The 72,089-nt window shown below is 41.7% G+C and overlaps 3 protein-coding genes and 1 long non-coding RNA gene across 11 annotated transcripts; 3 read left to right on the plus strand and 1 right to left on the minus strand.

Moving 5' to 3' along the window:
• Positions 1 to 346: 346 nt before the first annotated feature.
• LOC110508862 (prostaglandin G/H synthase 2) lies at positions 347 to 7,007 on the minus strand. The gene is made up of 9 exons (XM_021589730.3): positions 6,766 to 7,007; positions 6,429 to 6,545; positions 6,164 to 6,307; positions 5,758 to 5,901; positions 5,322 to 5,503; positions 4,856 to 5,186; positions 4,251 to 4,537; positions 3,182 to 3,329; positions 347 to 2,317 (listed from the first exon to the last, which is right to left on the minus strand). The coding sequence occupies exons 1-9, from the start codon at positions 6,824 to 6,826 to the stop codon at positions 1,908 to 1,910; spliced, it is 1,824 nt and encodes a 607-aa protein (XP_021445405.1). The 5' UTR covers positions 6,827 to 7,007; the 3' UTR covers positions 347 to 1,907.
• Positions 7,008 to 16,562: 9,555 nt separating this feature from the next.
• Positions 16,563 to 21,072, plus strand: LOC110508864 (uncharacterized). 6 transcript variants are annotated; one of them, XR_016493040.1, is made up of 4 exons: positions 16,592 to 16,674; positions 16,775 to 16,889; positions 16,997 to 17,059; positions 19,070 to 19,340. It is a non-coding gene; the product is annotated as an uncharacterized LOC110508864 (long non-coding RNA). The 6 variants fall into 6 exon arrangements; XR_016493041.1 differs by having other exon boundaries at positions 16,992 to 17,059; positions 19,070 to 19,207; XR_016493043.1 differs by having other exon boundaries at positions 16,608 to 16,674; positions 16,805 to 16,889; positions 19,070 to 19,207.
• An 802-nt stretch (positions 21,073 to 21,874) lies between these two features.
• LOC110508865 (cytosolic phospholipase A2) lies at positions 21,875 to 52,980 on the plus strand. 3 transcript variants are annotated; one of them, XM_021589734.3, is made up of 18 exons: positions 21,875 to 22,426; positions 24,911 to 25,014; positions 25,344 to 25,428; positions 25,599 to 25,752; positions 25,969 to 26,082; positions 26,249 to 26,286; positions 26,418 to 26,562; positions 26,821 to 26,957; positions 27,170 to 27,395; positions 29,571 to 29,685; positions 31,982 to 32,119; positions 32,502 to 32,591; positions 36,465 to 36,530; positions 36,675 to 36,920; positions 37,201 to 37,385; positions 39,734 to 39,923; positions 47,458 to 47,615; positions 48,266 to 52,980. In XM_021589734.3, the coding sequence occupies exons 5-18, from the start codon at positions 25,978 to 25,980 to the stop codon at positions 48,404 to 48,406; spliced, it is 1,980 nt and encodes a 659-aa protein (XP_021445409.1). In that variant the 5' UTR covers positions 21,875 to 22,426; positions 24,911 to 25,014; positions 25,344 to 25,428; positions 25,599 to 25,752; positions 25,969 to 25,977; the 3' UTR covers positions 48,407 to 52,980. The 3 variants fall into 3 exon arrangements, with proteins under 3 accessions (XP_021445409.1, XP_021445408.3, XP_036822606.2); XM_021589733.3 differs by having other exon boundaries at positions 25,604 to 25,752; XM_036966711.2 differs by having other exon boundaries at positions 21,903 to 22,426; positions 24,914 to 25,014; positions 25,604 to 25,752.
• Positions 52,981 to 56,961: 3,981 nt separating this feature from the next.
• Positions 56,962 to 59,474, plus strand: LOC110508866 (actin-related protein 2/3 complex subunit 5). The gene is made up of 4 exons (XM_021589735.3): positions 56,962 to 57,236; positions 57,748 to 57,820; positions 57,961 to 58,137; positions 58,361 to 59,474. The coding sequence occupies exons 1-4, from the start codon at positions 57,097 to 57,099 to the stop codon at positions 58,421 to 58,423; spliced, it is 453 nt and encodes a 150-aa protein (XP_021445410.1). The 5' UTR covers positions 56,962 to 57,096; the 3' UTR covers positions 58,424 to 59,474.
• Positions 59,475 to 72,089: the final 12,615 nt, after the last annotated feature.

A 72,089-nucleotide genomic window follows, 5' to 3' on the forward strand; every position in this document is an offset into this window, starting at 1 on the left:
AAATACTCCTGACTTGTCAGATGGACAAACGCCTTTCAGACTTTAAAGTGAATCCCTGTATGAGTAAAGGAAAGTTTGAAATTAGTAAGAATGACAGACTACATTAAAGTGAAAGGGATGTTCTCTGTTCCCTTCTAAATCTATTAAGCAACAGCATCATTCTAGCTAGTTTCATTAGAGTGGTCTGGGTATGAGATGAGTGTATGTGTTACGTGGGGTAAGCCCACTCATTACAATGTTGATTTTTTTCTATTGTATTGTATAGTTTTGTGTCTACAATCCCAAGAATATTAGCCCAGAAGGACTAATGGTTCTTAATAAATAAAGCACTATAATAAATGCAATGTCAAATTTAACTTGTTTTATTCACAGGCAGAAGGGCAAATTATTTTTTATATGCAACCATGTTAAAGGGGAAATCTGTGATTCCTACGTCCATTCTTAAATGTTTTATTAATGATATGTACACATTGATTCTTGAAGAATATAACTTATTAATTCCTCATGAGCTTTGTTCAATTACCAAACCTCATCTGTAAGCATGTTTAATTTGTTGCATTGCTTGTTAACAATGTAATAACAGTATCTAGCCTCAAAACATGGTTAAAACTATCATTTTGATCTCATGGATGGTCAGTCCTTGCATCTATAGCTTTATCTATGAATTTAAAACTGGTTATACTTCTCCAGCCCCATCCCTCAGCTGTTTACCAAAAACTGGGGCAGGGTGTCCACTTTGTTGTTGTTTGAACTGCAGATTGCCCCTTTTATAACAGTAAAGTCACAATTTACATTCCAATTAAAATGGTATGGCACTTAAGAAAGCATTAAAAGACAATCAATTTACCAAGAATTGTATTAGTGTGATTAATTTGCATTCATTCATTTCACTCTGTAATAATACAGTCTCACAAATATTCACTTCCTCCATTTGCAATAACATTATATTTGACCCAAAAAAAGGACTGACAAATACACCCCAGCTGATTTTCCATGCGGTAGTACAAGTTCTAGACAGACAATAAACAACATAAAAGTATTTCGGATAGGTCTTTGCTTCAAGCAAGGAGATACCTAGACAGTTGCACAACTGAAAGCATTCAACTGAAATGTCTTCCGCATTTAACCACACCCCTTGGAATCAGAGAGTTGCCTAAATTGACTTCTATCATCGGCACCCGTGGAGTAGTTGTTGGGGGTTAACTGCCTTTCTCAAGGGCAGAAAAACGAATGATTTTCCACCTTGCCAGCTCGGGGACTTGAACCAGCGACCTTTCAGTTATTGGCCCAATGCTCTTAACAGCCCCATGTAACTCCTTCAAGTTTCACAGTGTATACAGAGAAAACTAACTTACTTTTGTTCATGTTAAGCATTACAAATGAGTAAACGGTTTTCATATTTAAAAACATAATCATAACTAAATAATCAACAATACACTAATAAATATTAAATACATAAATTAATAAACAATAAATAACTAAATAAGTCCCTCAAGGATTCCGCAATCCCAAATTATAATATTTATACATTTGTCCCATCACTGCACTATTTCCTCATAAAACAGTTAAATCATCTAAATATTATTGCATACAAATTATCCAACACTGCAGTACAAAAAGAGGCCTGGCAATTTCAGATAATCACACACATTTACAGCATGATATGGTTCAATTTAGCCAAATGTCAACAAATGTTCTCTCTCGTCAGTGCAGTTTTGCAACAAATTGGACAAAATAATTGCATATTGCCATGCTAAATGTCATAATTGCTGCAGCAAAATAAAGCCTTTTTGCTTGCAAATATCACAATAAAATCTTAAATACAGCAAAACGACCTAAAATGAGAGCAACTTTAGAACACTAGACACTGCTAAGTGTATTTGAATAAAACCTATTGCTTTAGTTCTTTAAAGCTCGGAAGTCCTTTCTTTCAGCAGAACACCTGGGTTCACATCACTCGGGTGTGTCTCACTTGCGTTGGCTGATGCCTGCTCAAACACTCTAAAAAAATCTGGCACTTGAAAAGACACCATAGGACAAGGACCTTTGACATTGCTGCACACCAGCCTCTCCAATGAAGCAGTGTTGACGATGTCAAAGCCCACAATCCCTCCGAACGTGCTGGGCATCCAGTATTCCGGCGAGCAAATGGGGTTTCCCAGGAGACCTTTCAGGGAATAAGGGGAGCCCATTTCAATCATAGTCTCCCCAAAGACAGAGTTAGGTCTGGGGCGCTCCACCAGAAGGCCTGGGTACAGCTCCACAGCATCCACTTCTCCATATAGACTCTCCAGCTCTGCAGCCAGCTCTTTCTCTCCTGCAACACCCACAGAACAACAAAGGGTTAATAAATCTAGCCTGCTAGTCACCAATGATGAAAATAAACCCTGGATTGCTGAAGCTATGTATTGGCCATTGTAAGGTTTTGAAGCCACCAGCCGGCCATATTGGCACTATCAGTCATCTAGTGTATATATAAGTCATTGCTAGTCACACACGTCTATTAAATCCTTCACTCACAAAATAAAAAGTAAACAAACAACCCACTGGGCACAGACGTCAATTCAACATTGGTTCAACGTAATTTCATTGAACTTACGTGAAAACAGCTTGGATTCAACCAGTGTGTGCCCAGTGGAAAGGTGCATGCTATGACAAGTCTGTGTTTTGGTCTTTATAGGAACTCAATGATGCAAGTATAGACACAGTACAGTTGAACCTTGTGTGAATCTCACGTGAGAGTGTAAATGTGTATGTGATTGTTCGTTGAAGATTACATGTGCAGACTTTAATAATACACCCGCAGGGTATAATAGGCGGCAGCCACTCCCTGCCCACCCTCTATATCAGCAGCTGCCATGTAGGTAGTAACCATGCCAATAACAAAACAACTGAACCAATCCTGTCGCTTTTTCCAGGCACTACTTAAGTTGCCATGCACCTGTGCTTATTAAATAAAACCTTTCACCTAGTTAGATTGAGGATAAATAAATAGCAATATTAAAGGGACACTTCAGGATTTTGGCAATTAAGACCTTTATGAGTCAGATGAACTCATGGGGATACCATTTTATGTCTCTGGAAAATGGTATCCACGGGTTCGTTCATCTGACTCTGGGAAAGTAGATGCAGGGCTTCATTGACAAAATCCCAAACTATCCCTTTAAGATGTGTGTCTCACCTGTGAGATCCTCGAAAGAGGAGTAGGCCCTCATGTTGAAGCGTTTCCTGTAGGCGTTGAGGGACTGGTAACGCATGTCTCTGCTGTGCTCCAGGGCCTTAGCTGCCACGCCCACTACTGAAGGAGGCAGGTTACGCCCACCAGCCACCTGGGAACCAATAGGAATCAAGATTCATTAGTGGAGCTGTATCAGGAGTTTGGGAATTGTTCATTTAGGAAGGACTACCACGTCTAACATTAGGAAGGACTACCATGTCTAACATTTGACATTGGATGTATACTGAGATTGAAAACACACCATTCCCCAACCAGCTCTGTTTATTTGTGACAAAACTGTTGTCACTTAGGCCTCAATGAAATACCATTGCTGTAAGGATGTTCCAGTGTCGAGTGCCGCCCCCCCCCCCCCCCCCCCCCATTCCCACTACTCCCCATCAGTGGTGTAAAGTACTTAAATAAAAATACTTTAAAGTCCTACTTAAGTCGTTTTTTGGGGTATCTGTACTTTACTATTTATATTTTTGACAATTTGTACTTCAATACATTCCTAAAGAAAAGTATGTACTTTTTACTCCATACATTTTCCCTAAACCCCAAATGTACTCTTCACATTTTGAATGCCCTGCAGGACAGGAAAATTGTCTAATTCACACACTTATCAAGAGCACATCCCTGGTCATCTCTACTGCCTCTGATCTGGTTGACTCACTAAACACATGCTTCATTTGTAAATGATGTCTGAGTGTTGGAGTGTGCCCCTGGCTGTCAGTGAATTAAAAAAAACAAGAAAATGGTGCTGTCTGGTTTGCTTAATATAATATAATTTGAAATTATTTTTTAGTTTTGATACTTAAGTATAATTTAGCAATTCCATTTACTTTTGATACTTAAGTATATTTAAAACCAAATACTTTTAGACTTTTACTCAAGTAGAATTTTACTGCGTTATTTTCACTTTTACTTGAGTCATTTTCTATTAAGGTATCTTTACTTTTACTCAAGTATGACAATTGGGTACTTTTTCCACCACTGCTTCCCATAGGACCCCAATGTACACTAGACAACTCACCCTTCCAGCGATCTGCTTGGTGAAGGACTCCACCAGGTTGTTGATGCCGTGCTCTGTAACCAGGGAGTTGTTGAAGACAAACTGGGGGTAGGTGTAGGCGCGGCCCTCGATGTTGAAGGTGTCAGGCATTAGTGGGTGCCAGTGGTACAGGGTATTGAACTCAGCTGCAATACGGTTCTGGTACTGGAAGCGCTGGTTGAACAGGAGCTCCGGGTCGAACTTGAGCTGGAAGTGGTAGCCACTCAGGTGCTGGACGTAGTCCTCGATCACGATCTTTATGGTCTCGCCTGCAAGGAAGGAAGGAAGGAAGGAAGGAAGGAAGGAAGGAAGGAAGGAAGGAAGGAAGGAAGGAAGGAAGGAAGGAAGGGAATGCATGAGATGAGGTTAGTGAGATATTGCTCAATAAATATCTGACACCCACTAAATATAGTGTTTTGATCTGTTTTTCACAGAGCTGTTTTAATCTGTATGCATTGTACGGTTTCTAAAACACTCAAACATTGCCTCACTTTGATCATATATAATTACCATTATAAGGACCTGAAGGATCTAAGACAGTACAGTAGGCACAGTAGGTGTGTCCAGTTTTAGTCCTGATAACTCACCAATTAGGATGAGGCGTGTGGTCTGGAAAATGCGTTCGTCGTCCCATTCGGGATGCTCCTGCATCATGACGTCACAGACGCGGTTGTGCTCTCTCAGCCAGATGGTGGCATACATCATGAGACCGGGGACCAGGCCGAAAAGCTCGTGGCCCACGGCGAAGCGGTGCTCCTCGATCACGTGGGGTGGATAGTGCATCTCGACCCCAACCTCCCTTACCAATGGGGGGTAGACCTCGCCATTCACAACCTGATACTTCAGTTTGCCATTCTTGAACTGCCTCAGCTTGTGCTGTCTCTCCAGAGTGTCTCCATAGACATGGTGTAAGTCCACCTGAAACACAGAGGTAAAGAGTGAGTCCAAACATACACTCCAAACCTAGAAGTTAAAGTCAACCATAAAACAAATTGGAAAACTATTTTCATATGACAGGCCCACTATTTGTTGTGTATTGTAAATTAGACTTACGCCATGGCCCAAGGCTTTGGTGAAAGCTGGTCCTTTTTTGAAGTCTGATTTGAAAAACTGGTGGGTGAAGTGCTGGGCGAAGAAGGCGAACATGAGATTGGAACCCTGAGGATCCGGAATGAACCGCTTCCTCAACATAACCTTCTCCACCACAAGCTTGGCCTCTGGAAGCACAGCTCTTCCTATAAGGAGAAGGAGCGATGTTAGCAAAATACTTGGGGTCCTACCTCAACAAAATATTTATTTGGTTACTAACGACAGTTATAATTATGTTAATTCGACTGCCATATCATTCAGAATCATTTTGGAAACTTCTGAGGGCTGTGACTTTCGACTGGTGTGAATTATTTAGAAACAGGTCTGAAGTTAATTTCTAAGGCTTCCATGGTCTTAGAAAAGGAATCCCAAAAGACTGGTTAGGAGGGAGCTCACTTACCTGCAGTTCCCATAGGTGTAGGACAGCCCTTTGGCAATGGGGGAAGGGTCCGTGTATAGTAAGACAGGTTGGAGTAAGCTTCCCAGCTCTTGTAGCCATAATCAGAATTGTAAGTCGGTGGGCTGTCCACCAAATGTGAGCGGGCTATGAAATAGAGAGGCAGAGAGCAACATTATTTAATTTGTTCAGAAACTGAGCTAATAATGTAATCTATTAAATTTAATGTAAGACTTCTGACTGAAAAATATTTATCATGTATTTTTTCACTCATATTTCGTTCGTGTTTCTTTCTTTTTCTCCACCCTTCCCATATCAGTAAATATCATACAGGTATATCCAAATAATACATTGACTCAACAGTCTTTCATTCATGATCTATCAAAAATGTGATATTATTTCAACTTACATGTCAAGACATAGCTCATGATAGCATTTCTCACAAAACTGATCTTGTTGATGACATTCCACACCCCTTTGTAGTGTGTAAGGAAGTAGTGCACAGTGTTCGGGGCTGGTTTCAATGATATCTTTATCCATGTTAGGAATTCAGCTGCAGAGTGGAGAGGGAATAGGAAATATTTATAATAACAATATCGAATACTCCTCGTGAATAATGATATACATAATATCGATGGAATTTGTATTAGACCTCCTAAAAATGTTTCACTTACGAGTTGTGCAGTTCTTTCCATAATATCCAGTTCTTGTGCATTCACACTCATAGTCGTCGAAGCCTTTTGAATTACATAAGCCCCTATTTTCACATGGTTGTGCACAGCAAGGGTCCACTGAAAATATATTGCAAAAGTTTAGAATGCTATACAAAGTTGTATTATTGTATCCATTCATCTCTTTTTTCCATTACAAACATTCTAATTTGTATTACAGCAATTCAGATAAATCGACACGTTTACGTAAAAGTATAATTCTAAACTATTATTAATAAGCCATATACAATATTTTCACAATATAATATATTTATAAGAGTCTCAAAATAAATATTCTCACCTCCTTCGCAGAAATAGATCCAGACGTTAGAGAGCAAAACAACGCAGATTACTTTATTCATTCCGAAAGATTCTATTGAATCGCAATCCGGTGTAAAATTCCAGCCGACTACAGCTCACACCTCGTAACAGTGATTCTGAAATTCTTGGATGCCTGCTCCATATTTATGTACGATGCTCATCCCAAACTCTTACGCAAACTATTACGCTAATAAAGTCAGGGAACCGGCCAGGACCAGAGGTGAGCGGAAAAATTGGACCAATCATCTTCCTCATGGAGGCATTTGGTCTATTCTGCATCCAGTTAACATTGACATCCACACAGTGTGGTCATTTAAAACAATACAATACACGTTTCTGTATTTACAGTGTATTCAATCACTGTAGCCAACATCAGGTTGTCTTCTTTTTTTTTATTATATTGTATAAAGATTGATAACAAAAGTAACACATTTTCTAAAGACTAATCCAAAATCGATTAGTGAAGACACAGGAAAACGTCTCCACACACTTCTTGTCAGATATTAATTTCTGACAAAAAGCTTTCGTTCAGTCGACCTTCATCAGAGCATATCTCCACAAGCAATAGGGACAGTCTTCCAAAGCAATTACCAGTAAATTAAGGCGATCATTGTTCATACAAACTATATATGGACGGCGGGAAGAATTTATTGTCATTTGGCGCCAACATGTGGCCAAATGTGTCATGGTGTTGTAATTACCGATGTCATTTGTCTTTTACGTCCTTAATTAATAGCTAACCTATTTTATGTTGTTATGTTATTCTTAGTTATTTGAATACTTACTTGCAAGAGTTAGTAATACCTGTTTATGAGTGAAATATTAACTAAACGCAACATGCAACAATTTCAAAGATTTTACTGAGTTACAGTGCATATAAGGAAATCAGTCAATTGAAATAAATAAATTAGACCCTAATCTATGGATTTCACATGACTGGGAATACAGATATGCATCTGATGGTAACAGATACCTTAAAAATGGAAAGTGGACATTCCTGCAGTCGTCAGCATGCAAATTGCACGCTCCCTCAAAACTTGAGACATCTGTAGCATTGTGTTGTGTGACAAAATTGTACATTTTAGAGTGGCCTTTTTAATTGTCCCCAGCACAAGGTGCACCTTTCTGTTTAATCAGATTCTTGATATGCCACACCTGTCAAGTGGATGGATTATCTTGGTAAATGATACATGCTCAATAACAGGGATGTAAACAAATTTGGGCACAGTATTTGAGAGATATAAGCTTTTTGTGAGTATGGAACATTTTTGGTAACTTTTATTTCAGCTCATGAAACATGGGACCAACACTTTTCATGTTGCGTTCATATTTTTGTTCAATATAGATCAGGGTTTCCCAAACTCGGTACTGGGGCCCCTCTTGGGTGCACGTTTTGGTTTTTGCCCAAGCAGTACACAACTGATTCAAATAACAAACTCATCCTCAATCTTTGATTAGTTGAATCCGCTGTGTAGGGGGGCAGGACCGAGTTTGGAAAACCCTGATCTATATTGAACAAAAATATGAATGCAACATGTAAAGTGTTGGTCCCATGTTTCATGAGCTGAAATAAAAGTTACCAAAAATGTTCCATACTCACAAAAAGCTTATATCTCTCAAATATATTGATTGTGCTTTTTTGTTTGTTTATTAGACCACACCATCTACCTATAGAGTTTTCATCTGTATTTTTCGTAGCTGTTTACATACCACCACAGACGGAGGCTGGCACTAAGACAGAATTGAATGAGCTGTATTACGCCATAAGCAAACAAGAAAATGCTCACCCAGAAGCGATGCTCCTAGAGGCCGGGACTTTAATGCAAGGAAACTTAAATCAGTTTTACCAAATTTTTACCAGCATGTCACATGTGCAACCAGAGGGAAAAAAACTCTAGACCACCTTTATTCCACACATAGAGATGCATACTGCCCTACCAAGTAAAAATGCAGTAACTGCTCATAGCGTGGAACTGCTTTTATTTACCATTACTTCACAGTAGCTTATTGCAGTTACTGCTAAGATGACCTCCATTTTTCCAAAACACAATACAATAGAGGCAGGATACTTGTCCACAAGATAAAGAATGTATTTAATGTAGCAAAAATGACGAACTAATTTTCAACCAAATGAGAAGTTACTGCCTTTTTGCTTGGTAGGGCAGCATACAAAGCTCTCCCCCTTCCTCCATTTAGCAAATCTGACCATATTTCTATCCTCCTGAAGTGGTTAGATGATGCGGATGCTACGCTACAGGACGGTTTTGCTAGCACAGACTGGAATATGTTCCGGGATTCATCCAATGGCATTGAGGAGTATACCACCTCCGTCATCGGCTATTTCAATAAGTGCATCGACGACGTCGTCCCCACAGTGACAGTACGTAATATCCCAACCAGAAGCCATGGATTACAGGCAACATCCACATCAGGCTAAAGGCTAGAGCTGCCACTTTCAAGGGGTGGGATACTAATCCGGACGCTTATAAGAAATCCCGCTATGCCAGACGAACCATCAAACAAGCAAAACGTAAAATACAGGATTAAGATTAAATCCTACTACACCGGCTCTGACCCTCATCGGATGTGGCAGGGCTTGAAAACTATTACGGACTACAAAGGGAAACCCAGACGCAAGCTGCCCAGTGACGCAAGCCTACCAGACGAGCTAAATGCTTTTTTACGCTCGCTTCGAGGCAAGCAACACTAAAGCATGCATGAGAGCACCAGCTGTTCTGGATGACTGTGTGATAACGCTCTCGGTAGCCAATGTGAGCAAGACCTTCAAACAGGTCAACATTCACAAAGCCGCGTGGCCAGATGTATTACCAGGACGTGTACTCAAAGCATGCGAGGACCAACTGGCAAGTGTCCTCACTGATATTTTCAACATCTCCCTGACTGAGTCTGTAATACCTACATGTTTCAAGCAGATCACCATAGTCCCTGTGCCCAAGGAAGCGAAGGTAACCTGTCTAAATGATTACCGCCCTGTAGCACTCACGTCTGTAGCCATGAAGTGCTTTGAAAGGCTGATCATGGCTCACATCAACAGCATCCTCCCGGATACACTAGACCCACTCCAATCGCATACTGCACCAACAGATCCACAGATGACGCAATATCAATCGCACTCCACACGGCACTTTCCCACCTGGACAAAAGGAACACCTATTTGAGAATGCTGTTCATTGACTACAGCTCAGCGTTCAACACCATAGTGCCCACAAAGCTCATCAAGTAAGGACCCTGGGACTAAATACCTCCCTCTGCAACTGGATCCTGGACTTCCTGACGGGCCACCCCCAAGTGGTAAGGGTAGGCAACAACGCGTCTGCCATGCTGATCCTCAACACGGGGGCCCCTCGGGTGTGTACTTAGTGTCTGTTCACCCATGACTGCGTGGCCAAACACAACTCCAACACCATCATTAAGTTTGCCGACGACACAACAGTGGTAGGCCTGGTCAACGGGCAACAATGAGACTGCCTATAGGGAGGAGGTCAGAGAACTGGCAGTGTGGTGCCAGGACAACAGCCTCTCCCTCAATGGGGCAAAACAAAGGAGCTGATCGTGGACTACAGGAAAAGGCTGGCCAAATAGTATCCCATTAACATCAACGGGGCTGTAGTGGAGCGGGTCGAGAGTTTCAAGTGCCTTGGTGTCCACATCACCAATGATCTATTTTGGCCCAAACACACCAAGACAGTCGTGAAGAGGGCACGACAAAACCTTTTCCCCCTCAGGAGACTGAAAATATTTGGCATGGGTCCCCAGATCCTCAAAAAGTTCTACAGCTGCACCAATTGAGAGCATCCTGACCGGTTGCATCACCGCCTGGTATGGCAACTGCTCGGCATCTGACCGTAAGGCGGTACAGAGGGTAGTGTGCACGGCCCAGTACATCACTGGGCCCAAGCATACTGCAATCCAGGACATATATAATAGGTGGTGTCAGAGGAAAGTCTATAAAATTGTCAGAGACTCCAGTCACCCAAGTCATAGATTGTTTTCTCTGCTACTGCACAGCAAGCGGTACCGGAGCGCCAAGTCTAGGACCAGAAGGCTCCTTAACAGCTCCTACACCCAAGCCATAAGACTGCTGAACAATTCATCAAATGGCCACCGGACAATTACATTGACCCTCCCCCATTTGTTCTGTAAACTGCTGTTACTCGCTGTTTATTATCTATGCATAGTCACTTCACCCTTACCTACATGTACAAATTACCTCTAACCTGTACCCCCGCACACTGACTGCGGTACCGGTACCCCAGGTATGTAGTCTCGTTATTGTTATGCTATTGTGTTATTTTTTTAAACTTGAGTTTATTTGGTAAATATTTTCTTAACTCTTCTTGACCTGCACTGTTGGTTAAGGGCTTGTAAGTAAGCATTTCACTGTAAGGTCTACACTTATATTTGGCGCATGTGAAATATAAAGTTTGATTTTTGATTTTTTTAAACAGTTTTGTTCCATGAGTGCATCTGTTGTACATGACTAATCAAATGACCTGTGAAGTCAGTTAGAAGTGTCAGCAGGGATGAAAATTAAGCTAGCCCGAGGCTAGTACTTTTCAGACTGGGCTAGTAGACAATGTGCCTGACACATTAGTGAAATTTTGCCTTTACAAACATCGCATGCCACAGATTTAAGACCTGAATGTAGAAATTGTGGTCTGCTAGCCAGTGCCAATAAATGCTTATATTACATCCTTGCATGTCATTCCCTTTCAGACGATCCCCCTGTCACTGTTGGGCCTCCTCAGTGACCTTACAGCTGAGGGTTTTAACTTTCCTCTTGAGAATTAGAATCAGAAGTATAGTCATATAGCTCATCGCAATACTATATCTCTTCGGGGCAAATGTTACCATAGACTGTCCTGATTATCTAGTTGAGCATTCCAGATAATTCCTCCATCCCAGCAGAAATGTCCCATCCACTTAGTAGGATTTTAGATGTGCAGATAGACCAAAGCCCAGTCTATTTTACCGTTAATATAGTCACGTCTGTGGGTTATGGCATTTTAATATAGATGTTACCATATTAGTAATCAACTTAGCTAGCTAGTAAAAGTATTAAAAAAGTGTCTTTCAGATGGGCAGACCAGAAACTAAGTGACAACACTATGGTCTGTAGCTGCCATTTTCTGGTGGGAAAGAGAAATGGCCCTGTATTTACCGGAAAAGGTAGCTCATCCACCATGACAGAAGAGGAAGATCCAGACTGTTGATTGGGAAACAATAACAAACAAGGAGGCATGAGGATTGGGTGTTGAGTATGATAAACAATGTGTTTTCTGTCCAGATATAGATGGTGATACAGCATTGAAAAAGACCTACCACTGACCAAATGTCTCTTTGTTTTTCAGTCCAACAGGAGTGCATCCCTCAGGCCATGCTGGGCATGGACATCCTGTGCCAGTGTGATACGGTTATGGAGACTACAGCAGATTGAGCCTTACAGACAGGTCAGTAACTCATCAAATATGATACAATATTGTGTAAAAAAATGAATTTGTAGATGCATCATCATTTTTACTTTATGTTCCCTTCTCCCCATTCTTTAGACATGTAACCTATTCTAGGAGCCTATTGTTTGTGTATGATCTTTATTAATTGTTCACTTGTTTTTCAACAAAATTAGGTACAGGCAGGGATGACGGGACTTCAGCAAGTAAGACATATTCTGAGAGCCTAGTGTGTGTGTAACATAACCTATTCTGAGAGCCTTGTCACGCTCAGTGGGCAGGGTTCAGACCCTGGGCCCGAGCTTAGTGATGAGCTTGGAGAGCACTATGGTGTTAAAGGCTGAGCTGAACAGTATTCTTACATAGGTATTCCTCTTGTCCAGATGGGATAGGGGAGTGTGCAGTGCGATGAAGTCATCTGAGTCTCATAAAAGGGTCTGAATACTTATGTAACTAAAGTATTTAAGTTTATTTTATTTTTTATAAATTAGCTAACATTTCTACAAACCTGTTTTTGCTTTGCTATTATGGGGTATTGTGTGTAGATCATAATTTGTATTTATTTAAATACTTTTCAGAATAAGGATGTAAAGTAACAAAATGTGAAAAATGTCAAGGGGTCTGAATACTTTCTGAATGCACTGTATCCCAGTCCGCTTAATCGAAACAGTCTTAAAGCATAGATTCAGATTGGTTAACCCAACGTTTAATGGTCCTTACCATTGGTACATTCTGTTTAAGCTTGTGCCTATAGGAGGTGAGGAGCAGAATGGAGGCGTGATCTGATTTGCCAAAGGGAGGGTGGGGGAGGGCCTTTTAGCCGAACCGAAAGGGGGAGTAGCAACGGTCAAGAGTTCTCGATGAGCGAGTGGCGCAGGAGATGTGTTGATAAAACTTTGGTAATGTTTTTCTCAGATTTGTTTTATTAAAGTCCCCAGCTACAATAAATGTGGCCTCAGGATATGCGGTTTACAGTTTGCACAAAATCCAGTGTAGTTCCTTGAGAGCCATTGCGATGTCGGCTTGAGGGGGATTATACACGGCCGTGACGATGACCGAAGAGAATTCTCTCGGGAGGTAATGTGGTCTGTATTTGATGGTGAGCTATTCCAGATCGGGAGAACAAAAGGACTTGAGTTCCTGTACGTTACCACAATCACACCACAAGTAGTTAATCATAAACCCTACACCTCCACCTTTCTTTTTCCTGGAGAGTTATTTTTATGTATGGAGAACCCCGCTGGCTGTATGGACAAGGATAGTATATCTGGAAAGAGCCATGATTCCGTGAAACAGAGTATGTTACAGTTCCTGATGTCTCACTGGAAGGAGATCCTCACCCTGAGCTTGTCTACGTAATTGTCCAGGCACTGAACATTAGCGAGTAATATACTCGGAAGTTGGACTAAAAGCCCACTTTGTATTCCTCTTCTCGATGGCATCTTGGAGCAGCCCCTAGGACGAGTGGAATTGCCTCGAGGACTACAAACAAAGGAACCAATTCACGAAAGTCTAATTTCTGGTCGAGTGACCACTGATAAAAGTTATTTTCGCCTGTAGGTAATAATGCAAAAATCTTTCTGAGCAAATAATAATAACACTACGCAAAACAAAATACTGCTAAGTTAGCTATGAACAGGGTGACCATATCTGTTGGGGCCATCTTGTTTCAACATTACGAAGAATGGCAACACTGCCATGTTGACCTGAGCCTTGCTGTTGGAAAACCACATTAATGTCCGACTTTCAGCTATCGCACATGCAGTCGGTTGCTTTCCCCTTACCACTCAAACGTGCCCAATGGGGACACACTCTTTTCACGCCATTTTGCCCGATGAGTAGTGCTATACGTCATGGTGAACGTGGGTTTCAATGTTCAAGGACCATAGAATTAGGAATTATAATAATTTAATAGGATCTCTATGGCACATTCAACCGAGAACCCTCCGCCTTGGACCTCATTCATAACTTTTTCAACGACATCGCTATGGTGGGTTTATACATTATAGTTTACAATTGCACTTTCATATTAGTACATAATTATGCTTTATTTGAACTAATGATTGGTATCTACCAAGTTACCAATTGGTATCTTCTAAGTGGCTGAACCAGTTTTCCCAAAAGTGAACGATGTGTAACGTCAAGTTTTGCTTGCTAGCCGACCTACAACATGATTGTCGCTATCAAGCCAATCTTGATGCTGGTCAGTCCATTTGCCTTCAAGTGTAAAGGTGGTGGGGAACATTGTCAAGCAGTGCACAAAGAAGAGCATGTCAGTAAACGAGTCCAATACCACACAAGCTGCTAGTGTGCAGGAAATCTAGCATCCTCGGTTGCCAAGAGCCAGGCAATTCGGGGGAAATCTGTAGGCTTACCCGACAGTTTTCTTGAGCACGCAGTGGGCAAATGTCCAGTTGTAGATCTCAAGATTTGGGTGGGGGGGTTGCCGTAAACTGTTTGCTGGATACCGGGAGCCAAGTCAGCACTATCCATGAGTCATTCTTCAGAGAACACTTATTAGGGGAAGAGGAAGACATGCTTTCTACAGCAGGATGGCTTAAGATAACAGCAGCTAACGGGTTGGACATTCCTTACCTAGGCTACCTTGGGTTAGACGTAGAGACCATGGGGATAACTTTACCCGGGTGTGGGTTCCTGGTAGTCAAAGATCCTCCGCAGTCACAGACTACAGTACCAGGTCTCCTTGGAATGAATATCATCAGTAGATGTAGACAACTAGTCCATGCGTTGGATTCTGATTAGAGAGAATCCTTTCAGCGAGTACTATCAAGACAATCTACTATGCTTACTTGAATGAAATATATGAAACTAATCAACAAGATTGCATTTCACCGCGATTGGTTAGTCAACATGCAATAATACCTTTATACTGTTAATCACTGAATTATTTGCGTTTAGATTAAGAAGATCCTATTAACTGAGTTTACCCTTTCCCCCCTCCCTATTCAGTGACGGTGATGTGAACTTTAAAAAAATGCAAACCAATACTTCAGTTTAGTAAGATCAATGATAAATGCAATGATAAATTGAGTTGTAGACCTACCTGTAGTAGGACTTGCTGCAAGCTGTACGTGTGTGAGCTTCTCTCCCTCTCTCTCTCCCCCCCAATGTGATGATTATTTTTTTTTAAACATTGTTTGGTATCGGCGTTGCTGGCTTCTTTAAAAACTGTTAATCTGATGGACTTTAGATGTCCTTGGTCTTATTTATTTGTTTCGGGACCTATAGAGGCATACTTACACAGCAACACTCAAAAAAATGCTGAGTTAAAAACAACACAATTTGGGTAAATATTGGACAAAACACGTTGGGTTATTTTGACCCAGCCAGTTGGGTCACTCAGTTGGGTTACTGATACTGGGTTATTGAGCTATGATCCAACGGGTCAGATCAGAATACTTGAGGCATTGTATAGTAGGGGCCTGGCCTTCAAATAGTTATTTTTGGCCATCCCTGAGAATAAATGTCATTCTGGTTCATTTGTTCTGTTGTATTGTTATCTGCATGGTGAGCACTGACACTTTTTTTTAGCTTTTGTGAGGAGACATGGCCTATTGGGGGCATGGCTTTCATATTGTTATTTTTGCCCACCCGTGAAGGTAAATGTCATTCCATGTTAAGTTTGTAGACAGCACATTTTCAATTTGACTTCAATATTTTTGCATGTTACATATTTTAATAATATAAATGTAATAACATGATTATTTAAATATTATAACAAAGTGGTAACTGTCCTAACATTGGGATATGCATAGGCACTTGAGGAACTTGCACTCTTGTTTAAGCCACATAAGTGTCTTTGCTCAACCTTAATATGTGATGACAATTACAACAGAACAGATGAACCGGAATGACATTTACTCTCACGGGTGGCTAAAAAGAACTGAAAGCCGCACCGCTACTAAGCAACACCTCAACCCAAAGACGTGACCCAACTGGCAGGGTCAAAATAACCCAAAGTGTGTTTTGTCCCCTATTTACCTAGCGCTGGATTGTTTATAACCCAGCATTTTTAGAGTGCAGTCTCATTACTTTGTGTGAATTATACTTTAATCAATGCAATATTCAAATAAAATATAATTTTTTTAGTTCCTTTCTATTATGTGGCTGCATGAAATTTCAAACAAAGTGAATTAAACAATGACATTTATTTACTTCGTCTTTGTGGCTCCCTGATAAAACAGTAACATCCATTACTGTAGTTAGGCTTTCCAATGTGTAGCTAGGTGTGTAAAAGCACATAGCTGTGTTCATTTATATCCGCTAGATATATCCGCTAGATGGCACTTTAAGAGATTCATAAATGAGGTGTGGAAGCGGTATTGGGATTGCGTATGTGCAGTGTGTGAGAGTGAGAGCAAGCAATTACACTGACTGGAGAGCTGTCGTTACTTTAGGTGGGTAAATAATGCTTTTTATCTTACTCTTGTACCGGAATATAATTTATTTAGCATAATCTGCAATGTATAAGAGTTTGTTTTGTAATATTTATGCCAGATGGACATGTTAGCATGTTGATACTCTCAGATTGACACGAGGATGTTAGCTTCTTGCCAGCTGAATACCAGTGCTCTCAGAACCATGTTGTGGAGTTGATAACATTATTTGAAGCGTGAGTAATTATCAGAATTACATTCTGTTTCCTGTAAAGCTTCAGTGTGTTGTATTTTGTTTTTGAATTGTAACTTATCTGTTGATATGACATTTCTCCCAGTGCAGTATGGGTCAGATGAGGATCTACTGTTCCATGTGGGGTTAGGGTATCATGTGGACAGTGTGTTTGTAAGTATTCCGATTGTTTTATGACAACATACATTTTTGTTTTTCATGCACAATGTCATTTTGTTTATGGACATCTTGTACCCAGAAATGTTAGAAAGTCCATTCTAACTGGGAACATTGTGGTCTCTGTATTTTCTTGTGTTTTTCTATAGAGAGCAGAGCCACTACCATTTATGTATTTCACTTTGTACTTATTGTACATAGATTGTTATTATGCACTTTACTAACATATTTATTTCACTTGATTGTGATTTAGACTTTACTTTATGGGGATTTCCCTTCTACATTATCCTATTTTAAATTTAAGCTTTGACAGAATAAAAAAAAACTAATTAGTTTGTGTCCTGTGCTGGGTTTACTTTCGCCAGGCTACATATGGCTTAGTGGTATGTTGAATAGATTCCACAATCCGGCCTTGAGCAAGTGCTCGGCTTGTTCTCGACATTGTGCCCCCGTTTGCACACTGAAATCTAAGCCCACGGTGAAGTATAGCACTGCCCACCAGGCGAAATTATGTGAAAAGAGTGTCATCTAATAATGACCTTAGATCAGTGAGTGAACTCCCTCAAACAAATGGTACGCTCAAGACAACTTGGAACAAGGAAATCTCTGACCTACGACTTCAGTGCGTTTAAGACAACTGGGAACTCTGAAACAAAGGAGCTCTGCTCAGACTGGGAAAAATTGTTTTGAACAGTCATCCAACTCGGAATTAGGCTAAAACTTGGGCAACATGCCGCATTCACATGCTAGTTGAAACAAGGAAACTGAAATGTTCCACTTGCTAACTGGTTATAGTTATACATGTGCCCAGTGGTGCAGTGGTGCCTGGACAAGTGGGTAGTTTTCCGACCCGGTGATACGTTGGGCAGACCGCACCACCCTCTGAAGAGCCCTGGGTTGCAGAGGGTGCGGTTGCCGTACCAGGCGGTGAGGTGATACAGCCAGACAGAATGCTCTCAATTGTGCATCTGTAAAAGTTGTAGGGTTTTAAGGGCCAAGCCAAATTTCTTCAGCCTCCTGAGGTTGAAGAGGCGCTCTTGCGCCTTCTTCACCACACTGTCTGTGTGGGTGGATCATTTCAGGTCGTCAATGATGATCTCTGTCTATGAAACCGCTTGCATGTGCGGTGCGCATTTTAGAATAGTGTTTTCCCGCTAATTGTATTTTGAAACATTCACGTGTAGGCCTACTACCGTGTACCTTGCTGTGCCTAAAATGTGAATAGTTTATCAAAATGTAAAGCTAAACATTCCGATCAGCCCTATTAATTGACATGGCTTATACCTCCACTACACTACTTTGATACCTATCAGTGGGGATTAAGAAGTGAGTATACGCAATGCCCACTGAAAAATAAGTGGGTATACGGAGTATACCATCCACTACACCATTGCATGTGCCCCATTCAACCAGTTAGCTAATCAGAAAATTCAGAGTTTCCTAGTTCCGAGTAGCACCTGAACGCTGAATCAGAGCTCTGACTTCTCCGACATCACAATTTTTCCCAGTCTGAGCTGTTCATAATACCTCAGTGGTCTGAGCTCGTTTTTTCAGAGAACACACTGTGCTAAAGCGAATTTATGCTTGATCCAAAAATGTTGTCGGAGGCTCTGTATGGAGGGTGTGACGCAATTTCTGAGCCTCTGGAGGCATGCAGAGGCCAAATTGAGCTCCTTACCGCATCGCCATGCACCTCACAAATGTTGTAACAATGTGGAGGACTCCATATAGCCCTGCATTGACATGATTGATTGATGGTAGGTGGGGGCAGGAGGTCCTGTATAAACACAAACTCACTTCCTTGACAACTTCCTTCACAACAGCTGTGCTGAACAGCTCTGCACTGCTCTACGAAGCGCAAGAAGTATACATATTTTATGTTTAGCTCACATTTAATGTAAAAGTATGCATTAAGGCGTCTGTAATATAATAAATGTGGCAAAAACTAATGTGGACATTAATATATGCATTTCTATAACTTTCTTCTTCTTTTTTTACAATGGTGAGGGAGTGCCAAGATGGAAGCTTCAACACAGCACCCCCTATGAATCATCTAGTGTAAGACCAAGGACCTAACCGTGGACTACAGGGTGGAGCAGGTCGAGAGTTCCTTTGTGTCCAAATCACTAAGAACTTAAAATGGTCCAGACACAAGACAGTGCCTCTTCCCCCTCAGGAGCCTAAATGTTTGGCATGGGCCCTAAAATCCTCAAAACATTATACAGTTGTACCATTGAGAGCATCTTGACTGGCTGCATCAATGCTTCGTATGGCAATAGCACCACCTTTGATCGCAGCCCAGTACATCAGTGGAGGCTGCTGAGGGGAGGACGGCTCATAATAATGGCTGGACTGGAGTCAATGGAATTGTATCAAACACATCAAAGACATGGTTCCCGTGCGGTTGATACCCTTCCAATGACTCAATTCCAGACATTATTTAGAGCCGTCCTCCCCTCAGCAGCCTCCACTGCAGTACATCACTTGGGCCGAGCTCCCTGCCATCCAGGACCTCTATATCAGGCGATGTGAAAGAAAGGCCTGAAAAATCGCTAAGGACTCAAGTATTTTATTCTTATTTTTGCACTGTTTCTATACACACTCACAGGACCCCACACACTACGCACACTAATACCCCAACACACAAACAAACACTCACTCCATCATTTGCTCACACACACATAATATGCACATACATTTATACTGACTCTACATACACCCACTCACATACAATCATCATATACGCTGCTACTATGTTTATCATATATCCGGATGCCTAGTCACTTTAGCCCTATACATATCTACCTCTATCGATCCAGTATCCCTGCACATTGTAAATATGGTACTGGAACTGACACTGTATATAGTGTGCTTACTTACTTTACTGTGTTCTTATCTTGTCTGTTCTTGTTCTACCTTATTTTTAGTATTACATTGTTATTGATTACTGTATTGTTGGGGTTAGAGCTTGCAAGAAAGGCATTTCACTGTACTTGTGAATGTGACATTAAAACATGGAAGTCAAAACTATACTGAACAAAAATATAAATACAACATGGCAACATGTACAGAGTTGGTCACATGTTTCATGAGCTGAAATACAAAAAGCCTAATTCTCTCAAATTTTGGGCACAATTTTTTTTACATCCCTGTTAGTGAGCATTTCTACTTAGCAAAGATAATCCATCCACCTGACCGTTGTAGCATATCCAGAAGCTATATAAATGGCATGATAATTACACAGGTGCACCTTGTGCTGGAGACAAAAGGCCACTCAAAAATGTGCAGTTTTGTCACACAACACAATGCCACAGATGTCTCAAGTTTTGAGGGAGAGTGCAATTGACATGCTGACAGCAAGAATGTCCACAAGAGCTGTTGCTAGATAATTGAATGATAATTCCTCTACCATAAGCCGCCTCCAACATTGTTTTAGAGAATATGGCAGTGCGTCCAACCGGTCTCACAACCGCAGACCACATGTAACCACGCCAGCCCAGGACCTCCACAACCGGCATCTTCACCTGCGGGATCGTCTGAGACCAACCACCCAGACAGCTGATGAAAATGAGGAGTATTTCTGTCTGTAACAAAGCCCTTTTGTGGGGAAAAACTTACTTGGGCCTGGCTCCCCAGTGGGTGGGCCTGGCGCCCAAGTTTATGCCCTCCCATGGCTGTGCCCCTGCCCAGTCGTGAAATCCATAGAGTAGGGCCTAATTTATTTATTTCAATTGACTGATTTCCTTAAATGTAACTCAGAAAAATCGTTGAAATTGCTGCGTTTATATTTTTGTTCAGTATATATAAATCATTGGTTGTGACTGACTGACTTGTATGGTACAGCTATAGACGATATTTACAGTTTAACTACCGCGAGAGTTGGACTAAAATATTTGAAGCTACATGATGAGTTTTGACTTGCATTTCACTGTTAGTTTAACACAAAATATGTACATTTTCAGTCAATTAAATCGACAGTTTTTTTTCGATTAAAGTACTGATGATGGGTGTACTGTTGTTTGTATGCGTGCAGCGTGTAGTTACTGTGATTGGAACCCTAAAATTGGCTACACTAGCCCAGCTACTTCCCACACCGTTGCGGGACCACAGTGCTTGACAAGTAGGAGCGAAGAAACTGTCCCTTGACCGGTGTTGCCGTTCATTCTTGTATCAAGGTGACATCTAGATGAGTTATTTTTTGTGTAGGCTACTACTATTCTTGAAATAAAACCATGGGAGAGAAAAAAAAATGGCCACATACCACCGGCGACACTGTGACTACAGCTGCCCAGAATGAAGCACTTTACATCAGCAAGCACCTCCATACAGCACCGGTGCATTAGTTATTCGTACCAATTTGCATTCTCATCGAAAAAAAATCATGGGAGGGGAAAAACTGTCAAAATAAAATAATTGGAGGGAAAACATTGGTCACCACCAGTGAACCCGTGAATTCAGCTGTCCAGAAGGAAGCGCTTCACAGAAGGAAGCACCTCTATACCACACTGGTGCGTGCATTAGTCATTCTCACCAATTTGGCTTCTCGTGCTCCCTGATAGCAGTGGCCTTAGCCAATTGACATGTCACTGTGACGTCCATATGATTAGGATATTAGCTAGCTGTCATCACAGATGAATGGGGAAACCCTAGATATATTAAATTACTAGAGGGGAGGGGGTGGGCTATGTTATAATCCTCTTCAAAATTCCAGAATGAGGCTAAATCGCAGCCATATTGGTCAGGGGGAAATCCAAAACCAGTCTACGGGTGAATTCATAATTGCCTACAGTGTGTCAGAGTGCAGATTCATGCATTCCAAAGCGAAACGCTTTCTGGGAGCAGCGTGTTCTGAACTTACAATGGCAGCCAAGCAACCAAGTTAAGACATGACTGAGAGAACACCTCACTCTGACCATTTTACTCGCCCTAGCAGAGTTCGTTAGGCTGTTTTCATGTTATCTAGAACGTTTCGTGACTGTCACTGTGCTGGGTGTTTTCATGTTATCTAGAACGTTTCGTGACTGTCACTGTGCTGCTGGCAACAATTTAATTATGCTTCTTTACTGATGTTTAATGACACCATTCATATTCAACGAGTGTTGCGCGTTGGTAAATTCATCCTTTATTCGGTGCTTTGGAACACCCTCTGACAAGAGTGTTCTGAAATCAGAGTAGAAAGCCAGAGTTAGTTTACGAACGTACCCGAAAACGTCCAAAATCTCGCGGTATTTCAATGGTAAAGCTCATCTGTAGCTTTCTACCATGTAGTCACAACATCCAAGCAGTGCTCGAGGGCAGTTTCACACTGGCAGTGCACTTGAAGGAATGCGGTAAACTTGTCTCATGACTTGACATTCGTTAAAGGTGAGCTTATATTTCGATTAAGAACTTTACTCAAGTAATGATGATTATGATAGCCTACATTTATAACACATTATGAAGTTCGTAACTTCTTCAATATTTACCTTTTAAAAGTGAGAGTAGTTGGTTGGCTACCTGTCCACATCAGTTCTGCCGGTGCGCTAGCCCTGTATATGCGCGGATGCACGGCGTCCTATATGGTGCTAGTGGTGCCCAAGTGTTGTTTATGGCAGTGTTTTAGTGTAAAATAGGCTTCTGCGAGTAGCCTAGTCGATAGAAAACTGAGAGTAATTTTAAAAGAGTTAAATCGACGTAGGCTATAGACCAAATGCTTTAAAACTCATCACTACACTTTTACAAATTGTCAATCAACTGCAGGCTATTGGGCATTTATTTTTATTTTTTACTACAGGCTAATATTCAGTAGTATGCCTTTTTTTGTTTAGACTAGATAATGTATACAATCATACAGTGGTGGAAAAAGTAGCTAATTGTCATACTTAAAGATACCTTAAAGTAAAAGTGAAAGTCACCCAGTAAAATTATACTTGAGTAAAAGTCTAAAAGTACTTGGTTTAAAATATACTTAAGTATCAAAAGGAAATGCATAAGTCGTTTCAAATTCCTTCAGCCGTCATTGTAAATAAGAATGTGTTCTTAATTAACTGACTTGCCTAGTTAAATAGGTTAAAATATTAAGCATACCAGAAGGCACACTTATCTGTTTTTTAAATTTACAAATAGCCAAGGGCACTCTCCAACATTTAGACATAATTTACAAACGAAGCATGTGTGGTTAATGATCCACCAGGTCAGAGGCAGTAGGGATGACCAGGGATGTTCTGTTGTTAAGTGTGGGAATTGGACCATTTCCCAGTTCTGCTAAGCATTCAAAATATAACGAATACTTTTTGGTGTCAAGGAAAATATATGGAGTAAAAAGTACAATATTTTCATTAGGACTATAGTGAAGTAAAAGTAGTCAAAAATATAAGTACTAAAGTACATTTACCCTAAAAAACTACTTAAGTAGTACTTTAAACAATTTTTACTTAAATACTTTTTACACCACTGAAATCATAGTAGTCAGCAGCACAAAAAAGGTGTGTGTTAATTACATGGTAGTGAGCTAGAATGGTAAGGTAGGCCAACTACCATCTAAATGTATGGTCTTAGTGCTTGCTGGGGTATGGATGGGGTCTAAAAAAGGACATTGAAATATTTCAAATTTCTGCTGAACACAGTGTTGCAATATCTCCAAATCTAACTGAGAATTGGGCAGGCTGTGATAATGGAGAGAACGTAGAAAATGTATCAGTCAGTTCAAATAAACTAATTGCATTGCTATAACCTATTTTTTTGTTGACCCAAATCAAATATGGATTCAACGTTTCTGTATCATGACAAGGACTTACATATTGTACAAAAGCACTCCTGTAATTTTATTTATTTATTTATTTTATTTAACCTTTATTTAACCAGGTAGGTTAGTTGAGAACAAGTTCTCATTTGCAACTGCGACCTGGCCAAGATAAAGCATAGCAGTGTGAACAGACAATAACACAGAGTTACACATGTAGTAAACAATAAACAAGTCAATAACATAGTAGGGGGAAAAAATTATCTATATACATTGTGTGCAAAAGGCATGAGAAGGTAGGCAATAAATAGGCCATAGGAAGTGAATAATTACAATTTAGCAGATTAACATTGGAGTGATAAATGATCAGATGAGTAGAGATACTGGAAGTAGAGATACTGGTGTGCAAAAGAGCAGAAAAGTAAATAAAATAAAAAACAATATGGGGATGAGGTAGGTAGATTGGGTGGGCTATATACCGATGGACTATGTACAGCTGCAGTGATCGGTTAGCTGCTCAGATAGCAGATGTTTAAAGTTAGTGACGGAGATAAAAGTCTCCAACTTCAGAGATTTTTGCAATTCGTTCCAGTCGCAGGCAGCAGAGAACTGGAAGGAAAGGCGGCCAAATGAGGTTTTGGCTTTAGGGATGATCAGTGAGATACACCTGCTGGAGCGTGTGCTACGGGTGGGTGTTGCCATTGTGACCAGTGAACTGAGATAAGGCGGAGCTTTATGATGTTTATGATGTAATGTTTGAAGGTGTAAACTGAAACATGTCCTGGAGGTCAATATAATTTCATGTTCAGGTAGCCTACCAGTTAGCGAGGCGACTCAGCAACTGGAGGGTTGCTAGTTCAAATCCCAGGTCAGATGGGAATAATCTAGCGGAAAGTGAGCTTGCAACCTTAGCGTTGCTGGTATCAAATCCATGATGCCATTGCCTGCTCTTCCCCCGCACCTCTCCAAAAATATGTATTGTGCCTTTCGGAGGGGTTGGGTTAAAAGTCAAATTTTGGTTGGACCTTGTGCAATTGACCAATAGTGATCTTAATTTCTTCTCCTGAACATTGATGTTGTCAGTGTCCTGTGTTAGTAAAATGTTTTTCCTATCCAATTTTATTCAGAAGGGTCTTCCAAATCTAGAGGTTGACTGGACACCTGATTCCCTCAAAGTACCGTGATTGGCTCCTGAAATATGTCTTCTATAGATCCATATCAGTACATTGTGGTAAGTAAACATCATCATGTTGTCATTGTCAGGACATTATAGACAGACAAATCATTTGACATTTTGTATGTCCTGTTATCAAATTGTTACTGTGCTAAGTGAGTCACACACAGCTAATCAAAGAGATAGATGAAGACATGTACACACATACGTCAGTGTTACTGACTGTATTAGTACTTCAGGCTGTTGTTTAAGCTGGTTAAATTCTATGAATGTTCTGCTTGAGCTATTGGATATATTTTGTCCAGTCATTTGCATCCAATCTGGATGCCTCCCATCTGGGAAACAGAATGACTTACTGGAAAGTCTCTGTTATATTGCTTCTGCAGGTGGAACACCAGTATTCCCATAAGTTCAAAGTGACTGTGGTACGAGCTGAGAAGGTGACCAAGGGTTCTACCCTGGGAGACTTTTGTGAGTTCCTCCATGTTCAAGATAACTCACTGTGTCCACATTACAGTGTTGTGGGTGTGTTTGAGAGATGAGGTGATGCACATAGAAGTGATGTTGTTTTTTCAGTGCCTATGGTTTTTCTCATGTTTAATCACACTGTCTGTGTGTGTGGTTGTGTGTGTATTTCTAAGAACAGTGGACACTCCAGACCCCTACGTGGAGTTGTTCATCCCAACCACTCCAGACTCAAGAAAACGGACGCGGCACATTGACAATGACATCAACCCCATATGGAACGAGACCTTTGAGTTCATACTGGACCCCAATCAGGAAAACACTCTAGAGGTTAACACATTGCACTACACTTTGAACTGAGCTACATTACACTACATAACCCAGCAAGCTATGGCTAGACACCTTCAAGCATGATGTATTCTTTCTTTGCAGTAAGATAGTAACTTCAGTTATACTTTTGCTTTCAAGAAACCCTATGTTGGGAATCATCTATCAAGATAAATGTTTTTTTTTTGTATTTCATTGTTTGTGAATTTGCGATTTCAGTTGACATTGATGGATGCTAACTATGTCCTGGATGAGACCCTGGGAACGGCCTCGTACTCCATTGCTAAACTCAAAGTGGGACAACCAGAAGTGGTTCCATTCCCCATTGGCAAGGTAGGTCAGTCTTATTCAATTTTACAGATTGCATAGAAAGCACAAGACAGTTGATGTTGTCCACATTGCATCCATCAAATACACACTGTGTCACAGCACTAAACCCTGTCTAAAAACCCGGTCCTTGTCAATCTCAACAAAAACTTCCTACATCTTGTTTCCCCAGTTAACCAAGGTGTACTTGGAGATGTCGTTAGAGGTGTGGTATGTATAACTGACAATGGGTGCTTCAATTAGTTTTTAATTTTTAGCCGGGAGCATTGACGTCATTCTCTTTGTGGAGATTTAATCTAAAGCTTACTGACATATCCGTTTGTCTCCCTCATCTCCTCCAGTTCATCCACAGACCTGCGGTTCAGCATGGCCCTGTGTGACCAGGAGAAGCTGTTCAGACAGACACGCAGAGACCGGGTGATGCTGGGCATCAAGAAACTACTCAACATGGAGAAAGGACAACACCTCCCCACCTCATTAAGAGAGGTACGACCATAAACATAGTAGAAACTGAGGCCGTCTATGCATTTTTCGGTGTATCTCAAGTGTCAAATAGAGAATGGAGTTTTATTGCTGATTCAAAAGGGAGATATACAGACAAAATCAGCTAAGATGATTCACAATGACAGTAGTGATCTCTGACACGTGCCTTGTCATTTTGTGTATGTTTGTGTGTATATTTGTACGCCCGCACATGTGTGTGTGCATGCATGTGTGCCTGTGTACGCGTGTGTGTCTATACAGGTCCCTACAATCGCCATCGTGGGGTCAGGGGGAGGGTTCAGAGCCATGGTGTGTTTCTCTGGAGTGATGAAGGCTCTGTATGAGTCTGGAGTTCTGGACTGCGCTACCTACGTGGCTGGACTTTCTGGATCTACCTGGTTAGTAGGAACACTGCTTTCATTCCACTGTACTTATAAGATCATTGGAAAGCAACATACTTCAACTGTTTATAACTACCATTCCTATGCTAGTACGAAAACTGACCAAGTAATGACGTTATTATACACAGAAAGTGATTGTGTCCCCCTTGTTTCTTTCTCTTGCTCTCTCTCTCTCTCTCTTCCCCTCCCCCCTCCCCTCCCCCCACCAGGTACATGTCTACGCTGTACTCCCACCCTGAATTCCCTAAGGGTAAGGGTCCTGGGGAGATCAACCAGGAGCTGATGAGGTGTGTGAGCAGTAACCCACTGAGGCTGCTGCTGCCCCAGAACATCAAGCGCTACATCAAGGCCCTGTGGAGAAAGAAGGCTGCCGGGCAGCCTGTCACCTTCACCGACATCTTCGGCATGCTCATCGGGGAGACGCTCATGCCCGGGGTGAGATATGGGTGCGATATCAGCAAATGTGATATCAACAAAGTAATGATATTAGTGTACCGTCTTCAATACCAGCTATTGTGTTCCTTTGACCGAGGTCCTAACCAGCCTTTATTATCAGTCAATTACATCTGTGTTTCTCCTTACTTCATTTGCACACACTGTATACAGATTTTTCTATTGTGTTACTGACTGTACGTTTGTTTATCCCATGTGTAACTCTGTGTTGTTGTTCTGCTTTGCTTTATCTTGGCCAAGTCGCAGTTGTAAATGAGAACTTGTTATTAACTGGCCTACCTGGTTAAATAAAGGTGAAAAAAAACGGTGACTTTGTCACAGAAGATGATCCAGCACCGCTGACAGACGGTTGCATTTAGGGATACCACTTTGCCATTGTCTGGCTCTTATTTGTTCTTTGTTCACGGTCTGTCCAGTGGCTTTACTACTGTATCTATGACGTGAAGGATTTTGTGCTCCCGAGTGGCGCAGTGGTCTAAGACACTGTATCTCAGTGCTAGAGGTGTCACTGCAGTACCTGGTCCAAATCCAGGCTGCATCACATCTGGCCGTGATTGGGAGTCGCATAGGGCGGCACACAATTGGCGCAGCGTTGTCTGGGTTTGGCCGGGGTAGGCCGTCATTGTAAATAAGAATTTGTTCTTGACTGACTTGCCTAGTTAAATAAAGGTTAAAATATATATTATATTTGATATAGATGCGAATGAAGAATAGTCCATCAGAAGGCAAACCCACAATGTTATGTATACAAACTTCGGCTGGGCGATATGGCCTAAAAATCATATCTAGATTTTTTCAAATTCGTGGGCGATTCAAAAAATATATATATATACACACAGTACCAGTAAAAAGTTTGGACACCTACTCATTCCACGTTTTTCTTTATTTTTACTATTTTCTACATTATAGAATAATAGTGAAGACATCAAAACTATGAAATGACACATATGGAATCATGTAGTAACCAAAAAAGTGTTAAACAAATAAAAATACATTTTAAATTTGAGGTTCTTCAAAGTAGCCACCCTTTGCCTTGATGACAGCTTTGCACCCTCTTGGCATATAACATATATTTAGATTTGTTTAACCCTTTTTTGGTTACTACATGGTTCCATATGTGTTATTTCATAGTTTTGACGTCTTCACTATTATTCTACAATGTAGAAAATATAAAAGAAAAGAAAAGAAATCCTTGAATGTGTAGGTGTGTCAACTTTTGACTGGTACTGTATATATTTTTTATTTGAAATGTTTTCTCTATATAAGCTTTGGAAATATGCCCTTTTTGTTACAATTTTACCCAGAACCATTCACAAATAATGACCAACCTCTTGTAACAGGCATTATAGAAAATGAACACAGGTCTCATAAATACTCTCTGAAGCATAAGTCCATGTGCTAGTGCGTAACCAGCTAATCTTTATATTTAAAGTCTAACCAACTTGGATCTATTTGGTGCTAACAAGGTAGAACAGTTCAACTGTTATGAACACACCCTCTTGTCCGTCTGTTCACTTTGTTTAGATGTTGAAGTCAAGTGGCCTACCTGGATAAGATTCTTATTTCTCAGAATGAGAACCAGTTGCCAATTTCTTATGTAACTGATTATTTTTATGCTCATTGCACATTTATAAAACAGAGACTAGACAACTAGGACATAACACTATGTGGCTGCGCTCGACAGAAACTGAGCAGTCATTTTCCATAATCATGTTAATTGATACTCCTGTTTTAATAGGGTCTGCTCCGTTCTAAATTTTGGGAGTTGAGACAAGGGTATCATTAGAAGGGGAATCGACAGATTCTGTTGAACTAAACTTCAAAAGCAAAGAGTGAGTTTGAAAGTGCTTGTTATCAGAGCAGAAGAAGTGATATTTTGTCTTTGTTGCTGTGAGTGACACGGAGAGGGGCTTGGAATTAATCATATAAATTCTATAGATCGTCCAGCCCTACTACAAACCTCTGTTATGACTCTATTAGGACAGGGAACTCATGGTGACAGAGTCAGTGAGGTGCTTACATTTGATATAGGAATGTAGGAATCCATACACAACTATATCCATACAGGCATACACAACTATATCCATACAGGCATACACAACTATATCCACTTCACTTTTTGGGGAGTGTAAAAACAACCTCTCTCTCTCTGTCCAGAGGATGGACTTCAAGCTGAGCCACATGCAGAAGACTGTGAGCGAGGGTCAGAGCCCAATGCCTCTCTTCACCTGTCTGCACGTCAAGCCAGACGTCTCAGAACTCATGTTCGCTGGTAAGACCGAAAGGAAGACTCAATTTTAATGATCCACGCATTACTAATGAGTTATTTTCGAACGCATGCATCATACTACCAGTTTAGAACAGATGGAAGGAAGTTCAAGCAAGGCATCTTTTTCAAGTACACTTCTTAAAGTGGTCTAACGCCTAGATGAGTCACCTCCCACGCTTTCGGTTGAGCAGATCCAGCTACAGGACTCATGTCTGCCTGAAATTAAGGGAAAGATTGGCAGACAACTTTGAAGCAGTATGCATCTTTGGAGCGGTACACTGCATGGCCTTCCCATTGTGGAGCCATGTGTCAATGTGAACATATACTATGTTTATGGCTGCATTTGTTTAATTGTGTTTACTTTCCTGGATAATATGCAAATGACCCAGTGAAACAGAACTGACTTTGGTGTTGGTTGGTTCCATCTGTCAATGTGTCACAGCTCCTTATCTGATGGGTTACCATTTACATCAGTGTTTCTCAACCCTGGTCCTCCAGTACCCCCAACAGTAACCCTGGTCCTCCAGTACCCCCAACAGTAACCCTGGTCTTCCAGTACCCCCAACAGTAACCCTGGTCCTCCAGTACCCCCAACAGTAACCCTGGTCCTCCAGTACCCCCAACAGTAACCCTGGTCCTCCAGTACCCCCAACAGTAACCCTGGTCCTCCAGTACCCCCAACAGTAACCCTGGTCTTCCAGTACCCCCAACAGTAACCCTGGTCCTCCAGTACCCCCAACAGTAACCCTGGTCTTCCAGTACCCCCAACAGTAACCCTGGTCCTCCAGTACCCCCAACAGTAACCCTGGTCCTCCAGTACCCCCAACAGTAACCCTGGTCCTCCAGTACCCCCAACAGTAACCCTGGTCCTCCAGTACCCCCAACAGTAACCATGGGCAACTAATCATCAACCCCTCAATGAGTTGAACAAGGTGTGTTTGTCAAGGGCTACAACACAAATGTGTACAGTTGGGGGAACTGGAGGACCAGGGTTGGGAAACACTGACCCAAGGATGTAGCTAGTTAACTCTGACAGAAACTGTGGACCATGCACTGTTGTGTATCGTTAGTCACCCAATATTGGAATCATGGCATCAAGCAAATTAGCTGTGACTTTGGAATCTTTGAATGAATGAAAGTACAAACAAATTAACGAATGAATGAACCAAGTTCATTTCTGAATGACTGCAGGCATGCATGTAATTATTGTCATCTTTGCATTTGAGTCTGAGCCATTTAAATACAGGGTATGGTAGTGTTTACCCAGGGCTAGTGTCACGTCATAACGTTTGTGTTTGTGTGCTGTGTGTTTATACGCGCCTGTGGGTGTGTGCACTGTTTGCGTGTTTGTGTGCGGGTGTGGAACATGTGGAATTATTGCGCAAACATTCCCATCGGTGTCAGTTTCACTAGTACAGATACTCACGCTGACCCATCTCTGTCTGACTCTGTCATCAAGGGAAACTGAAATAGACACAACAGTGAGTGACATTAGTTCTAAAAAGGAGAGGACACACCTTAAAGATTCAATGGTTCACAGACACTTAGGTACAGGATGTAGACATGACAATGGTAATGCCCTGAAGTAATATGACTTGGAGCTGCGGCCAAAATATCACATCACAATATTTTATTTGCAATTTTGACAGTATGCCTGTATTTTATGTTTCTAAATAAAATGTTCTAAATGATTAGTGCTTGACCCTAGAATGGCAACAAATCAATTCTATTTGATTTTAATAGGCTTTTTCCATGCTGACGGTTTTGTTCTCAACTAAATGAGGACAAAACGGACAGTGAAAGTAGTCAATTGTTTTTAATACTGTATAAAAATAAGATTTTATAGACTGTATTGTAAAAAAATATATATCGGTATGTGGGTACATACAGGAATACCGATATTCACAATATATCGCCCAGCCTTACTGGGACTCAATTCATCAAAGTTCTTGTATGGTTAAACATCAATGGGAAAGCTTCAATGTTTGGGTATTAATTATGATATTATAGTAAATTGCTTTGCATTGTAAGCAAGGGCCCTAATGTGATATGGTTATAATAACCTTGTATTGGGTTAACTCAGCTAGTTTCCACCATTGGAAGGCTTCTGTGAGCTTGATACACAGTAGCAGCCATTTGAGCTAAAACACTGTCCCAACAGTAATTGGAGTGAAGCTGATTATACAGCTGTCAGTCTGGTGTCACAAGGCTAATTCCACAGTACAAAACCACTTATTGTCTGTATCATTATTAGTAATAGATGTGTCATATTTCTCCTATTGTGTGTTTTGACGAGCAGACTGGGTGGAGTTTACCCCGTACGAGATTGGCATGGCCAAGTATGGTACCTTCATGTCTCCGGGCCTGTTTGGCAGTAAGTTCTTCATGGGCAGCGTGGTGAGACAGTACGAGGAGAACCCCCTGCATTTCCTCATGGGTAAGACTGGCTGCACATTCAGTACAGATGTAGGATCTTAATTTGAGCCTGGAAAATAATCATGCAGCAACAGGAAATGTGATTTATTATGCAGATTATAATTAATGGACATTTTTGTAGGGGTTGATGTCATGTCGGAAATTTCTAAGTGGAAATTATAAACATCAGATGCCTTTTTAAACCTCAAATACACTACGTTTTAAAATGTCCTGCATTGCAGGAAAGTTCTCCTGCAACAAGGTGATCAAATTAAGACACTATACACAGTACGATATGCACCTGAGCTTTCATACAGGCATACATACACGAGCACAAACTCACAAACATAGACTAGATACGCATTTCACTACATACACAAAGTTGTCTGCTGTGTCTCTTCTAGGGGTGTGGGGCAGTGCTTTTTCCATCCTCTTCAACCGGGTCATGGGGATCAAAGGGACCACTGGAGGTAGCACCATGGAAGAGGAGCTTGGTAAGATTCTGACAAACCATTGTACAAAACCTACCTTTGTCTCTCTGTCTCTTTAAATGCATGTTCTGTGCGTGCGTACGAGCGCGTCATGTTTTCTGTTAGGAAAATGTGGCGCAGGACATTTGACCGGCAGCATTTTAATTGACCATACATTTGACAAATGTACTATATGCATTGTGTGTAACCTGACTAGGGTGTCTACCCATGATGCTCAGAATGACAAATCACATTTAGATTATGGTAATTCATCTTAACAGAACATGCAAATCAAGGATACAACAGTGTGGGTACTTACTGAATTCTGATGCACATTGCAGAATAACTGCCACATATACTTTTCCTCAACCGACAGATGAGTAACAAGCAGCAAAATCACTAACCTATGTCAATCTACTATCTCCCATAGTAGTAAAGTTTACATATTCTATTGGTCAGCTTGTTATTCTGTGTGAAAAAGAAATGGCCTATTCCAAACACTCTGGGTCAGTTTTTGGATGATAGATCCCAAATTCATACAACCAGGTATCAAACTCATTCCATGGAGGGCTGAGTGTCTGTGGGTTTTCGCTCCTCCCTTGTACTTACCTGATTAGTTAAAGGTCACTAATTACTATGGAACTCCCCTCACCTGGTTGTCTAGGTCTTAATTGAAAGGAAAAACCAAAAACCTGCAGACACTAGGCCCTCCATGGATTGAGTTTGACACGCCTGCAGTAGGCCTAGGCTACACTTTTTTTTTTTTTAAAGCAATGAGGCTGATGCAACCGATCAGAACATTTAGCTTAAAATGTTACTAAACTATTATTTATTCACATTTGTAAGCGCAGTAATGCGCAAAAGGCAGTAGGCTATGTGCTAATGTTCGTTCCATAATGCAGTTAGCGGGAAAACACTGTTGTCAAAAACTCACCGCACGTGCGAGCGGTTTCATGTGACCGAGATTAAAATATCCATTCGAAATTAGAAAGAGGTGAGATCTAAAGATACAAGAACTAATATGGGTTGCTAATATGACTAGGTTTGTGCCTTTGGATACTGGACAATGAAAGAAAGTTGATTTGAAAACCAATAGAACGAGAGGAATAGGCTACTGGTTTCAATGGCATTTGGAAGTATTTTATAAAATCATTTCCTCCCATGATTCTATGGTCGGATTTTACTTTGAAGCAAGGTAAGACATGCCATGCCTATTTAGTAAAACGTTCAGGTTTAAAATATTGATGCACCAACATTACATTTTTGGCCGATATCGATATCCGATATTTTCTTTGCCAAAAAAACTATACCGATAACCGATATTTAAAATTTGAGCAGCCCTTTAAGCATTCTAGTACAGTTAAATAGTTAACACACACACATGGACGCAGCGGTCTAAGGCACTGCATTTCAGTGCAAGAGGCGTCACTACAGTCCCTGGTTCCAATCCAGGCTGTATCACATCCGGCTGTGATTGGGAGTCCCATAGGGCAGCGCACAATTGGTCCAGTGTCGTCCAGGTTTGGCCGGGGTAGGCCGTTATTGTAAAAAATAATTTGTTCTTAACTTCTGACTTGCCTAGTTAAATAAAGGTTACACACACACACACCACCCTGACCAAAAAGTTATTTTGTTGTAATTTACAGTAACGGCCCCATTACCAGTAAAACATATTAAAAACCTATTTCTTTCATTTACTTGCTGTGCTGTTTCATTCTTCATTTGTTCAGTCGTTTCATTCTTAACCAGGATTTCCCATACTATGGAACGCCGTTTGGGTCTTTGCATGTCAAATGACACTATTTGATGTGTCAAATAAGCCTGTTGACCAATCAGGACCTGAATATGACTTCACATAATAATTTTACGCGTTCATACATTTTTTACGTAGTTATTACACATTGATTACTCTGTCACTCGTATTTCATATGCCACAACGATTCATCGATACGTATGCAATGATGCTTGTAAAGTTGTCTTGCGCACCTACAGTGCTGGTCATAAAAAAAAGCTAGCTAGCTCAATGTTCTTTCCCAAAAACATAGCAAAACAACATAATCTGTTTCAGTAGCTATAGTTAGCCAGCTTACTATATAGCTAGGTGTCATCATCAATTTCGTGGTATCCAATTGTTAGTAGTTACTATCTTGTCTCATCGATACAACTCCTGCACGGGCTCGGGAGAGACAACGGTTGAAAGCCATGCGTCCCCCGAAACACAACCCAACCAAGCCGCACTGCTTCTTAACACAGCGCGCATCCAACCCGGAAGCCAGCCGCACCAATGTGTCGGAGGAAACACCGTGCACCTGGTGACCTGGTTAGCACGCACTGTGCCCAGCCTGCCACAGGAGTCTCTAGTGCACGATGAGGCAAGGATATCCCTACTGGCCAGGCCCTCCCAAACCCGGACAACGCTAAGCCGATTGTGCGTCGCTCCATGGACCTTGCGGCCGGCTGCAACAGACCCTAGGTCTCTGGTGGCACAGCTAGCACTGTGATGCAGTGCCCTAGACCACTGCGCCACCCGGGAGGCCCGACATTTATCATTTTTGACACACAAAGATCCAAAAGGCGTTTCATAGTATGTTGTGAAGCTAATAGCAGTGGCGCTATTACTGTGTAACTCCGGTAGTGTAACATGTGTACCGGTGCTCGAAAAGTTGACGAAAGCCAACATCACCCATGACTGAGAACGGTTGATTGTCAAGGGCATTGAATTCCCTTATCTTGGCGTTAATAGATTTCGCCTTTGCGTTGTCTCGCTGAAATTTTCTTACTCTTTCAAATGACTGCTCGACTTGTTGACTGCTCGATCCACACAGCAGGCATTGTGGGCTAGGTTAGGAATGCTGTGTTGCACGTGTAGCCCAAAAGTTTACATGGCGTCATTACGTCATGTACCTACGTTATATAGGTATGTACGTCAGCTTTGACATCGGTGTTGCACATTGGCGTTAAACTAGACATCGGGCCGATACCCATGTTGTCATTTTTAGCTAATATCGGCCGATTCCGATATGTTCACCGATATATCGAGCATCCCTAGTTTCAAACAATAAAGTATTCCCTATGTTTTCAAAATGAATACTGCCTTCAGCTCATTGCAAAGTGGTGTGTGACACGCTGAAGCCTGCCTACTGTTGCCTATGTACATTTAAATGGTAAATGCGCTTCAATTACCAGTTGAATAGGCTAAAAAGCGTTATTTTGTGATAGGATTTTTTTCTTCTCCCGGACAATTGTCCGGCGGCAGATTTATTTATCGGATTTTAATTGATTTATTTTCCAAAAGAAAATGGAAACCATGGTGTGTGTGTGTGCGTGAGTGTGTGTGTGTGTGTGCGTGCGTGCGTACCGTTATGTGCATGTTTCTCGATGTCCAAATATAGATGTAGTAGTGGATAACCCTACTTCCACTGAATATCAGCTCATTGAGTCATAATCAAGTTGCTAATCAAGTTGAACCCTTTTACCATTGACACAGCATTTACCGGTTTAACTTCAGCCAGGTTAAGGGTTACATGATTGACAGTTTCTCAAATAAACAAAGTCACGTAGAACACTTGGGTAGCAGATAGAAATGATAACAACTTCCTCTGCCAGACCTAATGTGAAAGCAACTATAATGGCACTTTAATGTCTTGCAAATACTAATGTCTTGCAAATACTACTCCATGGTAGTTCACAGTCACACCAATGTACAGTACTCTGGACAGTACTCTGAATGTTGTTGTGAAACTCCACAGGGAATGAGGAAGTCCAGTCAGCAAGCTCATACTGTGGATAGTGAGTCAGTTCAAGTTTTATTGTCACATGCTAAAGTACAGTGAAACGATTAAGTTGGATACTGAGTGAGGGTTTGGTTTTCACATGAATGTTGTCACTGTTTTTCAGAGCAAATAAAGCCTCAGCACATTGTGGGTGAGGAGACGCAGGAAAATGAGGACGAGCCAAGAAAAGGTACGGTCTACGAGAGAGAAAGGGTGTGTTGTGTGTCTTAGGGCTTTGGTAGTGACATCCCCATTTCCCCCCTCTCCTCAACCTCCTTTCATCCTCCCCTCCTCATCCCTCTCTCCTCATCCCCCTCTCCTCCATCCCCTCCAGCGGGTGGAACAGAAAACCAGGAGGCAGAGGAAGAGCTCCAGCGTAATGCCCAGGCCAGCTGGACCAGCAGGATGTTCACCTCCCTGGTGGGGGAGTCCACCCTCTTCAACACCCGTGAGGGCAGAGCCGGAAAGGTGCACAACTTCATGCTGGGGCTCAACCTCAACTCCTCCATGCCTTTCTCCCCCTTCAACAACAGATCATACACACACCACAACCTGGAGGAGGAACAGGACGCCGTCACAGGTCTGAGATCAGTTTAACGGGGGGTTTAAGTGGGTGGGTCAGCGGGTTAACAGCCAAAGGGTTAACAGTCTGTAACAAGTCTATCACCATGATTGTCTAAGATTGGAAACCTGTTAGACTGTTCAGACCCATTAACCCATCTCTATGTAGATGGGTAAAGGAATACATCAACTATCAAATCAAGGCTTTGAATAACTATTATAGACTATTTGTGAGAATGGGTGATTGATTTTATAGATGATGACATTATTTATTGTCCCCTTACTGCGGTCCTCCTCAGACCCAGATGAGTTTGACCGCATCTACGAGCCGCTGGACGTGAAGAGTAAGAAGATCCACATAGTGGACAGTGGTCTGACCTATAACCTCCCGTACCCACTCATCCTGCGGCCGCAGCGTGGCGTCGACCTCATCATCTCCTTCGACTTCTCAGCCCGCCCCAGTGACTCCAGCCCACCCTTTAAGGTGAGCAATGCACACACATTCAAGCACGCACACACACACACAGACACACAAACACATGCAGACAGGCACACACGTATGTGTTCTCTATATACAAACATACTGCACACACACCCACATTTTAAATACTTTATTTGATTCCACAAATTACATTACAGTCAAGAAGGATTCAAACATTTCATAGGTCATGGATATATGGACACTTTGGATACAGAAAGCAGTTTTTCTCCACCCAGCAAGGCTGCCCATGACAGCTGACACGGCGCAGTACCTCGCTATCTGCTTTGCCTTTTTCCTGTGCAGGCCTGCAATCTGAAGGCCACGTACTGTCAGCCTATGTACAGTGCATTCAGGAAGTATTCAGACCCCTGCCCTTTTTCCACAGCCTTATTCTGAAATGTATTTATTTTTTTAAACAATGACCTCATCAATCAATCTCAGGTGCGTCCTGTTTCCATTGATCATCCTTGAGATGTTTCTACAACTTGATTGGAGTCCACCTGTGGTAAATTCAATTGATTGGACATGATTTGGAAAAGCACACACCTGTCTATATAAGGTCCCACAGTTGACAGTGCATGTCAGCAAAAACCAAGCCATGAGTTTGAAGGAATTGTCCATAGAGCTCAGAGACAGGATTGTGTCGAGACACATATCTGGGTACGGGTGCCAAAAAATGTCTGCAGCATCGAAGGTCCCCAAGAGCGCAGTGGCCTCCATCATTCTTAAAAGGAAGAAGTTTGGAACCACCAAGACTCTTCCTAGAGCTGGCCGCCCATCCAAACTGAGCAATCCGGGGAGAAGGGCCTTGGCCAGGGAGGTGACCAAGAACCCGATGGTCACTCTGACAGAGTTCCTCTGTGGAGATGGGAGAACCTCCCAGAAGGACAACCACCTATGCAGCACTCTACCAATCAGGCATTTATGGTAGAGTGGAAGCCACTCCTTAGTAAAAGGCACATGACAGCCCGCTTGGAGTTTGCACCTAACGGACTCTCAGACCATTAGAAACAAGATTATCTGGTATGATGAAACCAAGATTGAACACTTTGGCCTGAATGCCAAGCGTCACTTCTGAAGGAAACCTGGCACCATCCCTACGGTGAAGCATGGTGGTGGCAGCATCATGCTGTGGGAATGTTTTTCAGCGTCAGGAACTGGGAGACTAGTCAGGATCAAGGGAAAGATGAATGGAGCAAAGTACAGAGATCCTTGATGAAAACCTGTTTTAGAGCACTCAGGACCTCAGACTGGGATGAAGGTTCACCTTCCAACAGGACAACGACCCTAAGCACACAGCCAAGACAACGCAGGAGTGGTTTTGGGACAAGTCTCTGAATGTCCTTGAGTGGCCCAGCCAGAACCCAGACTTGAACCTTAACCTCTCTGGAGAGATCTTAAAATAGCTGTGCAGCGATGCTCCCCATTCAACCTGACAGAGCTTGAGAGGACCTGCAGAGAAGAATGTGAGAAACTCCCCAAATACAGACGTGCCAAGCTTGTAGCGTCATACCCAAGAAGACTCAAGGCTGTAATCGCTGCCAAAGGTGCTTCAACAATGTACTGAGTAAAGGGAATACTTATGTAAATGTGATATTTCTGTTTTTTTATATTTTTTTTATATATTGGCCTAAATTCCTAAAAAACAGTTTTTGCTTTGTCATTATGGGGTATTGTGTGTAGATTGGTGAGGAAAAATGTTTTTTTAATACATTTTGCATTAAGGCTGTAACATAACAAAATGTGGAAAAAGTCAAGGGGTCTGAATACTTTCCAAATGCACTGTACGTGGCTGAGACGCCCAAATATCCACACTACAAGTTTGCACTGATAACCAACTTGTCAGAAAAGACCTGCTCCATGTAGGAGTCAAAAGAACAACGCATTTGCAAAATGAGCACCTCCCTCCGGGGCTCCCCCCACAACAAAATATCTTATTTGGTTTGCAAGGAAATACATCATCAACATCAAACCAGCCTCCTCTGACAATAGAATGGTTGTGAATAAGCACTGTTACTGTCTGTCTCACCTCACTAGCTATCAGGTTGACGAGGCGGTCATGTCTAACTATGTATAAGTCCTTGTATGAACGGCAACCATTAACAACATGTGAAACAGACTTTCATTTGACTCATGTTATACAACGTGATACAAAATGGATTGGATATACAAGCTCATTTTAGCTCTGCACAACAATATATTTAGACCAAGATTTACTCTGTTTTACAAAGACATTTGAGAATGTAATACATCTGAATGACATACCATTTTTTACGACAGTGTGTGTGTGTGTCCGTTTATTGACTGTTTTCTGTCTGTTCTTCAATCTACTGTTCTGTGTGTGTGTCAAGGAGCTCCTGCTAGCTGAGAAATGGGCTCGCATGAACAAGCTTCCCTTCCCAAAGATCGACCCCAAAGTGTTTGACCGTGAGGGCCTCAAGGAGTGTTATGTCTTCAAACCCCGCAAGGAAGACAAGTGCTGCCCCACCGTCATCCATTTTGTACTGGCCAACATCAACTTCAGGGAATTCAAAGCTCCCGGTGAGGACTGGTGAAACTGGGATACTACTGTATGGCTGTAGGATCAGGGAAAACTAGGCTGCATCTGAAATGGCATCCTATTAGTGCACTACTTTTGACCAGAGCCCCTTGGCCAAAGGTAGCGCACTATACAGGGAAATGGAGTCCATTTTGGACACACCCTAGGCCTTGGTTTAAAGCCCATAAACTACAATGTGTTATAATGTGTTATAGGCTATAACTTTGTCCCAGAGTTTTTCATGGTGAGCTTAGATGGTTGGGAAAAATTGAAGGTCCTAGTTATGATCTATAGACGGGCTGCCTGAAAACAATGCTGAAGGCCGTGTGTTGTTGTTGTTAGCTAGACACAATGACAAAAAGTTGCCATTCGGGAAATCGTAGACGGCTCGTTTCAACTAGTTGTCTCTTATTATTGATACCATGTCTTATTTTGAGGTGTTTAACTCAAAACACATTTTATTTGTCACATGCGCTCAATACAACGGGTGTAGACTTTAACGTGAAATGCTTGCTTACGAGCCATTCCCAACGATGCAGAGTTAAAAAATAATTATAAATAGAAAAATAGTAACACACAAAATAAAATACACAAGAATGAAGCTATATACAGAAAATACCAGATCAATGTGGTATTTGAGGTAGATATGTACATAAAGGCAGGTTAAAGTGACTAGACATCAGGATAAATAATAATAAGAGTAAAATAAAGAACAGAGTAGCGGCATCAAATATTGTGTGTGTGTGTTATGTGCATGTGTTCTTTGTTTCTGGCCATTTTGAGCCTGTAATCAAACACACATGCTGATACTCCAGATACTAAACTAGTCTAAAGAAGGCCAGATGTATTGCTTTAATCAGGACAACAGTTTTCAGCTGTGCTAACATAATTGCAAAAGGGTTTTCTAATGATCAATTAGCTTTTTAATATGATAAACTTGGATTAGCTAACACAACGTGCCATCGGAACACAGGAGTGATGATTGCTGATAATGGGTCTCTGTACGCCTATGTAGATATTCTATTTAAAAAAATATTTGTTTCCAGCAACAATAGTCATTTACAATATTAAGAATGTCTACACTGTATTTCTGATCATTTTGATGTTATTTTAATGGACAAAACATGTGCTTTTCTTTCAATAACAAGGACATTTCTAAGTGACCCCAAACTTTTGAACAGTAGTTGAAGTTGGAAGTGTACATACCCCTAGCCAAATACATTTATACTCCGTTTTTCACAATTCCTGACATTTAATCCAAGTAAAAATTCCCTGTCTTAGGTCAGTTAGGATCACCGCTTTATTTTAATAATTTGAAATGTCAGAATAATAGTAGAATGATTTATTTCAGCTTTTACATACACTCAATTAGTATTTGGTAGCATTGCCTTTAAATAGTTTAACTTTGGTCAAACGTTTTGGGTAGCCTTCTACAAGCTTCCCACAATAAGTTGGGTGAATTTTGGCCCATTCCTCCTGACAGAGCTGGTGTAACTGAGTTAGGTTTGTAGACCTCATTGCTCGCACATGCTTTTTCAGTTCTGCCCACACATTTTCTATGGGATTGAGGTCAGGGCTTTGTGATGGCCACTCCAATACCTTGACTTTGCTGTCCTTAAGCCATTTTGCCACAACTTTGGAAGTATGCTTGGGCTCATTGTCCAATTGGAAGACCCATTTGTGACCAAGCTTTAACTTCCTTATTGATGTCTTGAGATGTTGCTTCAATATATCCACATAATTTTCCTCCCTCATGATGCCATCTATTTTGTGAAGTGCACCAGTCCCTCCTGCAGCAAAGCGCCCCCACAACATGATGCTGCCACCCCCGTGCTTCACGGTTGGGATGGTGTTCTTCGGCTTGCAAGCAACCCCTTTTAACTCCAAACATAATGATGGTCATTATGACCAAACAGTTCTATTTTTGTTTCATCAGACCAGAGGACATTTCTCCCAAAATTACGATATTTGTCCCCATGTGCAGTTGCAAACTGTAGTCTGGCTTTTTTATGGTGGTTTTGGAGCAGTGGCGTCTTCCTTGCTGAGTTCTTCCTTGCTCAGGTTCTGTCGATATAGGACTTGTTTTATTGTGGATATAGATACTTTGTACCTGTTTCCTCCAGCAACTTCACAAGGTCCTTTGCTGTTCTGGGATTGATTTGCACTTTTTGCACCACAGTACGTTCATCTCTAGGAGACAGAACGTGTCTCCTTCCTGAGCGGTATGACGGCTGCGTGGTCCCATGGTGTTTATTCTTGCGTACTATTGTTTGTAGAGATGAACATGGTACCTTCAGGCATTTGGAATTTGCTCCCAAGGATGTACCAGACTTGTGGAGGTCCATCATTTTTTTTCTGATGTCTTGGCTTTTTTCTTTTGATTTTCCCATGATGTCAAGCAAAGAGGCACTGAGTTTGAAGGTAGCCCTTGAAATACATCCACAGGTACACCTCCAATTGACTCAAATGATGTCAATTAGCATATCAGAATCTTCTAAAGCCATGACATAATTTTCTGGAATTTTCCAAGCTGTTTAAAAGGCACAGTCAACTTAGTGTATGTAAACTTCTGACCCACTGGAATTGTGATACAGTGAATTAGAAGTGAAATAATCTGTCTGTAATCAATTGTTGAAAAAATGACTTGTGTCATGCACAAAGTAGATGTCCTAACCTGACTTGCCAAAACTATAGTTTGTTAACAAGAAATTTGTGGTGGTTAAAAAACAAGTTTTATTGACTCCAACCTAAGTGTATGTAAACTTACGACTTCAACTTTACATACAACGCAACATACAACAGTTTCATCGATTTTACTGAGTTACAGTTCATATAATTAAATTGGTCAATTGAAATAAATTAATTTTCAACTAATCTATGGATTTCACATGACTGGGCAGGGGCGCAGCCATGGTTGGACTTGGGCGGGCATAGGCCCACCCACTTGGGACACAGGTCCAGCCAATCAGAATGAGTTTTTCCTCACAAAAGGTTCTTTATTACAGACAGAAATACTCCTCAGTTTTATCAGCTGTCCAGGAGGCTGGTCTCCGCAGGTGAAGAAGCCTGATGTGGAGTTCCTGGGCTGGTGTGGTTACACTTGGTCTGTGGTTGTGAGGCCGGTTGGACGTACTGCCAAATTCTCTAAATTGACATTGGAGGCAACTTATGGTAGAGAAATTAAAAACATTTCGGTAATCTTTTATTTTAGCTCATGAAACATGGGGACCAACACTTTACATGTTGCGTTTATATTTTTGTTCAGTATAGTATTACGAGTATGCATAGAGTCAGTGCAAGATAGTCTGGGTAACCATTTCAAATCAAATTGTATTTGTCACATGCACCGATGTAGTATAGTAGACCTTACAGTGAAATGCTTACTTACGTGCCCTTAACCAACAATGCAGTTTTAAGAAAAAGAAGTGTTAAGTAAAAAATAGAAAATAAAAGTAACACATTATTAAACAGCAGCAGTAAAATAACAATAGCGAGGCTATATACAGGGGGTACCGGTACAGAGTCAATGTGCTGGGGCACTGGTTAGTCGAGGTAATTGAGGGTAATATGTACGTGTTGGTAGAGTTGAAGTGATGCATAGATAATAAACAGACAGTAGTAGCAGCAGCGTAAAAAATGGGTCTGGCCCTTTGATTAGCTGTTCGGGATTCTTATGGCTTGGGGTTAGAAGCTGTTAAGAAGTGTTTTGGACCTAGACTTGGTGCTCCAGTACCACTTGCCGTGCGGTAGCAGAGAGAGCAGTCTATGACTTGGGTGGCTGGAGTCTTTGACAATTTTTAGGTCCTCCCTCTGACACTGCCTGGTATAGAGGTCCTGGATGGCAGGAAGCTTGGCCCCAGCGATGTAGTGGGCCATATGCACTACTCTCTGTAGTGCCTTGAGGTCGGAGGCTGAGCAATTGCCATACCAGGCAGTGTTGCAACCAGTTCTCGATGGTGCAGCTGTAGAACTTTTTGAGGATCTGAGGACCCATGCCAAATATTTTCAGTCTCCTGAGGGGGAATAGGCTTTGCTGTGCCCTCTTCACGACTGTCTTAGTGTGTTTGGACCATGATAGTTTGTTGGTGATATGGACACCAAGGAACTTGAAGCTCTCAAGCTGCTCCACTACAGCCCTGTCGATGAGAATGTGGGTTTGCTCGGTCCTCCTTTTCCTGTAGTCCACAATCAACTCCTTTGTCTTGATCACGTTGAGGGAGAGGTTGTTGTCCTGGCAACACATGGCCAGGGTTCTGACCTCCTCCCTATAGGCTGTCTCATCATTGTCGGTGATCAGGCCTACCACTGTTGTGTCATCGGCAAACTTGATGATGGTGTTGGAGTCGTGCCTGGCCATGCAGTCATGATTGAACAGGGAGTACAGGAGGGGACTGAGCACACACCCCTGAGGGCCCCCGTTTTGAGGATCAGCATGGTGGATGTGTTGTTACGTACCCTTACCACCTGGGGGCGGCCTGTCAGGAAGTCCAGGATCCAGTTGCAGAGGGAGGTGTTTAGTCCCAGGGTCCTTAGCTTAGTGATGAGCTTTGAGGGCACTATGGTGTTGAATGCTGAGCTGTAGTCAATGAATAGCATAGGTGCGTAGGTGTTCCTTTTGTCCAGGTGAGAAAGGGCAGTGTGCAATAGAGATCGCATCATCTGTTGGGGCGGTATGCAAATTGGAGTGGGTTGAGGGTTTCTGGGATAATGGTGTTGATGTGAGCCATGACCAGCCTTTCAAAGCACTTCAAGGCTACCGACGTGAGTGCTACCGACGTGAGTGCTACGGGTCGGTCGTCATTTGGTTAACTATTTATTTATTAACTACTTAGCAGTTTCATGGCTATCATGTCACGACTATACTAAAATAGCAAAAATCCATTAGCTAGCTAACCAACAACTGTAACGATGTATTTGAAAGACAGCAAGTGCTCATTGTGCAAATGTATTTGTTTATTATAAAAATTTGGAGAAGAAATATAGCTTACATGTTGCCATCAATCCTTTGATATTGAGCCAACCACATCTGTTTTGCCTCAAGGGTTGCGACACACATCGGTTTTGTTACTTAAAACTTCTTAGGGCTGCAATCCCGTTATCGGGATGATATGACAGCAGCCAGTGAAAGTGCAGGGTGCCAAATTCAAAACAACAGAAATCTCATAATTAAAATTCCTCAAACATACATATATTTTATACCGTTTTAAAGGTAATCTTGTTGTTAATCCCACCACAGTGTCCGATTTCAAATATGCTTTACAGTGAAAGCACCACAAACGATTATGTTAGGTCACCACCAAGCCACAGAAAAACACAGCCATTTTTCCAGCCAAAGAGAGGAGTCACAAAAAGCACAAATAGAGATAAAATGAATCACTAACCTTTGATAATCTTCATCAGATGACACTCATAGGACTTCATGTTACACAATACATGTATGTTTTGTTTGATAAAGTTCATATTTATATAAAAAAATCTGAGTTTACATTGGCGCGTTACGTTCACTAGTTCCAAAAACATCCAGTGATTTTGCATAGCCACATCGATTCAACAGAAATACTCATCATTAATGTAGATGATAATAGAAGTTAAACACATGGAGTTATAGATATCTCCTTAATGCAACCGCTGTGTCAGATTTCAAAAAAACTTTACGGAAAAAGCAAACTGAGACGGCGCTCAGAAAATTTATCAAATTAGCCGCCATGTTGGAGTCAACAGAAACCAGAAATTACATGATAAATATTCCCTTACCTTTGATGATCTTCATCAGAATGCACTCCTAGGAATCGCTGTTCCACAATAAATGCTTGATTTGTTCGATAATGTCTGTTATTTATGTCCAAGTAGCTACTTTTGTTAGCGTTAGGTACACATATCCAAATGCTTGTGTGTTTGGACAAAAACTTTGGACAAAAACTTCAAAAAGTTATATTACAGGTCGAAGAAACATTTCAAACTAAGTATAGAATCAATCATTAGGATGTTTTTATCATAAATATTCAATAAAGTTCCAACCAGAGAATTCCTTTGTGTCTACAGGAGCAACGGAACGCAGGGCGATATCATGTGGAATGCGCATGACCAGGAAATGGCTCTCTGCCAGTAAGCTGACTCATTCAGCTTGTATTCAGTCCCACAACACAGTAGAAGCCTCATTCAAGTTTCTAAAGACGGTTGACATCTAGTGGAAGCCCTAGGAAGTGCAACTTCATTCATATCCCAATGTGAATTCAATAGGGCCTGAGTTGAAAATCGACCAACCTCAGATTTCTCACTTCCTGTTTGGATTTCTTCTCAGGTTTTTGCCTGCCATATGAGGTCTGTTATACTCACAGACATCATTCAAACCGTTTTAGAAACGTCAGAGTGTTTTCTATCCAATACTAATAATAATATGCATATATTAGCAACTGAGACTGAGGAGCAGGCCGTTTACTCTGGGCACCTCTGGGCACCTTTCATCCAAGCTACTCAATACTGCCCCTGCAGCCATAAGAAGTTTTAACGACCCATCTGTCTATTGCTACATTAATGACTGCAATGGCTTCATCATCTTCCTCTATTCCATGAATGGGATTTATGTCAGAATTGGTGGATGTTGTCATGGTAGCTAGGTGAAATCCCACTGGTGACTTCATTTGGATCTTTCCCTATCACTAGGGAAATGAGAAGAGGAAACAACTACTGTTTATTGGGACATAGGCCTACAGTATACGTGGAAAGGACAGCAGGGCTGTTTAAGCTATAAGGCACAAGGGGTTGTGGTATATGGCCAGTATACCACGGCAAAGGGCTTGTTTCGCACTGCGGAGTCCCTGGATACAGTCCTTAGCCAAGGTATATTGGCCATATACCACAAAGCCTCAAGGTGCCTTATACCTTTCATAAACTGGTTACCAAATTAAACTGTTGTCTCAAAGAAATGTTTAGTCTGCTGTTTAAAATTAAACTTTCTCACATCACATATTTACACCTCCAAGGTATCTGCTCATCAGATAAAACGGCATCTCGGACCTAAACTTCACTGTCTTGTTATCAACTTAAAACTTAAGTATTACTGTAAAGATCTCATGACTTAAAAATTGTATTTTAGGTATTGACTCGTTAGGGTTAGGGTTAGGGTTAGGGTTAGGGTCATTCCATCTCTATGGGATATGGCTTACTACGTATCAGATTTTTTTTAAATCCACATATTGCAGAATTCCAACCTATTGTAGGACACTGTTGTTTAAACATGTAGGATGCCCACTCTCCTTCTCCCCCCACTCTGTCTCTTAACTTACTTTCAGCAAAATACTATCTTTGAGATTTTATCCTCTACCAATTCCACTCTATCTTTCCGTTTCAGTATCTGCCATTGTTTCGTCATCTCTACACAGACGCTGGAATTTATTTACTGACATAAGCCAGTCACCTCTGTCATTGTTTTTGTTTTTTACTGTCTTTCTGATTTCTATTTTAGTGAGTGAGTTGTAAAGATTATATGTGCATTAAAATAACAACAACCACTCTTCTTTTTGTATTATCCATCAGGAGTCCCTCGAGAGACGGATAAAGAGAAGGAGTTTGGTGACTTTGATGTCTTCGACGACCCCGAGAGTCCATACTCCACGTTCAACTTCCAGTACTCCAACCAGGCCTTCACCCGCCTCCACGACCTCATGGAGTTCAACACGCTCAACAACATTGAGGTGCGTCTCACACACACACAAACAAGCAAATGCACGTAGTGATGCACGTAGTGATGGGCATTTTTTTTAAATTGACTGCGAGTACTCACATTATTTGATTTAGAGTACTCGAGTACTCAAATAATACAAATTTTAATTGAAAATTGAACTTAAGGCACTGGGCACTGGAAAATAATATGTGCCTATTTATCATTAGGCCTAACTTGTATGATGCTTGGCCTGGTTTCTTTTGTGTTGAGCCCTGCACATGTACAAATAATTTTGCACGCCCAATTTTTCAGTTTTTGATTTGTTAAAAAAGTTTGAAATATCCAATAAATGTCGTTCCACTTCATGATTGTGTCCCACTTGTTGTTGATTCTTCACAAAAAAATACAGTTTTATATCTTTATGTTTGAGGCCTGAAATGTGGCAAAAGGTCGCAAAGTTCAAGGGGGCCGAATACTTTCGCAAGGCACTGTATATGATCTGTATTTTCAGTGCTGTATTTTCTCTGTTCTGTTTCCTCTATCATCTTATGTTGGTCTCTCCCCCTCACCCATCTCTTTCCCTCCCTGTCACCCTCTCTCTCTCTCTTTCTCTCCCTCTCTCTCTTTCTCTTTCTCTCTCTCCTTCTCTCTCTCCCTCTCTTTCTTCTCTGTCTGCTGTAGGTGATCAAGGATGCGATAATGGACAGCATCAGCCAGAGACGGGAGAACCCCTCACGCTGCTCCGTCTCCATCTCACTTAATGAGATTGAAAACAAGAAGTTCTTGAAACGGAACGTCAGCTCAGCTAAGCTTCCCATATAACCACCAGAGACACCTTTCTATATCCATGACAAGACCTGGAGGTTAAGTTTTTTTATAGAACAAAACGTTACAGCTCTAAGAACAGATAAGAATGGTAACCAACCTATCCTTGTAGCTACAAGGCTTATCTCTGTTTGAATGGGATATAAGCCTCACTTCAAGCTAGCCTGGTCTCAGACCTGTTTGTGATTTCTTGCCAACTCACAACAATGGCCATGGGAGTTTGAAAGACAGTACAAACTGATCTGAGACCAGGGTGACTTAAAGCAACTATGCAGCCTCTTCTTTTGAGCTCTGTATGACTATTGTTTGGGAGAGGATGCAGCACACCTTGTTCTGTATATTCCTAGCCTAGCATCTGGGGTGGTGTGGTTAATCTTTAAACGGGTCGCTCACTCTCTCACACACACAAGGACACACACACTCCATCCCTTCATGCAGCAGGCAGAGGAGAGAGGAGAGATCACACCTGGGAATGCATGTTTGTGTGAAGGCCTGCCTAGCGATGCAATGTATCTCTGGCAGGGGTCAGTCGAGGCGTGGCGTTGTCAAGGGATGAACATTTACTTCTAAAACTGATTTTACTGACTCACGTATTTGCTGCAGATCCAAACTTGAAATATCTGTAGTTGAATTAGAATGACTCCTTACCAATGATATTTTCTTCATGCCTTTCTAGCTATCTTTACCGGTCTCTTGTTCCCTTTTCATCTATTTATTAGTATTTTGTTCCATACATACCGGGGAAGGGTGTTTGGTCTTTTGCTTTATTGTGGAAACATTGCTGAGATTTAGGGCAACATTGTCTCTGTTGCAGCAGATGGGGGAAAATAGCGTGTTTTCTTTATCACACTGTGCCTGTACTCTCCCGTCTAGGATTTTGAACCCCGGTCTCCCGGCCCCCGTGTGACAGGAGGGGATACTGACCATTATACCAATGAGGAGCTCAGGCTTGCAAGTCCACAGCTCCGCCTCTAAAAACACTCCTTCTGTAAGGCAATCTGTGAAATTCTATTGGCACCCACATTCTGCCTAGGCAAGCGTGCTATTCACAGCATTTACACAATGGAGACCTGGCTCTCAATTCCTCCTTCCTCTTCTCCCTCCTCCAGACTGTAGAAGAGAAGTGGGGGAAGGGATGATGGAATGTCTCCTCCCCTCCTTTCCCCCTGTTTTACCCAGTGGGAGAGAAGCAGGGGATGTCTGGGGAGGAGTGTTAGCTCACTCCTCCAGGGGAAGGCCTGGCTGAATGGCGTGATGTGAGGGTGAAAAGGCATGTGGGGAGTTGGAACAAACCTAGAATGTCTCTGAGGCTGGCAAGTTGAAATGGGCACGCAACACACAGGAAGCTCATTACACACACATTCCATGTTGGGATGGCCCTATGCTATAGACGGTGTCTCACAAAGGATCCTCTTCCTTTGGGTTGCTTTTACAGTGCCTTGCAAAAGTATCCATCCCCCTTGGCGTTTTTTCTATTTTGTTGCATTACAACCTGTAATTTAAATAGAGTTTAAATGGCATACACAAAATAGTCAAAATTGGTGAAGTGAAATGAAAAAAAATGACTTGTTTTTAAAAAAATCTATATAAATCTAAATAATGAATCTGAAAAGTGATGCATGCATATGTATTCACTCCTTTTGCTATGAAGCCCATAAATATGGTCTAGTGCAACCAATTACCTTCAGAAGTCACATAATTAGTTAGATTGCACACAGGTGGACTTTATTTAAGTGTCATATGATCTGTCACATGATCTCAGTATATATACATCTGTTCTGAAAGGCCCCAGAGTCTGCAACACCACTAAGCAAGGGGAACCACCAAGCAAGCGGCACCATGAAGACCAAGGAGCTCTCCAAACAGGTCAGGGACAAAGTTGTGGAGAAGTACAGATCAGGGTTGGGTTATAAAAAAAATATCAGAAACTTTGAACATCCCACGTAGCACCATTAAATCCATTATTAGAAAATGGAAAAAATATGGCACCACAACAAACCTGCCAAGAGAGGGCCGCCCAGCAAAACTCAAGGGCCAGGCAAGGAGGGAATTATTCAGAGAGGCAACAAAGAGACCAAAGATTACCCTGAAGGAGCTGCAATGCTCCACAGAGGAGATTAGAGTATCTGTCCATAGGACCACTTTAAGCCGTACACTCGACAGAGTTGGGATTTACGGAAGAGTGGCCAGAGCGGTATTCGCCAAAAGGCATGTGGGAGACTCCCCAAACATGGAAGAAGGTACTCTGGTCAGATGAGACTAAAATTGAGCTTTTGGCCATCAAGGAAAACGCTATGTCTGGCACAAACCCAACACCTCTCATCACCCGAGAACCTATCCCCACAGTGAAGCATGGTGGTGGCAGCATCATGCTGTGGGGATGTTTTTCATCGCCAGGGACTGGGAAACTGGTCAGAATTGAAGGAATGATGGATGGCGCTTAATACAGGGAAATTCTTGAGGGAAACCTGTTTCAGTCTTCCAGAGATTTGAGACTGGGACGGAGGTTCACCTTCCAGCAGGACAATAACCTAAGCATACTGCTAAAGCAACACTCGAGTGGTTTAAGGGGAAACATTTAAATGTCTTGGAATGGCCTAGTCAAAGCACAGACCTCAATCCAATTGAGAAACTGTGGTACAACTTAAAGATTGCTGTTCACCAGCGGAACCCATCCAACTTGAAGGAGCTGGGAACAGTTTTGCCTTGAAGAATGGGCAAAAATCCCAGTGGCTAGATGTGCCAAGCTTAAAGAGACATACCCCAAGAGACTTGCTGCTGTAATTGCTGCAAAAGTGGCTCTACAAAGAATTGACTTTGGGGGGGTGAATAGTTATGCACGCTCAAGTTTTTGTCTTACTTCTTGTTTGTTTCAAAATAAAAAAAATATGTTGCATCTTCAAAGTGGTAGGCATGTTGTGTAAATCAAATGATACAACCTCCCAAAAAATCCATTTTAATTCCAGGTTGGCAACAAAATAGGAAAAATGCCAAGGGGGTGAATACTTTCGCAAGCCACTGTAGCTACTCTGCCACTAGCCCTATCATGCAACTAAGTGAACCCATACCTGTAGAAGGGTTGACCCCTTATTTACAGTGCATTCAGAAAGTTTTCAGACCCCTTGACATTTTCTGAATGTTACGTTACAGCCTTTATTCTAAAATGTATTTTTTTTATTATCCTCATCAATCTACACACAATACCACATAATGATAAAGTGAAAACAGGTTTTTACATTTTTTTGCATGTTTAATAAATTTAAAAAACATACCTTATTTGCTATGATACTCTAAATTAAGCTCAGGTGCATCCTGTTTCCATTGCTCATCCTTGACATGTTTCTACAACTTGATTGGAGTCCACTTGTGGTAAATTCTATTGATTGGACATGATTTGGAAAGGCACACACATGTCTATACGGTCCCACAGTTGACAGTGCATGTAAGAGCAAAAACCAAGTCATGAGATTGAAGGAATTGTCTGTAGAGTTCTGAGACAGGATTGTGTCCAGGCACAGATCTGGGGAAGAGTACCAAAACATTTCAGCAGCATTGAAGGTCCCCAGGAACACAGTGGCCTCCATCCTTAAAAGGAAGAAGTTTGGAACCACCAAGACACTTCCTAGAGCTGTCTGCCCTAATATCTCTGGAGAGACCTGAAAATAGCTGTGCACCGACTCACCCCATCCAACAGACAGAGCTTGAGAGGATCTGCAGAGAACAACGGGAGAGACCCCAAATACAGATTTGCCAAGCTTGTAGCGTCATACCCAAGAAGACTCGAGGCTGTAATCGCTGCCAAAGGTGCTTCAACAAAGTACTGAGTAAAGGGTCTGAATACTTATCTAAATGTGATATTTCAGTTTTATATTTTTTAGACATTTGCAAACTGTTTTTGCTTTGTCATTATAGGGTATTGTGTGTAGATTGATGAGGGGAAAAAACGATGTAATCCATTTTAGAATAAGGCTAACACAAAACAAAATTTGGAAAAAGTCAAAGTGTCTGAATAATTATGTAAATAAGATATTTTTTTTTATTTTTTTTTGACATTTTCAAAACATTCTAAACCCTTTTTCACTTTGTCATTATGGGGTATTGTGTGTAGATTGAGGGGAAACAAATATTTAATCAATTTTAGAATAAGGCTGTAACAACAAAATGTGAAAAAAGGGAAGTGGTCTGAATACTTTCTGAATGCACTGTATAATAGAAGATGATAGTTTACTGGCCTGCTGAGACGTATTCAAGAAGTGGGCCAGGAGTTGCAATGATTCATGAACAGTTTCAATGTGTTTGAAATCTATCTTTGTAAACCTGTAATGTATAGATAATGGTTCATATAAGTTAAAGTAATGGGCTCCTGTTGTACAGGTAGACCAGGTTGTTTACAAGTATAAATTAATGATAAAGAAATTGACATCACAAGGACTGGACAATATGTGTGTGAATTTATGTGTTTAGAAAATGGGAGATCTTTTTTTACATAAAAAATGTAACTGCTATTTGCATTCTAAATTAGTGTTTGTGTATTAACTAATTTCATTGGCAATAAATCTTTGACAGAAAAAGTCCATGTAAATTGAATTGTCATTCTTGATGCACTAATATTGTTAAGAAATATAGATCCAGTTTTCTGTGAATGTGTATGTTTCTTTGAATATGCATTTGAACATTGAGGTTATTTATTTGTGTGATTGTATACAGTACATGCGATTTATGCAAGTGGAAGGAATCCACACATATAGCTCTTGGTAAAATAGATTTCAAGACAATGATTCAGCTCTATTCCACTTCTCTTCTGTAGTGAACCAGCTGTCTAGACATTGAATTATTACTTACAGTATTCTCCTTTGCTTCCACTAGCACAGATGTCAAATACTCGCACACTCATCATGTAGAAATTGCATGCCGACTCACTTATTTTATTTTTTTCTGTTTTGAATGGTAAGGCACTTCGGGGGTTTGTGGTATATGGCCAATATACCACGGCTAAGGGCTGTTCTTAAGCACGATGCAACGCAGAGTGCCTGGACACAGCCGTGCTGTATTGGCCGTATACCACAAACCTCCAAAGTGCCTTATTGCTATTATAAACTGGTTATCAACATAATCAGAACAGTACAAATATATATATGTTGTCATACATGTGGTAAATGGTCTGATATACCATGGTTTTTGGACAATCAGCATTCAGGGCTCGAACCACCCAGTTTATAATTAGTCAGAGGTGGAAAAAGTACTCAATTGTCATACTTGAGTAAAAGTAAAGATATCTTAATATAAAATTACTCAAGTAAAAGTGAAAGTAACCCAGTAAAATAATACTTGAGTAAAAGTCTAAAAGTCTCAGATTTTAAATGTACTTAAGTACAGTGGTGGAAAAAATACTATACTTGAGTAAAAGTACAGATCAGAGGCAGTAAGGATGACCAGGGATGTTCTCTTGATAAGTGTGTGAATTGTACCTTTTTTCCTGTAATGCTAAGCATTCAAATTGTAGCTAGTACTTTTGGGGGTCAGGGAAAATGTATGGAGTAAAAAGTGCATAATTTTCTTTAGGAATGTAGTGAAGTAAAGGTAAAAGTAGTCAAACATATAAATAGTAAAGTGCAGATAACCCAAAAAACGACTTAAGGAGTACTTTAAAGTATTTTTACTTAAGTACTTTACATCACTGTAATTAGTAACACATAACCCCTATTTGTACGGGACTAGTATTACTAGAGAACGTTTGTTATGTAATTATTACTCCAGAACGTCCTTTATTCCATAGGACGTTTCGGACGGGATTAGTTTTTTCCAAACTGCCAAATTCTGATTTTTTTCAATAAATTGACAGTTATTATAGAAGCCGGAATGTTTTTATTACAGACATGAAGATATTTCAACATGTCCAAGTGATAACTCGAGTTTGGTTCCCAAATTTCTAAACCATACCAAACCATTTTTGGTATAGTGTCGCCATAATATTTGAAATGAGGAAATCTGATCATAATCATTAGAATATGTTAGCGATCTGCCGTACGTCCCAAATGCCCCCCCAGCCGTCAGATGTGAGCTAAATAGTGCACTTGCACCTGAGATACGTTTTAAGGCTATACGGATGAGAAAGTTAACTTATAATTTCCAAACGTTTAGGTCAGTTGTATGCTACTTAATTTGCGATCTATTAACAGCAAGTTTTGCAATAAATAGGCGCAATATTTTTACTGGTGCATTTGGCAATTTGGCAATATTCAATTCAATATGCACAAAACATAAACAAAAGCATTCACTCTGAAAGTTGATACATGTATTTCTTGCTCAAACCGCGAGCAAAATCTGGTGAATCACCAACTACTGTATACCCTCAATATGTATTCCGTTCAGAAACTGGAATAAACTGGAGCGGGAGTGTGCAGTTGACTCATGTCATGTGTTAACCTAGCTGACTAAGTAGAGAGGAAGAGGCTGGGGATTTTTTTGTATGGAGGTCAATGAGAGTGTCGAATTACGACAGATTTATTCGATGGAATAGAAATTTCGTAATGTTTAGGCTTTTACGAATGTACTGATTTAAGTGGATGCACGTGGCATTCAGGCAACTTTGAGGAAAAACGACATAGTTTTCCTGTTGTTCGCAGACGTATCTGCCCTCTCATTGGCTAGAATAGTCCCATCTGTTCTCCCCTCCTCCCACCTGCCGTCCATCTTTGAGGATACGTGTTTCCATGCAAACGTTTGTTTTACTATCCTTGTGGGGACCAAACAATTGATTCCCATTCAAAATCAAATTTTCCCTAAACCTGACCTTAACTCCTTAAATGTGATATTTCAGTTTTATATTTTGAATACATTTGCAAACATTTCTAAAAAACGCTTCGTCATTCTGGGGTATTGTGTATAGATTGATGAGGGGGAAAAAACTATTGAATGCATTTTAGAATAAGTCTAAAACGTATCGAAATGTGGGAAAATTCAAGGGGTTTGAAGACTGTATAGTATATATTAGACTCAATTTCGAGTTTCATAGCAAAGGGTCTGAACACTTATGTAAATGAGGTATTTCTGTTTATATATATATATATATATACATTTGCTAAAAATTCGAAACCTTTTTTTCACTTTGTCATTATGGGGTATTGTGTGTAGATTGAAAAAAACAAACAAATATTTAATCAATTTTAGAATAAGGCTGTAATGTAACAAAATGTGGAAAAGGGGAAGGTGTCTGAAGCTAAACAGTGCACTTGCACCTGAGATGCGTTTTAAGGCTATATGGATGAGAAAGTGAATTTATAATTTCCAAACGTTTAGGTCAGTTGTATGCTGCTTAATTTGCGATCTATTAACAGCAAGGATTCCAATAAATAGGCCCAATATTTTTTCGGATGCATTTGTCAATATTCAATTAATATGCACAAAATATAAACAAAAGTTTTCACTCTGAAAGTTGATACGTGTAGGCCATTCACATAGTTTATGGAAAGCACTTGTTTAAAAAATTGAATCAGTTATTATGTTCTTGCTCAAACCGCGAGCAAAACCTGTCTAGGTGAAACACAAACTACCACTTTTCTAGGTGAATCACCAACTACTGTATACCCTCAATATGTATTCCGTTCAGAAACTGGAATAAACTAGAGCGGGAGTGTGTTGACTCATGCCATGTGTTAACCTAGCTGACTAAGTAGAGAGGAAGAGGCGAAGCGGGATGATTTATTCCACCCAAAATCTGTCCGTGTAAAATAAATAGGCCAAGTGGGGATTTTTTTGTATGGAGGTCAATGAGAGTGTCGAATTACATCAGATTTATTCGATGGAATAGAAGTTTCGTAATGTTTAGGCTGTTACAAATGTACTGATGTAAGTGGATGCACGTGCCATTCAAGCAACTTTGAGGAAAAACTACTAAATTGTGCCTGTTGTTCGCAGACGTATCTGCCCTCTCATTGGCTAGAATAGTCCCATCTGATCTCCCCTCCTCCCACCTGCCGTCCATCTTTGAGGAAATGTGTTTCCATGCACACGTTTGTTTTACTATCCTTGTGGGGACCAAACAATTGATTTCCATTCAAAATCCTATTTTCCCTAAACCTAACCTTAACCCCTATCCCTAAACCTAACTCCTGACCCTGAACCCTAACACTAATTCTAACCCTAATTGTAAACCTAACACCTGAGCCTAAAATATAATTTTCCTTGTGGGTACTAGCGAAATGTGCCGATTTGTCAGAATTTTCCTTGTTTTACTATCTTTGTGAGCACTTCTGGTCCTCTCAAGGATAGTAAAACCCAAACACACACAAAAAGTCTGAGTCTCATTTACAACTGGAGATTCTCAATTGTATTTCCTTGATTCCTCGCGTCTTCTCTCCTTGCTTCCTTCTCAAAACTCAGTCAAGGGGTCCAATTGAGATCCTTTCAAAGCTTTGCCACAGTTTTGGTTGTGGAGATAGTTAGCTTTTTTCTCAACCTATACCACCATCTACTGTTATGTATGAGTACTGGCCCATCTAGACATATCACCATAGACGGTATATGCCTAGCACACATCAACCACTAGAGAGCGCCCTCTATACGGAAGTGAAGCTGTCAGCTCGAGACAGGAAATGGAAGCAGAAATGTTTAAATTGTAAAGCAGCACAGACAATCTTGCAGTTTTCTTCCCAATTCTTCTTTAAACAACTAAATATCTCTTCAAAATGTCGAAGAATAATGATTCGAACCAATTCAGGAAGGTGGACGTGGACGAGTACGACGAGAACAAATTTGTGGACGATGAGGATAATGGAGAGAGTCAGGTCGGTCCAGATGAAGCAGAAGTGGATTCGCTGATCAGACAATATCCTTTTACATTGCTTTGATGTACTAAGTGCACTGTTAAATTTAATGGAGTGACGTGAAGCCGACACAGTTCTGTTATAATGTTGCATTTCAGACCATCTGACAAGTCATGATGCTACTATGTTGCAGATAAAGTCGACGCTTGTGCGTGCGCCCGTCAAGTCAGGGCGTGGTGCTCTCATGTCATTGATCCAACGATCTTCCCTTTTCATATAACGAGAATACGTTCTGCAGTCAGATTATGTGTTTTATTCAGTAAAGGTTTGGTGATGGTGGTAGTAGTAGGCCTAATATTTTATTTATGACCTGAAGACAGTCATTTGTTTCAAAGCAGGTTCAGACAAGTTGGAGGGTAGGAAGTGAATTCCACCAGTCAATCAATCAGTCAGTCATTGAGATTCTAAAACATTTTTGAAGAGAGGTGAATCAAGAATTACTGTGGCGCTCTCTCATTAGTATAAAACTTTTGTATAGTTTGTCTGTCTATCTTTTCCTTAACACTGATGCACAGGGAACCTGATGGAAGCTTTGCAGGCTGTACTGAAGAATCCCCCCATCAACACCAAAAACCAAAATGTTAAGGTCAGCCTTCATTACAACACAATAGAACCATGTCGAGCGTTAACAGTCCCATGTGAAACAAAACTAGCTTGTTCCTCAAAATACACTTTGAGCTTGAGGCATGTAAAAGCGTGTACTTCCTTCACTGTGTGTGTGATTAGGATCGTGCTGAAGCCCTGATGCTTAAAGTACTGAGTGCCTTCAAGAGCAGTGACATTGAGAAAGCTGTACAGTCTCTGGATAAGAACGGAGTTGACCTGCTCATGAAGTACATCTACAAGGGCTTTGAGAAGCCTTCTGAAAACAGCAGTGCTACCCTGCTGCAGTGGCACGAAAAGGTAAGACTTATTTATCCTTACTGGTGTATGGCTGGAAGCACTTACAAGGTAGTAGGTGTGTGTGAAACGCACACACTGATAAAGCACATGCATACATTTTTTATTAAGAAGTGCTCACTGAAGTACCCTTTACTGTTAGATTGCGTTATTAACTGTTATTTCCATATTCCTGTTATATTGTTGTTATTTGTATTCACTGTGTTCATACTGTGTGGGATTCTAGGCTCTCTCTGCTGGAGGAGTGGGTTCCATCGTGAGAGTGCTGACAGCCAGAAAAACTGTGTAGAGCTGCACTGGACCTGACTGACTGCCACTGAGACCACCCTCTTAGGGGATGTGCTGGCACTATAACCCCCTGGGCCTGTACTCATAAAGCATCTCAGAGTAGAAGTGCTGATCTAGGATCAGTTTAGCTTTTTATATAATAATGAATAAGATTACAAGGGCAGGCTTGACCTGATCCTAGATCAGCACTCCTACTCTGAGACGCTATATAATTACGGGCCCAGAACTGGTTTCCTTTCTACGCTTGAAGGAAGCTCGCAGACACCAGACGACCTGTCTCAAATGGCCCCTTCTCAGTCCTAAAATGCTTTATGATATTTGATCAGAATCCAACGTTTGTCAAACATTTTGTGCTTTTGTTGTGAAAGATGAGATACTTATATCGTAAGATTTAAATCATCTTTATGTCATAACAAAGACATGTAATAATATGCCGTTTTCAGAGTTAGATTTTGTGCTATCATGGTGGATAGATGGCACCATACGGTAAGATTTCATTCCCTCTAATGCAGAGCAGTTTGTGTGTGATTATGCTTGAACTAGTTCACCTGGTCCCAGATCAGTGGAGGCTGCTGAGGGGAGGACGACTTATAATAATGGTTGGAACGGATCAAATAGAATGGCATCAAACCATGTGTTTGATGTATTTGATACCATTCCACTGACTCTGCCACTACCACGAGCCTGTCCTCCCCAATTAAGGTGCCACCAACCTCCTGTGTTCCAGATCTATTTGTCCTATTTAGCTAACTCCTATGGGCATTAATATACAGCACTGACAGATCTGGGACCAAGCTAGGAACAAGTCCTTTGGAATGTAGTGATGTCATCACATGTTCCTGGACACGTCTCAGAGGGCATCCTCTTTTATAACGTATTTACAACAATTCTAGAAAAAATATAATCTCTTGACAAATCCATTTGTAGATGTATTGAGGAAATAATGTGTTACGTTAAACCTTCTGATCAAATGACCAAATGCCTTATTGGGATATTCTTTTTGATATACTGTATATTAATTTTCTGGACATAATAAACAAACATCCACCTAATGAGTTTTTTTTCTTCATTTTCTGACATTTTCTGACTGCAAAAACTACATTCCACTCAGAGTATGTGTTTTGTATTCTTTCTTGGAATTCTTTATTCAGATGCTGGTTATTTTTGCAATTCTTCCATGATCTTTGTTGTTGTCATATTTGTATCTTGTGAGCCACCACAGGTGACTCAGGTGGTAGGTCTCCCACTCTCCTAAAGCATGTCATCACCGATCCCCCTGGGTCACCTCTCCCTCAGCCATCCAGTCATGGAGGAGAACAGGCCTCTTAGTGGGATCCTGCTACAGTCACCAGCTGAACAACTCCTCACACTCTGTATCATGGTGAAACAGCGATAGGATGGAGATTTGGCCTTTGGGTCTCTTAAATCTTTTTTGTATTTGATCACCTTTAATCTAGTCTGAGTACCAGTCCTTTTAGCTAATATTCCACTCCTTGCCACTCCTGTCATTTGTCCAAGCTCTTTGGAAAATGACAGGTGTGGAATTTTAGCTAAAAAGACTAGTACCCACCTTTAACCCACTCATGTATCCATAACCACATCCAAGAACATACTCATACATAGCAACAGAAACTTCTCTCTCTCTGCGCACCCCCTCACCTTTTGTCGGGTCCTTTTTGAAGCACAGGCGCCCAGCGATGATGTCAGCCTCCTTGTTGAAGGGCAGGTGGCCACACACCAGGCCGTAAAGCAGTACCTGCAGTAACCAGATGGTGGCGACCCTGGTACACACCACTCAGCACCCACTCTGGAGGACAGTACTCTTCTCTACCTGAGGGAAGGAAGAAGGAAGGAGACATTACAGAGAGATTACTGTAAATTACTAATATCCTGATTTCTGAGACATTTTCCAGATCTTTACAACTGGGTCATGTTCATTAGGGCACACTAACAAAAGTGCTTCTTACTGGACGAGTTCAGATAGCGCCTACCTATTTCACTCAGTTTCAGAGCGTTTTCTTCCATTTCGTGCCTACTGAACATAACCCTGACCAGCGATTCCCTTGTTGTCTCCTACCTCCTACCTTGAAGTCACGGTGCAGCATCCCCCCAGTCAGTTTCAGAGTGTTTTCTTGCTGAACAGCCAGCACCACTACCTGTAATAACATAATCAGAGTATAGAACAGGCAGCATCACCTGTAATAACATAATTATAATATAGAACAGCCAGCGCCACCTGTAATAACATAATTATAATATAGAACATCCAGCATCACCTGTAATAACATAATTATAATATAGAACAGCCAGCATCACCTGTAATAACATAATTATAATATAGAACAGCCAGCGCCACCTGTAATAACATAATCAGAGTATAGAACAGCCAGCATCACCTGTAATAACATAATTATAATATAGAACAGCCAGCATCACCTGTAATAACATAATTATAATATAGAACAGCCAGCGCCACCTGTAATAACATAATCAGAGTATAGAACAGCCAGAATCACCTGTAATAACATAATTATAATATAGAACAGCCAGCATCACCTGTAATAACATAATCATAGTATAGAACAGCCAGCATCACCTGTAATAACATAATCAGAATATATGCCACTTAACAAACACTCTTATCCATAGCGACTTAGTTTGTGACTTAGTAGCAACTAGAGAGTAGAGTACAGAACAGGGAATCCATACATTTGTAGTAGGTGTATGTGATCCCTGTGTGAATTCAACTGACAACCTTGGCATTTCTTGTGCCAAACGTTTACGTACTGAGCCACACAGGACTTCACGAGAGCATCACCTGATGTTCCTGGCCAGACACTTGTCCACCCGTCCACACAGCTTCAAACAAGTCCATGCAGGGACCGCTCAGCCTTCTCAAACCACTCCAGCAGGCCCAGCACGTAGCAGCAGGACGGGGGCCATGAGACAATCTGCACCAGGGTCACCTCCAATGACAAAGCACTCCGCTCCCCAGGCTGGAGGTGAGAGGGGAGGGAAAAGTGGATGGAGAGGAGAGTGGGGTAAGAAGGTTAAAAAAGGTGACTTTCTGTATACTTAACCTGAGAGTCTTTGAAGTTGTGGAAACTGAAACAGGTTACTTACAAGCTTTATGTATGGCTTTGCCATTCCTCTGGTCACACATTTTATGGCCACCTGAGTGAAAAAGCAACATGATGAGAAATTCATATACAGTTGAAGTTTGACGTTTACATACACTTAGTTTGGAGTCATTAAAACTCGTTTTTCAACCACTCCACACATTTCTTGTTAACAAACTATAGTTTTGGCAAGTCGGTTAGGCCATCTACTTTGTGCATGACACAAGTAATTGTTCCAACAATTGTTTACAGACAGATTATTTCATTTATAATTCACTGTATCACAATTCCAGTGGGTCAGAAGTTTACATACACTAAGTTGATTGTGCCTTTAAACAGCTTGGAAAATTCCAGAAAATTATGCCATGGCTTTAGAAGCTTCTGATAGGCTAATTGACATCATTTGAGTCAATTGGAGGTGTACCTGTGGATGTATTTCAAGGCCTACCTTCAAACTTAGTGCCTCTTTGCTTTACATCATGGGAAAATCAAAAGAAAATCCGCTAAGACCTCAGAAAAAAAAATTGTAGACCTCCACAAGTCTGATTCATCCTTGGGAGCAATTTCCATACGCCTGAAGGAACCATGTTCATCTGTACAAACAATAGTACGCAAGTGTAAACACCATGGGACCACACAGCCGTCATAGCGCTCAGGAAGGCGATGCGTTCTGTCTCCTAGAGATGAACGTACTGTGGTGCGAAATCAATCCAAGAACAACAGCAAAGGACCCTGTGAAGTTGCTGGAGGAAACAGGTACAAAAGTATCTATATCCGCAGAAAAACGAGTCCTATATCGACATAACCTGAAAGGCCACTCAGCAAGGAAGAAGCCACTGCTCCAAAACCGCCATAAAAAAAGACAGACTACGGTTTGCAACTGCACATGGGGTCAAAGATCATACTTTTTTGAGAAATGTCCTCTAGTCTGATGAAACAAAAATAGAACTGTTTGGCAATAATGACCATCGTTATGTTTGGAGGAAAAAGGGGGAGGCTTGCAAGCCGAAGAATACCTTCCCAACCGTGAAGCACGGGGGTGGCAGCATCATGTTGTGGGGGTGCTTTGCTGCAGGAGGTACTGGTGCACTTCACAAAATAGATGGCATCATGAGGAATTTAAAATTATGTGGATATATTGAAGCAACATCTCAAGACATCAGTCAGGAAGTTAAAGCTTGGTCACAAATGAGTCTTCCAAGTGGACAATGACCCCAAGCACACTTCCAAAGTTGTGGCAAAATGGCTTAAGGACAACAAAGTCAAGGTATTGGAGTTACACCAGTTCTGTCAGGAGGAATGGGCCAAAATTCACCCAACCTTTTGTGGGAAGCTTGTGGAAGGCTACCCAAAATGTTTAACCTAAGTTAAACAATTTAAAAGCAATGCTACCAAATACTAACTGAGTGTATGTAAACTTCTGACCCACTGGGAATGTAATGAAAGAAAGAAATGCTGAAATAAATAATTCTCTCTACTATTATTCTGACATTTCACATTCTGAAAATAAAGTGGTGATCCTAACTGACCTAAGACAGGGAATTTGTACTAGGATTAAATGTCAGGAATTGTGAACAACTGAGTTTAAATGTATTTGGTATAAGGTGTATGTACACTTCCAACTTCAACTGTATTAGTGTGCTTTCACTTCTTGGATCATGCAAATATAAATAGCAATACAACATTTGAATTTTCTATCTCACGCAGTTTTCCGACTATATGACCAGAATTAGAATTCCATAACAAACTGATATAAGCTTCACCTGTTGGCTGTCACCTTTGCACATGGCAGCATAGACCCACATCCTTTTTACCCAGCATACTCTCCATTGTGTCGAGAAACTCAAAGTTGCCTGTAACAAAGTTACGCATGAAATAAAGCACAAATCATCACAAATACCAAATATCAAACTCAATAGATACTGTTCATATAATATCAGAACTAGCCTGGTCCCCAATGTGTTTGTGCTGTCCTGCCGTCTCCTGTGGTCATTGTCAGGCTAATGGAAAGACAACACTAAAGCATCTGGGACAAGGCTAATTCATCTTCCTTTGCATTGATACTGAGTGCAGTCAGGTCTTACTTGGGTTGGGTCCAAGATTAAACATGCTGGAGTCTGAAGAGGCTGGTCCTCTAGAGTTGGGGGTGGGGGTTGTGTAGTGGGTTCCTCAACTGGACTCTCCTTTGTCGTTTGTCTGGTTAGATGGTGGACAACGACGGGTCTCTCCAGACTGGGGGTTCTATTGTTCTTACTTCTCTTCCCCTCCTCCCTGGGCCACACCGCCCAACTCCTCACTGCTCTCCTCTCTGACCCTCCTTCAACTCCTCTGTCTGGTGTTTATACCTTTAACGTTGTTCACCAACCCTCCTCTCCTCCCTTCCTTCAGTCCCGAGGCGGAGGGGACAGCATTCTCATTTTACTCCTCCACCTTCTCCTCCTCCTCCTCCTCCTCCTCCTCCTCCTCCTCCTCCTCCTCCTCCACCTCCTCCTCCTCCATATCTTTCTGTCCCCTCAGGGTCTTTTCTTTTCCTCTCCTCCCTTTCTCTCTAATGGCAGCAACCTCTCTCAGTCACAGCCTGCCTCTGTGGAGCTGGTGCTCTGGCTCTTAGTCTAGAAGTGTAAGTTGGGCCTGTAGTGACCTGTTCTCCTACTACATCACTCTGAGAAGACCTCATGGATGTTTCACTTCGACTCGGGAGCGATTCCTCCCCCGTGTCCTTGGCTTTGACTCTCTCTCTCTGGACTTCAGTTTGATGATGTTAGGGTTCATGCGTGGGTTCTTGCCTCGGGATGGACCGGGAGAGTCCTTGTTGGTGGGTTCACTCCTACTGGGTCTGGGTCTGGCTCGGCATCTTGCCTTCTCCCTTGGAGGATTGCACGTTCTGTTGGTCCTCACTCTCAACAAGTAAGGGAACGCCTGTTGTTTTTGTTGTTGTTGTTCCTCACTCTCTCTCTCCTGGGGGTCACAGTCCCTGACCCTAAGCCCTGAAATCTCTTCAAACAGGCAAGCCGCCTGCTCCAGGGTTCTTCTACTGTCTCTTTCCTGTCCTTCTCCTTCACTCTCTCCAGATGGATCACTTTCACTGGCAGAGCTGGAGCTGCTAGTGCTGCTTCCTTCCTCTTCATTCTCACTCTCATCACTCTCCTCCTCACTCTCTCTGCGGCTCCCAGGAGCTTCGCCCCTCTCAATCTGCGACTTGTGTCTCCTGATAGGGTTGGCTAACCTCCTGCCTTGAGGAGTTTCTCCTCCTTCCGCACAGAGACCTGCGCCTCCTGACAGAGTCTGCTTCCAATCTATTAAGGGGAGAGCGTCTTGTCCCCTCTCTAGTGGTGCCTAGTGGAGACCTGTGTCTCCTGACAGAGTTGGCAACCAATCTCCCGCGCTGTGGCTGGGGAGAGTCTCTCTTCTCTGCTGGTTCAGAGGTTCCTGGTGGACAGGGGCAGGCAGGAGTACCGCTCCTTCCTCTCCCCCCTCTCCCTCTCTATCACCTTCCTCAGCCCTATCAGTGAGTCTCTGGCCACGGAGAGAGATGGTCTCCTGAGCCCACTACGCCTCCCACAGACTTGCAGGGAAATAGAGTACAACTCGGTTCTTTCAGACTGAAACAATTGTCTACAACAGCCTGCTTCCACATGTTTTACCACTATAATCTAATAATATGGTGGATTTGTAGCCCTCGTCTCTTTGACGGCACAACTTTGATTATCTTACAAAAACAGCTTATTTAATAATACATGTATTAATCTACAAAGTAAATTCATAAATCAAACTATTACCAAGTTGTAGTTATAACCAACGGTATTGTAATGCAATATTTTTTTCTTTATTAATTATCTGAACCTACCATGGGCTGTTGATGAATTTGATAACCTCCAAGATGCCATACCTCATGACCCACTGACTCACTGTGCCAAAGCAGGATGAGTCAGTGGCAGAGGCCTGGTGATGTCACAATAAAGCACAGGTGACTGTTAATGATGTCATATGGTGACTGGGCTATGACAAAAAAATTCAGTAGTCTGTCCTTACTATAGTAACACATCATTTGTTTTATTTAATAGCTCATCTATCAATAACCGAAAGAATGTTACTATGGTAAATTATTTGTAGTCACTTTAATTTTTTTATTTTTTTAATCTGTCCAAATCACATCACTTTTGTGTCCATATGCTAATCTACTGGTATATGCATTGAGTATATCAAACATTAGGAACACCTTCCTAATATTGAGTTTTTTGCCCTTTTGCCCTCAGAACAGCCTCAAGGTCTCAAGGCCTCACAAGGTGTCCTTGGAGTTCCACAGGGATGCTGGCCTATGTTGACTCCAATGCTTCCCACAGTTGTGTCAAGTTGGCTGGATGTCCTTTGGGTGGTGAACCATTCTTGATACACACAGGAAACTTTTGAGCGTGAAAAACCCAGCAGCGTTGCGGTTCTTGACACAAACCGGTGCATCTGGCACCTATTACCATACCCTGTTCAAAGGCACTTAAATATTTTGTCTTGCCCATTCTCCGTCTGGATGGCACACAGACACAATTCATGTCTCAAGGCTTAAAAATCCTTCTTTATCCTGTCTCCTCCCCTCCATCCACACAGATTGAAGTGGATTCAACAAGTGACATGAGGGATCATAGATTTCACCTGGATTCACCTGGTCATGGAAAGAGCAGGTGTTCTTAATGTTTTGTATACTCATTGTGGAATATGAATGATTAGTAGACTAATCTACAACACACACCATATCTTATCACTGACTTTACTTTCCAGTGTATGAGTCAAAAGTGTAATGAGTTGCCTAGCTTGAGTATGAAAATAACAATTTGTTACATTCTGTGTCTATAAGCTGCTAGGGTAGCTGCGAGATGATATATATACTGTAAAGAAAATCCTGTTGTTTTTACGGTAACTTACTGGCAACCAGTAACCTGTAAGTTACTGTAAAAAAAAAAGTACAGTATGTTACCGTAAATTCCAAAGAAACGTTGGTTTTAACAGTACATCACTGTAAACCTTTCCATAAAAACAACCCTTTTTTTGCAGTGTAGGTTAAAAGGGATGAATGCATTGCATCATGGGTATTCTTGTCTGCATGAGACCTCAAATTCAACCGTAGCTAACTTTACAGGTGTTTGACATTGAAAATTGGTGTACTGTCCCCACTCAACGCTGACAACTAGGTCAGTTGGTTACAACCGCACTGTTGACTTTCCCCACCGCCTCCATTCCCATCTCACTATCTCTAGGAAAGCCTCTGGCAGAGATCAGAACACAGTGAGGGATCAAGGAGCAAAACTACCATATATAACTCCCTCTATTGTTTCTTTACTTCAGAGCTCAGCTGTGCTTTGCCAGTCGGACAGAGTGATAGGGTTCAGGGGTCGTACCATATTTTCAAAACGTCTTTCTTATTTGTCACTTTTATTCATTTGAAGTTGAGAGTAGACACACTTCCTATTGAATTATAATCACACTAAAGTAATGTTGTCATTGAAACACTCTGATCAATCCAGGAAGTCTTTTTCAGTTTCTTTGGTCCTAGTTTCCTGTTGTCCTGAGTGAGACTTGTGTACTACAGTGAAGTGTCCCCAGTGATGTTGGCTGGGATTTCAAGGTGGACTATGAGGATGGGTCAGATGAAGAAGCTTACTAGTCTCTCAGCTTTATAAAGCTATCATTCTCTTCTCTGGGTTCAACTCATCTTCTCTTTCAAAACGGCCAACACAGGCTGTGGGAACCAGTTGTTTCTCTCTTGATGAATAAAAAAAACAATTATGTCTAATAATTAAACACATTCTATCCTGTTGGTTTTAGTTAAGTGTTTTTAGTGTTTCTCATCTCAAGCTGTTGGCTAGATCATATTCGTTAGGGTACACCGTAGCAAAGCATGTCCTAACCCTATATTGTAAACTGTCATGGTCAAAACATATTGATACAGTAGTAGCTAAGACGGGGAGAAGTCTGTCTATAATGAAGTGATACGCTGCATTCGTAATGTAACGGCTGTTGGAAGGAGAGGACCAAGGTGCAGCGTGGTACGTGTCCATATTTATTAAATGAACACGGGAATAACAAAAAATAACAACCAAAACAGTTCTGTCTGGTGCAGACACACAAAGACAGAAAACAACTACCCACAAAACCCATGTGGGCAAGAGCTACCTAAGTATGGTTCTCAATCAGAGACAACGACAGACAGCTGTCCCTGATTGAGAACCATACCCGGCCAAAAACAAAGAAATACAAAAACATAGAAAAAAGAACATAGAACGCCCACCCTAGTCACACCCTGGCCTAACCAAAATAGAGAATAAAAATCCTCTCTATGGCCAGGGCGTGACACGTAACAACACTATCAACAAGGCAGGTCCTACAGGCCCTAGTTTTGTCGCACCTTGACTACTGTTTAGTCGTATGGTCAGTTTTCACAAAAAAAGGATTTAGGAAAATTGCAATTGGTTTAGAACAGGGCAGCACGGCTGGCCCTTGGATGTACATAGAGAGCTAATATTAATAATGTGCATGTCAATCTCTCCTAGCTGAACGTGGAGGAGAGATTGACTTCATCACTACTTTTATTTATGAGAGGTATTTGTTGAATGCACCGAGCTGTCTGTCTAAACTACTGGCACACAGCTCGGACACCCATGAATACCCCACAAGACATGCCGCCAGAGGTCTCTTCACAGTCCCCAACTCTATTCCACATCAAGCAACTGATGCAAGCAGTAAAATTAGATTTAAAAGCACCTTATGTTAAGCAACACAAACATAGGCACAGACACATGAATACACACACACACATGATAACATACGCACTACACACACATACACATGGATTTAGTACTATAGATATATGGTAGTGGTGGAGTAGGGGCCTGAGGGCACACAGTGTGTTGTGAAATCTGTGAATGTATTGTAATGTTTTTAAAATTGTATAAACTGTCAATTTTGCTGGACCCCAGGAAGAGTAGCTGCTGTAGCTGCTGCCTTGGAAGCCATGCTTCCCCCCAAAATGTACCCGCCCACAAATGTATATTTTGTCTCTCTGTGTTTTATAATTTTCCTTCAATTCACAAGAGGCTGAATGTATCTCATCGGAGAAAGCATCCAAGCGAGTGAAACAGCTCCCTCTTTCTCAGTATGTGTAGCTCATCCATCTGATGCTGTCTGGTCAAAAAGAGTATGACATTGTTGCCGCCCCTAGCATTGAATAAAAGGGAAGCCAGCGAGCATTTGGCCTCCCTTGATAAAAAAAATAATAATAATAGTAGCCAATCAGCTTTGAGGTAAACTGAGTGAGCTGAAATGTGAATGGTCCTGGTGCACCAAAACAAAAGTGTCAAGGGAAGACAGTTTGGATTTGGCTTCACACCAATCACACCACATCAAAACCAGAACGTAATTTACAGAAAAAACTTGAATGGTTGTGTAGTTGACTACCGGTGGCAAGTTAGCCACTGAATCTAAAATCGTCCCTTTCCTAAATTAGGCATGGATGGATATAGGGATTTGGACTTGTGGTTTTACTTAATTCTCCATACTGGCCAATGATTATAACGGTGATTCTGATCCAACCATAAATTCATACATTGTCGTGTCCCTGGCCTGAGAGGAAGGAAGTTCAATATGTAGCTAGATGTAGTAGGCCAATGTTAACTACCTGGCTTGGCGCATCTTTCCCATGAAAGAAAGTTAGGCAGGCGAGCAAGCATTTTATCCAGGTAGCCTAGGACAACAAAAACTAAAAGTGTGTACTGTATGACAGAGCCATGGATCGTTTCGGCAACATGAAAGAGAGGAGGATGTCATTAACATTTCTCTATAAGTAGTGTGAGTCAACATGTTTTTTTATACTTGCACACACCAATCAGCACCACGGACAGACACATTATATTTAACTTATGTTGATTGGACTAAATTGTTTTTGGTATCTTCACTGTATTAAAGCTACAATATGTAACTTTTTGGGTGATCTGACCAAATTCACATAGAAATGTGAGTTATGGCTCTGTCATTCTTATTGAAAGCAAGTCTAAGAAGCAGTAGATATGCTCTATGTGCTCTATTTCTATGCTCCACGTTCTTTAGTTTAGTTTTGGCATCTTTTAATTTCAGTTTTCTACCCCAGCCTCAAACAGTTGAAAAACAATATTTTTAATTATGGATATTTCACAGCAGTTTAGATGGTGCAATGATTCTCTACACTGTACGTGCTTGTTTTCTCAGACAAACTGAAAGTAGCGAACTATTAGACTTTTAGCAACCAAATTTCTGCATAGTGCAGCTTTAAACTAAGCATAGGTGATTTGATAATGTTGAAATGTGGAAGTTGAAATGATGCTGCAATAGTGGAGGCAGCTCCTGTTTTCTTTATGACTTGCAGTAACTCGCCATGTCAGGTGACATGTCATGTCATGTTCTAGGTGTCATGTTCTAGGTGAATGGAATAGGGCGGAGTCAGGCGCAGGACACAGGTATGAGTCACGATATTTACTCAAATTCAACAATAATCCAACAAGGATAAACATAAACAATCCAGATCATGTACACGGAACCGCTTGACAAAAACATTCACGCATAAAACAAAAGAGGAAGCCAGAGGGTTAAATATGGAACACTGATTATGGAATGGAAACCAGGTGAGTATAATGAAGAGAAAACAAAACGAAAATGAAACATGGCCGACTAGAAACTAGAAAGCCAGTGACATCGACCGCCGAACGCCGCCCGAACAAGGAGAGGGACCAACTTCGGCGGAAGTCGTGACAGTACCCCCCCCCCCCCCCCCGATGCCCGGCTCCAGCAGCGCGCCGACACCAGCCTCGAGGACGACCCGGAGGACGAGACGCAGGGCGATCCGGATGGATCAGGGCGATCCCTGCTTCTAAATCAATGGTTGACCTCCCTGCCACCAGTTGCGCACCCCTGACACCCTGCTTCTAAATCAATGGTTGACCTCCCTGCCACCAGTTACTCACCCCTGACGCCCTGCTTCTAAATCAATGGTTGACCTCCCTGCCACCAGTTACGCACCCCTGACACCCTGCTTCTAAATGAATGGTTGACTTCCCTGCCACCAGTTACGCACCCCTGACACCCTGCTTCTAAATCAATGGTTGACCTCCCTGCCACCAGTTACGCACCCCTGACACCCTGCTTCTAAATCAATGGTTGACCTCCCTGCCACCAGTTACGCACCCCTGACACCCTGCTTCTAAATCAATGGTTGACCTCCCTGCCACCAGTTACGCACCCCTGACACCCTGCTTCTAAATGAATGGTTGACCTCCCTGCCACCAGTTACGCACCCCTGACACCCTGCTTCTAAATGAATGGTTGACCTCCCTGCCACCAGTTACGCACCCCTGACACCCTGCTTCTAAATCAATGGTTGACCTCCCTGCCACCAGTTACGCACCCCTGACACCCTGCTTCTAAATCAATGGTTGACCTCCCTGCCACCAGTTACGCACCCCTGACACCCTGCTTCTAAATCAATGGTTGACCTCCCTGCCACCAGTTACGCACCCCTGACACCCTGCTTCTAAATCAATGGTTGACCTCCCTGCCACCAGTTACGCACCCCTGACACCCTGCTTCTAAATCAATGGTTGACCTCCCTGCCACCAGTTACGCACCCCTGACACCCTGCTTCTAAATCAATGGTTGACCTCCCTGCCACCAGTTACGCACTCCTGACACCCTGCTTCTAAATCAATGGTTGACTTCCCTGCCACCAGTTACGCACCCCTGACACCCTGCTTCTAAATCAATGGTTGACCTCCCTGCCACCAGTTACGCACCCCTGACACCCTGCTTCTAAATCAATGGTTGACCTCCCTGCCACCAGTTACGCACCCCTGACACCCTGCTTCTAAATCAATGGTTGACCTCCCTGCCACCAGTTACGCACCCCTGACACCCTGCTTCTAAATCAATGGTTGACCTCCCTGCCACCAGTTACGCACCCCTGACACCCTGCTTCTAAATCAATGGTTGACCTCCCTGCCACCAGTTACGCACCCCTGACACCCTGCTTCTAAATCAATGGTTGACCTCCCTGCCACCAGTTACGCACCCCTGACACCCTGCTTCTAAATCAATGGTTGACCTCCCTGCCACCAGTTACGCACCCCTGACACCCTGCTTCTAAATCAATGGTTGACCTCCCTGCCACCAGTTACTCACCCCTGACACCCTGCTTCTAAATGAATGGTTGACCTCCCTGCCACCAGTTACGCACCCCTGACACCCTGCTTCTAAATCAATGGTTGACCTCCCTGCCACCAGTTACTCACCCCTGACACCCTGCTTCTAAATCAATGGTTGACCTCCCTGCCACCAGTTACGCACCCCTGACACCCTGCTTCTAAATCAATGGTTGTTTAGTAGTCCGAAAATGTCAGAAATATTCACTTGCTTGACCATGCTGTAGGTCATGTAACTAACTGTTTGTTACATGCAAAATGCTTTGTGGACTTCACCGGACAGATGTGGCTCTCCGGTTTTGGGATGAAACACTTGAATTTATTCTGCCACTGT

This window comes from Oncorhynchus mykiss, chromosome 28 (assembly GCF_057628025.1).
Source record: "Oncorhynchus mykiss isolate SJ-2025 chromosome 28, ASM5762802v1, whole genome shotgun sequence".
NCBI classification, from domain to species: domain Eukaryota; kingdom Metazoa; phylum Chordata; class Actinopteri; order Salmoniformes; family Salmonidae; genus Oncorhynchus; species Oncorhynchus mykiss.

Coding starts and splice junctions, on each gene's coding strand:
- LOC110508862 (XM_021589730.3), bottom strand. CDS start 6,826: ATGAATAAAGTAATCTGCGTTGTTTTGCTCTCTAACGTCTGGATCTAT. Junction 6,308..6,428: donor TGGAAAGAACTGCACAACTC/GTAAGTGAAACA, acceptor TCCACTCTGCAG/CTGAATTCCTAACATGGATA. Junction 4,538..4,855: donor CACACGCCTCATCCTAATTG/GTGAGTTATCAG, acceptor CCTTCCTTGCAG/GCGAGACCATAAAGATCGTG.
- LOC110508865 (XM_021589733.3), top strand. CDS start 24,982: ATGTCTTCTATAGATCCATATCAGTACATTGTG. Junction 25,015..25,343: donor ATCCATATCAGTACATTGTG/GTAAGTAAACAT, acceptor TTGCTTCTGCAG/GTGGAACACCAGTATTCCCA. Junction 25,429..25,603: donor TTCTACCCTGGGAGACTTTT/GTGAGTTCCTCC, acceptor TTCTAAGAACAG/TGGACACTCCAGACCCCTAC.
- LOC110508866 (XM_021589735.3), top strand. CDS start 57,097: ATGTCGAAGAATAATGATTCGAACCAATTCAGGAAGGTGGACGTGGAC. Junction 57,237..57,747: donor GTGGATTCGCTGATCAGACA/ATATCCTTTTAC, acceptor ACACTGATGCAC/AGGGAACCTGATGGAAGCTT. Junction 58,138..58,360: donor TGCTGCAGTGGCACGAAAAG/GTAAGACTTATT, acceptor GTGGGATTCTAG/GCTCTCTCTGCTGGAGGAGT.